This window comes from Gorilla gorilla, chromosome 13 (assembly GCF_029281585.2).
Source record: "Gorilla gorilla gorilla isolate KB3781 chromosome 13, NHGRI_mGorGor1-v2.1_pri, whole genome shotgun sequence".
In the NCBI taxonomy this organism is placed as follows: Eukaryota; Metazoa; Chordata; class Mammalia; order Primates; family Hominidae; genus Gorilla; species Gorilla gorilla.
The window spans coordinates 36,820,536-36,885,507 of record NC_073237.2 but is presented as its reverse complement, the minus strand read 5'-3'; the positions used below and the strand labels follow the sequence as shown (position 1 = coordinate 36,885,507).

Here is a 64,972-nt window from a genome sequence, read left to right as displayed (position 1 = left end):
GAATTTGGACCAGGGACTTTCTGTTCAGCAAATGATTCAGTGCATGTAGACCCTGAGGTTGTTTACATTTTCAGGAACTGCTATTGCGAAACTAAAAAGGTTTATTTTACGTAGTGGGGTTGCTTTTGCCAGATGAATTCATTTGCTCAAGTTATTTATAAAATGTGCTTTCCCTTAGCTCCTTAGAGAAGCTCTGGTCTCTTGCCTGTGTGGGTCTAGGCCAGAAAAAAAAAAAAATGTTGAGGCTATTAATGGAAGCCAGAGAAAATGTCTGGCCAAGGTGGATCAAAGAAGGTTCTCAGTTTTGACCCAAAATTTTAACTTCCTGAATGCCGGGCTAGCATACTAGCTGGTCCTGGCTCCAGCACCTTAAATGACTCATGTGCCTAGAACCAGGAAGACCATGCATATGAGTTTCAAACTGCTCCTACAGGTATGTGTGGAAGGGGGATCCCTATGACAGAATATTCATCCAGAAGAAACTTCCCCTGCTGCCAATTGGAAGTGCCACAGTCCAGCAGCAGTGAGACTGCTGGAGGCAGTCAGATTGCAGAGCACAAACCATCTAACTCATCGGGGTCAAGTGGCCTGAAATGATTCATCAGGCTGCTTTGCAAACATTTTATTTAACAACTGATATTTAGAAATAATTTTTTATGACAGTTTCTTATCTTTTGGGGGAATCAGAGACCCCTTTGAGAACCTGAGGAAGGCTATGGAGAAATATCTGATGAAGCCTGTGGGGAAAAAAACTGCCATCCAGAAAAATGTATATATGCAAGCTATCCCTTAAAATGTTAGTGGTATCATTGGGATGACATCCAAAAATTGTCAGGAAGTCCGTAAATCCCCTTGCTTCAGAATTTGGGGAAACTTTAAACCTCAGATTAATGGTATGCAGATACTATTCATTCATTCAGAGCTTACTGACTTCCTGTGTCATGGCAAGCACTATGTTGGAAGCTGGAAATACAATGATGTATAAGACAAGGACCCAGCCTTGTGGAGCTCACAGTCTAATGGGAGACAAAACAAATCCATAATAATGATGCATGATAATGAGTTAAGTGCTATGCTAGAACTGTAAGTGTAGAAGCAAACAAGAGCCCCAAGTAGGGTAATCAATTCAATATATATTTAATAAATGCATTACGTGCCAGGCAGTTGGGAATAAGCTGGTGCATAGACAAGATCCCTATCCCATGGAGCCTTAAGTCTGGAATACTCTCAACTAAAAGTTAGAGGAGAGGCCTGGAAGAACATGATGCCCACCTAAGGTGAATCCTGACTAAGTAAAGTTCACCCAGGTGAAGTGGGTAAGCGTATTGCAGGTAGTGGGAGCAACACGCACACAGGCCCAGTAACAGCAAGGTGAGTCAGGGGAAACTACAAATAGTTCATCAGGGCTCTCCATGAAGGCAGGAGCAGTGAGAGACAAGGGTGGAGAGGTGTGCTGGGGGCAGATACCCAAGGCTCCTGTGCTTCACCATGGATTGTGGGTTGAAGGTTGTCAATGAGGGCTTTTTTTTTTTGAGACGGAGTCTCACTCTGTCGCCCAGGCTGGAGTGCAGTGGCGCAATCTCGGCTCACTGCAAGCTCCGCCTCCTGGGTTCACGCCATTCTCCTGCCTCAGCCTCCCAAGTAGCTGGGACTACAGGCACCCGCCACCACGTCTGGCTAATTTATTGTATTTTTAGTACAGATCGGGTTTCACTGTGTTAGTCACGATGGTCTCAATCTCTTGACCTCGTGATCCACCTGCCTTGGCCTCCCAAAGTGCTGGGATTACAGGCGTGAGCCACCACGTCCGGCCTCAATGAGGGCTTTTTAAGGCAAGTCAGGAGTTTCCTATTAGAAAGATCACTCTACTATAAATGGAGAAAATTGGGCAAAGGGGAGGGGATGGCTAGTGGGTGAAATCATGGAGACTAGAAGGAAGGAAGCTGTTGAATTAATCTAGACAAGAAATGATAAGGTCCTAATAGTGGCAGTGGAGATGGAGTAAAGTGGACGATGGGAAAATGGGATGAGGCCTCTGGAGAGTAGCTTACAGGCAATTTTTTTTTCATTCCCTACAATGACATTTGCCTAAGGCAACACACTCTGCCACATGCAATGAGGTAGTGACTGGCTCAAGCTAAGGAAATAATCTTGTTACTGACGTGGTATCACCGGGAATCATGGCTGTAAAACTGTAGTTTCATAATCAAATTTTGGAACTCTACATTTAATTGCTTAATGGTGATGATGATTATGACAGGAATAATACTGATAATAGCTGCAACCCAATTTTATTGGACACTTATTCTGTGCTAGTTACTGTTCCAAGCATTCTGAATTTACTAACCCACTTAATCTTCAAGTGACTCTATCGGGTAGGTTCTATTCTTACTCTTAAAGAATAGATGAGGACACTGAGGCAGCACAGAGAGGTTTAATACCTTGTCTAAGGTCACACAGCTAGGAAGTGAGAAAATAAGGATCTGAGCCTTGGAAATCTGGTTCTAGGACGCAAACTTCCAAAAATTCTCCTATCAATTTACAATGACAAACATAAATTATGGTCTTTCTCCATAAAACTCAATTTGAGCACTAAAACTGACTTTTTACCATTTGTTATGAACATTCTGAACAATCACAATAAAAAGTAGTGCGGAGACACTATTCAAGTCTCTAAAAACATCTTAGGAGTGGTACATGAAGCAAAATGCTGGGTGTGAGTGTTTTTGCAGATTCAGGCTCCAAAGAACAAAAAAGCAGAAAAAACAAACAATGGTGTTTTTAAACAATGAATGTTGTTTTCCTTTAGCCATAAGGGAATTTTAAAACTTGACAAACTCATTCAGCTTTCAAAGCATTCCACATTCCCCACCCACAAGCAAATGCCAGAAGGTGCCAGTTTGAGCCAACTCAGCTCAGGAATGACTTTCTAAATACTGGATCAGATTTCTTGAATGTCCGCGCTCCACAGATGGATACTTACTATTGTCCTAATTGGTCTGATGAAAAGTACTTAGCAATTTATCAAGCAATTAATTTAACAAAGACATTTCAGCAAGAGATGAGATGGTGTGGCACAAATGCAGAAACAGAAATTTGAAAAGATTCAAATTTATTACTTCAAAAAGATTGAAAAATTGCTGCCTAAAATCTTTGAAACTTTAGAGCTAGGTTGTGCATAGGCTTAATTTTTAATGAAGAATCTTCTGGGAAAATAAGTTTTTGATTATATAAAGAAAGCAATTTCCTTGATTTGCAAGAAATAATTCTTTTTGGGGAAAAACAAATAAATTAATATTTAATATACTCATTACATCCATCCAGCTAACATTTACTGGAAGCATGCCATGTGCCCGGCACCATGCTAGGCACTGAGACACAAAAATGAAAAAGACAAGAATCTTGTTCTTTAGCCTAGGTGGGAAGATAGATAAGCAAAGGAATAGTGTAATAAATGCAACAAAAGAAATATGTACTAGCTAGACCTGTGGGAAGAAAGGTTAGAAAGATGAACAGAAACTGTGCTAGAATTTTGGACCTAATTCTGTAAGTGTTGGAGAGTCATTAAGCAGAAGTGATCGTTAGATTTAATTTTAGAAGGATCATGCTGTTATCAATGTGAAGAATGGGCTGTAGTGGGGAAATGCCAAAGGCAGATTCTGTTCCACTCTTCATAAAAATCGTACCACAGCACTCTGATACCCTTTTTGCTCTCTAATCCATTTCTCTTTTTCCCCCCAACACAGATAATTTAGAAATTATTTAGTCTTTTAAAAGCACTGGTGTCCAAGTTTTTGAGGTTTTCCCAGATATTTGTTATTGGTTAATAATTTAATTCCATTGTGGTCAGAGAACATATTTTCTATGACTTGAATCCTTTTAAATTTATCAAGATTTGTTTCATGGCTCAAAATACGGTCTATCTTGGTACATGTTTCATGTACTCTTGGAAAGAATGTGTGATTTATTGTTGTTGGGGACTGCTGTGCTCTACAAATGTCATTTAAGTCAAATTGTTTGATAGTCTTGTTCTAATCTTCTATATCCTTACTGATTTTGTGTATTCTTGTTCTACTAAACATTGAGAGGATATTAAAATCTCCAGGCTGCGCGCAGTGGCTCATGCCTGTAATCCCAGCACTTTGGGAGGCCGAGGCAGGCAGATCACGAGGTCAGGAGATCGAGACCATCCTGGCTAACATGGTGAAACCCCATCTCTACTAAAAATACAAAAAAATTAGCCAGGCGTGGTGGTGGGCGCCTGTAGTCCCAGCTACTGGGGAGGCTGAGGCAGGAGAATGGCGTGAACCTGGGAGGCAGAGCTTGCAGTGAGCTGAGATCCTGCCACTGCACTCCAGCCTGGGCGACAAAAAAAAAAAAAAATCTCCAAACATAATTGTGGACTTGTCTACTTCTTACAGTTCTATCAGTTTTTGCTTCATCTATTTTGACACAGCTATGAGGTGAAAAAACATTTAGGACTGTTATATCCTTTTGCTGAACTGACTCTTTTATCATTATAAAATGATCATTTTTACCCCTGGTAATATTCTTTGCTCTGAAATCTATTTTGTTTCATATTGTCACTCCAGTTTTCTTCTAATTACCAATATGATGTATCTTTTCTCCATCCTTTTACTTTTAATCTGTTTGTTCGTCCTTTATTTTTAAGGTGTGTTTCCTGTTGGCAGCATACAGTTGGGTCTTGCTTTTTTATCTGATCTGAAAATCTGATTTAAGGACATTTCTAAAATTGAAAAATAAAAGTTGTATATATTTATAGCATACAACATGATGTTTTGAAATAAGTATACATTGTGAAATGACTACAGTTAATTAATATATACATTACCTCACATATTTATTTGTAGTGAGAACACTTAAAAGATACTGTTAGCAATTTTCAAGTGTACAATATATGTTGTTGGTTATAGTCACACTGTACAATAGATCTCTTGATCTTTAGCTTATTCCTCCTATCTAACTGAATAAGTTGTACAATAGATCTCTTGAACTTATTCCTCCTGTCTAACTTTGATCAACATCTCCCCAGCCCACCGCCTCTCCCCAGCACCTGGTAACCATGTTTTTAACTCTCTGCTTCTATGAGTTCCAAGTTTTTCGATTCTGTGTGTAAGTGAGATCATGTGGTATTAACAATCTCTGACTTTTAATTGGGGTGTTTTGAATGTTTATATTTAAATATCTTTAAAAGATAATTGACTGTATAAGTAAAATTAAAAAACAATAAAGTGTGGAGTTTATAATGTTTGTAGAAATAAAAACGTTAAGACCATAACAGCAAAAAGACAACAACAGTAAGTTTCTTAAGCTATATGTCAAGTAGTATATAAACTGGTTATAAACTGGTAAATTAGAAAGAGGTATAACCCTAAAACAACCACTAAAATAAATCAAAGAGTATAGTTAATAAGACAATAGAAAAGACATAGTAGAATAAAAAAATCCAAAAGTAAGGAGAAAACAAAAAGAACAAATAGAAAACAGCAAGATGAAAGCTTTAACCTACCATGCCAATAATCATATTAAATGTTCTAAATGCCCCAATTACAAGCTAGAGATTGTCAGATTGGATGAAAAAGCATTTATGAAGCACTAGTCAGGTACTGAACTAAGGATCTTATAAGGTCTCATTAAACCCTCTGGTGAAGTACGTATTATCACTCCATTTCCAATATTTACAAAATGAACCTTGCATAGGTTAAGTAACTTCTCCAAGCAGCACAGCAGGGATTCACACTTGGGCTCTGAATAGTGCAAGTAGACCTGTAAAACCTGCTTCCTTACTCTCCTTTCAATTCAACTACACTGAGTACCAGTTACATGGAGTTACTAAGTTAGGAGCTGTGCCCACGGCAATGACTGTAACTGTCTGGGATGAAATCCACCTTTACCAGCTGTGTGACCTTGGGCGGTGTATTACACATCTTTAAGCTTTAGTTTCCTCATTTGTAAAATGGAAGTAATAAAACTAGTCCCATAGTGTTACTGTGTGTTAAATGGAGGTGGTTGACTGTTTTTGTTACTTTAAGCTATACCCTGCAGATCATAGGAGAAATATCAATTTGTGCAATTCTACATCAAAATCAAAATAGTATTATATGAGTGATCTGTTTAAACTGTAGCATTACAGAAATATACTACAGAAGGAACTATTTTATATTTACTTTATAGTATTATATGAAGTTTTGGTTTCTTCTTTGAGAATCATAGTAATATGATCAATTAGTCTTCTTTTAAAGAAACCTCTCATCCCAACTATTCTATTTTCAAAAAAAAATTTTTTCTTGGAGTGAAAATGTCAAACCTATTCGTAGCTTTGCAGATGAAAGTGTTCAGATTCCTTGGATTTTTACTTTGGATACATGTATTAGATACCTGGGATGAATAACTTCAGTTTAGGTTATATTAATATTATAATAATAGGAATGTTTAAAAACAATTTATCTAAATAGTATTTTACATTTGAAATATTAATATATAATTTGAAAAATCAAAATGAAATCCAGAGAGTTAAGTAGAAAGTTTTTTTAACATAAGATTATATTATAGAGCGTCTTTAAATATTTTTTCTTTGAAAAGACAAAATTAATTTCAAAAAAAGTTTAGATCCAGCATGACTGTCAGCTGAACAGAAGCTGATCAGTCTTCAAATATCATAGTATTTTTTTCTGAATGAACAACTGAAAGAGGCAAAATTTCAAATATATTTTATTCAAAATTCTCCATTTAGGAGAAAAGATATATAACAATGTTTACACATGCTTTAATAACTTATTTCACTGTACAACTTACATTCTGTATAACAGTACAATAAACCAGCCAAAGAAAATAACCAGTTAGCACTTAAATAAGAATCTACCATGTAAGAAACATAGTATGGGACACTACAAGGTAGTATTTATATATTTTTTAAATGACTGAGCTACAGTACAACAGTCATCTAGTTCAGTGGTTGTCTAAAACATCAAGCTGTCCACATCTTTCTGATTCATGATGGGAAAGCTATTATGACCTTTCACATTCGAACATATCATTTTGTTGTGTAAATTTGGTGGGTGGGGGGCAGAAGGGCTCTATTACCTTTATCCCTTTCTTATAAATATATTTTCCCTTTTATGTTACTTCCAGAATTTTAAATAAAATATTTATTTGTGTTTGTGTAACTACAATGTCAATATTGTGTTAGAATTATATTAATCAGTTATTTTATAGCCAGCAAAATGGTCCAAACGCATTAAGAAAACAAAAGATAACTTAGCTCTGCCAAAGTAGCACCTAGAAAAACAGCACTTCAGTAAAATTTCTCCTGCTATTCCTTATAGCCTATTGCAGGCAAACAGCAACAACTTCAAAAACATAGGCAGAAATGCAAGAAGGAAGTACTCAAGGAACTATTTTCTGTTTCTGAAAAAAAGATCTTATTAGTTAGTATATTCTTTAATGCATTTTATAATCTCAGAGTTGCAATGATTGCCAAAGCAGGTACATGGTAAGACTTAGCAAGAAGAAAACAAGATGAAAATGACCAGTGAAATCTGAACTTGTTCCAAGTAATTAGATTTTCCAAGGAGAAAAAAGGCACAGGAGGTGCACATTTCAATTTGGCTCAAAAATAATGAAAATTAATTTAAAAAGTTGGCAACAACTACTAAAACATAAAATACAATTTCCTTTTACAGAGCTCAACTACATAGAATGTCAACAATAGCAAGAACAATAAAACAAACAAAACACCCTAACTGTGGTTCACCAGGAACAAGGACTATAGACAACTATTAGACATTTCTACAGACTGAATCCCAGGGACTAAATCCACAAAGTAGGATCTAATAATCAATTCCAATTAAACATCTGCTTGATCAATTTTCTTTCTAAAGCTCATCCTATGTGCAAGCTCACTTTCTTTCTGTGGAATTGAAATCATTTAAAGGCTCTAGTTTTCAGTTGATTGCAGAAGTATTACAGTAATTCTACACACCAAAGAATGCCAAAAGATAGAAAGTCAACTATCTGTAAAAGCCAACTCAGATTTCACCTTGACACATGTAAACCATGAATCATGTATTTCAAAAAAACAGTAGTTGTGGTCAAGTTTACATCCTATTATTATATCTTTAAAAGATAGCAATAATATTTATTATATTGTAAACATAGGTCTGTATCCCAAAAGCATAAATCTAGGAAAAGAGACACCCAATGTAATGATGCACCTGACATCCCCTCACAGGCTCTTGTGAGAACTGTAGTGTAACTTACTTAACTGCAATTGCTGAGAGCAGAATTCTGGAGTATGATCCAGGGGAACGTTTCCCCACACCACTGAGCTACTTTACCAGCGATCATGATTGTGATGGAATAGGCTTATTAAGTTACACAATTAAAAAGTCATTAGAACATCTCGCTCTTGCACACTAGTGTAGAAAGGTCTTCCAAAGATAAAAGAGTGTAGGCCTGGTTTAATTTTCTCAGCCAGAGCCATTATTATGTTAAGATCGCCCTCTGCTGTTAAATCAAGGTCTATCTTCAGGTTCCGAAGAGATTTAAAGGGCTTTTTTCCCTTCTGCCTAAAAATAATGAAAAAAAAAAAAAAAAAAAAAAGAAGTGCAAAAATTATGATATAGAAAATGTACAAAGGAAACAAAACAAAAAAACAATGTACAAAGGTTTTTCTTCCGTGTAGGAGTTTTACTCACGTATCGTCTTCTATATATTTTATTAGTGTCAAGGCTTTTCTGTGAAGGACAAGTAGAAACTGTGCAAGGAAAGTACTTCTGAGAGATAAGCCAGGTTTCAGCTGAAAGACCTGCAGGGAGAAGAACCATTTCAACACATAATTTGCTCACATTCTACTCGTACAGCAGTTTCTATGACAGTGTTGACACTGCTTGGCAGACAATACACACTAAACATCTCCTTAACCATTTCCACTGATGCCCCCTAACAGGAGTGTGGTATAGAAGCACTAGGTGTAGGAACAATCCGATATTTTTTTTTTTTTGAGACGGAGTCTAGCTCTGTCACCAGGCTAAAGTGCAGTGGCGCGATCTTGACTCACTGCAACCTCCACCTCCTGAGTTCAAGCGATTCTCCTGCCTCAGCCTCCCAAGTAGCTGGGATTACAGGCACACGCTGCCATGCCCAGCTAATTTTTGTATACTTAGTAGAGACGGGGTTTCACCATGTTGGCAGGATGGTCTCGATCTCCTGACCTTGTGATCCACCCACCTCGGACTCCCAAAGTGCTGGGATTACAGGCGTAAGCCACCATGCCCAGACAATCTGACAGTTTTTAGAAGTTTTCTAATTTATCTTTAAAAATGCATTCAAATTTTGCATTCTACTTCAGAATACATCCATGTTTACTTCACTATTAAAACTCATACATAAGTTATTTCGTATTACTTAATTTTTTCTGCCCAAATCTTCAAATAACATTGAAGCTCCTAGAAGATGAGCCTGTGGTTTTGAGACATTCATATACCTGTACTTTTGCAGGGGGTGGAGTGGGTGGGTAGGAGTAGAATGTGTGCATATGATAAGGTGGAGAGTGGGAGGGATTTTATGTCAGCTTGAGAAGCATGAAATTCCAGGCCTACGAATTTTCCTTGAACTTTGCAATATGTCACAGACCTCATAGATCTCAATCCAAAATTTCTAGTAAACATAAGGATCTCATTATTTCAAAGCTTTATCTATGACACAGTTTCCTGGCCTGATCCCCAGAATGTTATTACAACAAAACTGTGATATATTAAGAAATAAGTTCCATATAATCTACGATTTCCTTCAACTGTGTAATTAAGTAGATATTTTTTAAAAGAATGAAACAATAAAGATGTTATTTAAATAAGTACACTATGTTTCAAAAATATTTTTGGGTCATTTCAGGCAAATAAACAACCTCCCTTTCTCAAAAAAAAAAAAAAAAACTTACTTGAGTTATAGGTTAATGCTTGAATTAAAATGTTTGTTGTTTGGTGTATGGAATGCTGCATTCTTAATTGTTAATATATAGGCTCTTCCCCATTAATAAGTCAAAAGGAAAAATCATTTAGACACTTTAGAAAGACCAGACGCTACAAAAAGCACCTAATAAAACAGATTAGGACTCAATTCTTAATTCTATCATTTTATAAATGTTAAAATATATATAAAAAATATATTACACTCTATCATAGAGTATATGTTATATATTTTACATATCATATATAACATATACTCTACATAACATAATAGGGTTTTAAGTTTATAACTTTTTTTAATATATAAATATATATATATCCTACAATGCTGGTAATATGTATATACACTCGTACTATACATATATACACACACAAACATATATATATACTTGTACTACATATATAGTACAAGCATTGCAGGATATATATATATGTATATATTACATCTGTAAAAGCTAAGTCAGATTTCACTTTGATACATGTAAACCACGAATTCTATGTTTCAAAAAACAGTAGTTGTGGTCAAGTTTATATCTTATTATTATATCTTTAAAAGATAGCAATAATATTTATTATATTGTAAACAAAGGTCTGAATTCCTGAAGCATAAATCTAGGACAAGAGGCAACCAATGTAATGATGCACTTGACATCCCCTCACAGACTCTTCTGAGAACTGTAGTGTAACTAACTTAACTGCAATTGCTGAGCAGAACTCTGGGGCATGATCCAGGGGAATATAAATATATAGAACAGGCATTGTAGGATATATTAAAAAAGAAAACATGTCATATCATTCACTCTGACAATCTCAAGTTCAACATTTACCTGATCCAGGAAGGCTTTCACTAGAGTGTCTCTGTGTAAGACATCTTGAAAAATATTCCTGAAGAAAAGAAGAAAATGAAGAAAAGAAAAAAGTTCAAATGTTGAAATGGCTATATAATGCTACCTTCCACAATCCCTCACTTGAGCCAACATTTTAAGTTCTTATAAATTGATATTACATATAAACATATTTGTAAGAATATAGATGTATATATTTGGAGACACAAAATATACATTCATTTATTTACTCAAGGATTTATTTACATTTTACTGGTGTTTGTCAGGCTAATATGTAATTTTTTCTCTAAAGAATATAAGCAGTCCTCAGTAAGGGTATGTATGTATCTATCAATCTATTTTACTACTCTCATCTTTTAAAAAAAGTAGAGACCCTTAGGCAATTAATAAATAAAACTACCAATTCTTGCCATCTCAAAAACAAAACAAAAAACAAACCAGCAACAAAAATAAGCCACCACCATCAAAAACCAAAACAAACCAAAAAATGTGAAGAAAAATTTGAGTGAGATTAGAGAACACACTCCGATGATTATCCACTGGGTTTGCCTCAACAAGCCCACCATCTGTAAGTAACATGAACCAACTATCCAAGAAAGTACTACCTACCTTGGCAACGACCAGAGTGAGAAGTAGTAATATAATGGCCACTTAAAATAATGTGTGCCTAACACAGCACCTAGGATATAGTAGATGCTAAAGCAAACACACAAACAAACAGGACTATTTATTCCCTTCCCAGGCCCCACCTCCCTTTCATCTTTTCTCTTCCATTTTCCCTAGGTTCTACTCAGGCCAGAGGGTAAGAGAACATTTAGTAAGACAAGGAGTTTTTAACTGAAAGTGGCAGGGATCATCCTATACCTGACCAGAGTGGCAAAAAGAGAATGGGTATGTGCAGAAGCAAACAGGAAGGTAGTTCAAGTTTCCTTATCTTAAGAAACGAGTGTACCACACTACAGAAGAAAGAAACCGTAAAGGGGAAAAATATCAGCATTTTGTCATTATTGACTGGGCACTGATAGTGCCCCTTCTTGGGCTCTGGAAAGAGAATAAGGCTTATATTTAAGTCGAGTGGCCTTATTATACCTGTTCCACTGAATGAGTATCTTTGTCATAAGTGAATTAGATAAAGCAAGGTGTTAAAAAAGAACATTTCCATTTGTTTGTGTCATCTCTGATTTCTTTCAGCAGTGTTTTGTAATTCTCATAGAGATCTTTCACCTCCCTGGTTAGCTGGATTCCTAGGTATTTTATTCTTTTTCCGGCTACTGTGAATGGGACTGTGTTCTTGATTTTGCTCACACTTTGGAAGGTGTTGGAGTATAGAGAATGCCAAAACTTTGCTGAAATTTTTAACAGATTTAGGAGCTTCTGGGCAGAGACTATGGGATTTTCTAGGTACAGAATTATACTGCCTGCAAACAGAAATAGTTTGACTTCTTCTCTTCCTATCTGAATGTCTTTCTTTCTTTCTCTTTCCTGATTGCTCTGGCTAGGACTTCCAGAACTATGCTGAAAAGGAGTGGTGAGAGTGGGCATCCTTGTCTTGTTACGGTTCTCAAGGAGAATACTTCCAGCTTTTGCCCATTTGCTAAGATATTGGCTATGTGTCTGTCATAGACGGTTCTTATTTTTTTGAGGCATGTTCCTTCAATGCCTAGTTTGTTTAGGATTGTTTGTGATTTTTCTTTTTGAGACAGGGTCTCACTCCATTGCCCAGGCTGGAGTGCAGTGGCATGATCTCAGCTCGCTGCAACCTCTGCCTCCCGGGCTCAAACAATCCTCCCACCTCAACCTCCTGAATAGCTGGGACTAGAGGTGCATGTCACCATACCAAGCTAATTTTTTTTTTTTTTTTTTTTTTTTGTAGAGATAGGGTTTCACCATGCTGCCTAGGCTCATCTTGAACTCCTGGGCTTAAGAGATATGCCCGCCTTGGCCTCCCAAAGTGCTGGGATTACAGGTGTGAGTCACTACACCTGACTTACTGAAGGTTTTTAACATGAAGGATGTTAAATTTTATTGACAACCTTTTCTCTACCTATTGAGATAATCTTGTGGCTTTTGTTTTTAGCTCTGTTTATGTGATGAATCACACTTATTGATTTGTGTATGTTGAACCAACCTTGCATCCCAGGGATAAAGCCTACTTGATCAAAGTAGATCAGCTGTTTGATGTGCTGCTGGATTTGGTTTGCTAGTATTTTGTTGAGGATTTTTGCATCTATATTCATCAAGGATATTGGCCTGAAGTTTTCTTTTTTCTGTTGTGTCTCTGCCAGGTTTTGGTATCAGAATGATGCTGGCCTCATTAGGGAAGAGTTCCTCCTCCTCAATTTTTTGGAACAGATTGAGTAGGAATAATACCAGCTTTTCTTTATACATCAGGTATAAAGAGATGACACAAACACATGGAAAAACATTCCATATTCATAGATAGGAGGAATTAATATTGTTAAAATGGCCATACTGCCCAAAGCAATCTACAGATTCAATGCTATTCCTATAAACTACCAATGACATCCTTCACAAAACCAGAAAAAACTATTTTAAAATTAATATGGACCCAAAAAGGAGCCCAAATAGCCAAAGCAATCCTAAGCAAAAAGAACAAAGCTGGAGGCATCACATTAGCTGATTTTATACTAAAAGGCTATAGGAACCTGAACAGCAGGGTACTGGTATAAAAACAGACACACAGACCAATGGAGAATAGAGAGCCGAGAAATAAAGCCACACACTTACAACCATCTGATCTTCAACAAAGCTGACAAAAAACAAGCAATGGGGAAAGGACTCTGTATTCAATAAATGGTGCTGGGATAATTGCTAGCCATAGGAATTGGAGTGAAACTGGACCCCCTCCTTGTGCCATATACAAAAATCAACTCAAGATGGATTAAAGACATAAACGTAAAATCTAAAATTGTAAAATCCCCGGAAGACAACCTAGGAAATACCATTCTGGACATAGGTCCTGGCACAGATTTTATGATGAAGACGCCAAAAGCAACTGCAACAAAAACAAACACAAATGGGACCTAACGAGCTCCTGCATGGCAAAAGAAACTATCAACAGAGTAAAAGACAACCTACACAATGGGAGAAAAATATCTGCAAACCATGTATCCGACAAAGGGATATGCAGAATCTGGAAGGAACTTAAACTAATTAACAAGCAAAAAACAACCCACCCCACTACAAACTGGGCAAAGGACATGAAAATTTTTCAGAAGAATATATACATACAGCTAAAAAGCATATGAAAAAATGCTTAATATCACTAATAATTAGAGAATTGCAAATCAATTCTCTAGGAATGGCTATTATTAAAAAGTCAAAAAATCACAGATGTTGGCAAGGTTGTGGAGAAAAGGGAACACTTATACACTGCTGGTGGGACTGTAAATTAGTTTAGCTATTGTGAAAAGCAGTTTGAAGATTTCTCAAATAACCGAAAATAGAACTACCATTCACCCTAGCAACCCCATTATTCTATATGTACCTAAAGTAATACAAATTGTTCTACCATAAAGACACATGCATGTGTATGTTCATCACAGCACTATTCATGGTAACAAAGACAGGCAATCGACCTAAATGCCTATCAATGGTAGACTGGATAAAGAAAATGTGATACATATACACCATGGAATACTATGCAGCCATAAAAACCAGATGGAGCTAGAGGTCATTATCCTAAGTGAACTAATCCAGGAACAGAAAACCAACTACCGCATGTTCTCACTTCTAAGTGGGAGCTAAACACTGAGTATACATGGACACAAAGAAGGAAACAGCAACACCAGGGCCTACTTGAGGGTGGGAGAAGGGTGAAGATCAAAAAACTACCTATTGGGTACTATGCTTATTAGCTGGGTAATGAAATCACCTGTACACCAAACCCTCATGACACGCAATTTACCTGTATAACACACCTGCACATGTACACATGAACCTAAAATAAAAGTCAAAAAAAAAATTCCAGGGACCAATTTTTCATGTATTGGCAGTGACTGGAATTATTTTAAAAAGTTAAAATTAAAAATAACAAACATAATTAACATGTAAAAACATATACTTAAAAGTAAAATGAGTCTGTGACAATAGACTTAACAACACACAATCTAGTGGCTGAAAATACTATTTTTTGGACAATTTTATGTTTAGAAAATTTAGAGCTGGATGCAAAATTTAAAAATTCAGGATATTATTTTGTCATGATCAGCAAAATGAGAATAGCTGTCTAATTGTAGTTTGTCAAATCAGCAAAACAAACATAGCTGGTTAAAAATGATTAAGAAATGTTAAAATACACATACCTCCTCTAAAAAACAAAACAAAAATACCAAATGGTTGCAAACTCATTCTGCAGTTCACTAAATTTCCTCAAAAAAGCTCCCAAGTAACCAATCAAAAAACGGAAAAAATACTAAGCACTTTAGGAAAAAAGAAAATGTTTCAAGGCACAGATTAATTAGAAAACTTCTACATGTCTACCAAAATTTACCAATATATAAAAACTTACTGACATGTAATTTCAGTTTGACCAATTCATTTTCTAAAACATTCCCCTACTACTTTCTCAAGAACCAATAAAAACTCTGGAGAACTAGGAAAAAATGGGTCCTATATTAAGTCATCTTTCTGCACCTTGAGATATATAAGGCTGGGGGTCCCTTGAACAAGATATTCCTATTCTATGCTTTTGGTTAACACTTACTGTGTAATTACTGGTGCTCCACATGTCTGTTACCTAAGCTCAAACTGATTCTGTAGATACACAGGTCAGGCTTATTTGCCCCAATTTTTCTATTGCCCTACACACTTAGACCTGGGTTATTACAGTTAACACGTACTGTTACCTTTTATGTGCCAGGCATTATTGCAAGCACTTTTTTTTTTTTTTTTTTTTTTTTAAATAAGACAGAGTCTCGGTGTTCCCCAGGCCGGAGTACACTGGCACATCATAACTCCCTGTAACCTCAAACATCTGAGCTCAAAAGATCCTCCTGCCTCAGCTTTCTGAATAGCTAGGATTACAGGCACACGGAAACACATTCCAATAATTCTTTTTTATTTTTTTAGAGATGGGGTTTCACTATGTTGACCAGGCTGGTCTGGAACTCCTGGCCTCAAGTGATCCGCCTGCCTTGGACTCCCAAAGCTCTGTTCTTATAGGCATGAGCTACTGTGCCTTTTTTCAACAGATAAAAGAGAACCACAAAAGTATACTATAATTCTTTTCCTGATTTCAGAACATCTTTTAAGTGTTTACTTAGGGTTTTAGGATTATAGATTTATCATCATCATTTTTTTTTTCAAGTTGGGTCCATGCTCAACAATTAATTATCATTACTTTTCCTTTTGAATTTACTGATCAGGCTTTTTTTTTTAAAAAAAATAAGAAGTGAATAACAATATAAAATGCAAAGTAAAAGAATGTTCCATTAACATATTTTAACAGTTTTGCTGTATTTTATATTCATATGTCAAGAAAAAAAGACTTAGAATTACTTCTTTGGTTTTGTTAATAAGTCCATTCAATAACTGTTATATAATAGACTATACACAATGTAGGGGCTGGGGCTGTCTGGTTGGCCACTATTAAGCTCAGTACCTAGAACAGTGCCTAGGAGCTCAATATATATTTATTAAACAAATAGTTAAATATTTACTTTAAGGGTTAATCTTACCTATTTTAGGGTAAACACAATTGTATGGAAAAAGAAGAACATTTAAGAAAAAAATGCTTGATTAAATGTTTCTTCAAGCATAATTCTGCTGGTAATATTTCTTTCTCTTTAAATGGAACTTCTGTTTTGTTTTTATTCGTAAAAGACACAATTTCATATTGCTTGACTACAGTACCAGCAGGCAGAGCATTACGTACAAATCAGGAGTAAAGCTTTCGTCAGTGTAGATGATCGTATCCTGAGCCATGTCTTCTTCTGAAGTGGCTCTCCAGAAGGCTGTCAGCTCGGATCTCATGTATCTACGCTGATTATAAATATGTTCATGACAGGGTGGCATCTGCTTCACAGTATTGACATCCACATCTATGTGTGTGGTGGGATATGGAGCATACATGACTTGTCGGAAAGGCAGCACAAAGCTTCCAGTTGAATCCTGTCAAAATAAAAGGAAAATTTACTGTCTTACATGCCAAACGATATGAATAATTGTTTTTTAATTTTAAAAAATGGTCTCTGATTTAGCAAATCCATCTCTAAAAATTTATCCTAAGAAACTATTCATGAGTGTGTGCAAAGTTTTAGTGACAGAAGTGTTCAGTATAGCATTGGTTTCAATAGCAAAACACCAGAATGACCTAAGCATCCAAAGGAAGTGGTTAAGTAAATAAAAATGAATTTATTATTTGGCATCTATAGATGAAGTTGTTGAAGTTTGTGTTGATATTCAAAGAGGCTTAGAATCTGCTGTGAAAAAAAGCAGATTAGAACATGCAGAGATGATCCAGTGGGGGTGGGAGTCTTAAAGAAAATACATGCAAATGGGAAAAAAAGACTAGAAAGAGATATACCAAATATTAACAGTGGGTATTCACTGGATTCAAAATTACAAATGTCTTTTAATTTCTTAATTATTCTATGCATCTCAATGAGTATGTATTTTTATAAAACAAATTTACTTCTTTCCTAATCAGTTGGGGTAGCCAGTTACCATGTAATAATAACCTACTGCGTATGAGGCACTGTGCTATGAACAGAACAGAAGAAAGAGGCTATTTCCATTTTTTTACTATTATAATGCTGTGATAATCATCTTTGTATAATGTCAAAGGTATTTTCTGGAAAACTATATGATTTGTATTTGCATGGAGAACTATTACATATTTTTTCATTAGATCATAGTTTTGAAATTTCCTCTAGGCATCTGGTATAGGTCCCTTTCAGAACTAAAATTATATAATTAAATGAGAGGGTGCTGAGGAAACAAAAATATTAAGCACTTTATTATGCCTTTAACAGGAGAAGTTCTAATTTACAGATATGTATAACTCAAATAGAAACTATGTTTCCTTTAACTAGTTTCTATATTTAAATACTATCATTCTGAGTTCATAGCAGCACATTATTGAAAATGCACAAAAGCCTAATATAACTTGTATTTGCAACAATTTTTAAATTTTTTTATTTCATTTTGCTGTGGCTACATCCTCAAGAAAGTAGTCACTATGAGACAATCACATAACCATTAGGAAAGCTATTTCTTCACGTCTTGGGACTATAATTGAAATAACAATAACAGATTCAACAAGATGAACAACTTTCTTCCCTTTAAGTATTATAAATAATTGCTAATTTACATTTCTCTGTTTTGCTCCTTGACAGTAGACTCAAATAAAAGAAAAATACAATTTTTTTCTAATATATATTATATATAGAAATATATATATTTTAGTACACATACATAGGAATTGCTTAAATCCTATAAGCTTCTTAAAGATGTTTAAATTTTTTTTTCAATAAAATTCTAATCTATTTAGTTAAAAAGAAATGATCTTATTTTAGATGTGCAACCTGATTTAAGCATGTGTTAAAAAAAAAAAAGTCCTGAGGCTAGACATGTAGGAACAGGGACCCACCTGGAACACAAAGGGTATTGTATGGTGTTTCACTGATGATACTAACTATAAATCCATAAGACATATAGTCTATGTGCAGAACTGTGTAAAGGAAGTCAGTCTCTGGGCATGTCAATATGAGATACATTAAATGCTAATATTTAAGATTTGTCTATAAAGAGTCTCAAAAATGATTTTAGAAAAGTGGTTGCACTTGTGATAACTAGAAACTATACCTTTAGCAGGCCTTGTACAAAGAGCCCTGACTCATATTTAAATGATGATTCTGCTTCACATAACCTGGAGCATTTTCTCTCTGCTGGAGTCAGAAAAAGGCATAATGTCCTGACTATCTATAAAAGAAAATATTTTAGCATTAAAATATGAAGTAAAAAGACCACTGATTTGCTTATGAAAGATATCTGAAATTTTAATTATTATCAATAAAACATATCCTAAGAAATAAGTATTCTTTAGTCACCTGGAATCCATGGGATGTAACAGTTGTTGCTTAAAATAGGGATTCTGTGGTCAAATAAATTTAGAAAATGCTTGGTAAATTTACTGTATGGCATCTCAAAACCTTCAACATTTGGCTACATACTGTGACTCTTCAGGTGAATTATATCATATGCAGACTTTCTCAGACTTATTTGACCATGGAACCTTTATAGCTTCTGTTTTGTGGGTCTACACATGAAATTCATTGTTAAGAAATAGCAAAGAATGTCCAGATCCTCCAACAAGAAGAGAATTAATTATTGAATTTGATTTAAAATAAGCAGGTCATTGGGTGGGGTTTAGAAATCTGATTCTAATAATATTTGACCTACAGCTCTATTAAGGAAAAATAAAAAGGCATGTAACTATCTTGAAATTCAAACCATATCCACGGTTATTATGTTAAAGCAGTGGTTTTCAACCTAGAGTGGTGGCAACTTCTTTCTCAAATTAAAACAAGATAAAAGGTAAGCTATTCTCCCTCAAGAGGATGGAGGACGGGAAAAATGTTTAAAAAAAAAAAAAACAACTCCAACTACGGAGCCTTTCTCCCTTCATAAAGCAGTTCGGCAGTCCCTCTGTGCAACCTAAGGCTTTGGAGATCACAGATGGAAAGCCACCTGTTTGAGGTAACAGAAGGAATAAGGTCACTAGTCCGTAGATGCAATATAATGACAGAGGCATACTAAGTTCTCATAAATGGTTATATGAGAAATATAAATTAAGGCTTATATAAATATACAAAGTAGCTGATTACAAAAAAAAATTATGAATATCTTTGTAAAGTATCATTTCCAACATATTTCCTATGTAAAACTTTTTTTAAAAAATTAGGTTTGCTGAAATTGAAAGATACACGTACTTATCTCTGAACCCTTTCTAACTAATGGTCAGTGAAGAAAAGTGCAAAATCCTTTAGTTTATTAGCTAATGCTTGGAAATGTAACTGTTCATTAATCCTTAATTAACTCAAGTAGCACTGAAGGAAAGGGTCAGAAACATTACTGAATAAAGTATAATCATCAATGACCACTTAATCCCAATAGCTCCCTAGAAGGGACAGATTTAGAAGGAAAGCCGAGACAATGAAATCAAGATGAATAAACAAATAACATTTCTTTGGAACTACTATCAAAAGTACATGACTACCTTCAGGTTTGTTAAAGATAGCATTGGGAAATAGAAGAGTAATTTTTTTTAAATATCTGATTTTAATATATTCTCAAAACCATTTATACACAACTGACACTGGTATTTACGAGCTATCAAAATAAACTGATAAATGATTCCTATTCAGTTTATTTCAAACTCACTGTTACCACAAGGTGTCTTAGCAATTTGATGAGATTACATGATGCCTCCTCTTACTACTAGAGCATTTTAATTGCAACCTACCATTTAAATGACAATCCATGATATATCATCAGTCTTAAAGAGTCAAATCATTTGCTAGATTATAAAATAAACTACCTTATTTACTTTCTCTGCACTGCTACCTACTACAACGGAACAGCCACAGGTTTGCAAGTGTGAGCTGATGGCACTGTAAGTTAAAGAAAACAGATTAAAAACATTGCCTATAAAACAATTTAACAAACTAAAAACAAAAAAAAGTAGGTGAGCTCTTCAAATAACTCAGAATAGCTTTACATGATAAACACCGAAGCTATAAGCACAATGTTATCTTTTATTTGTATAGGAACCTGCATTTTCTAGAGACCTTTCACAGAAATTTTCTTATTGAGCCTTAAAACAGTCCAATTAGTCAGTATAATATCATTTAATTAATGTATTTATTTATTGAAATACCATCATTTTATAGCTGAAGAAATTGACATGTAGAGAGATTAAGTGACTTACTTAAAGTCAAATGGGATTTTAAATGATGTATGAAAGGCTGACACTGAACAGATACAGGACTAAAGTGCTTCTGATTCAAGCCATTAAGGCTCTTAGGTTAAACACACTCATGCCTCTGATACGCCATCATGAGCCTAAAGGAAAAGACTGTGAACATAAAAGTGAATACTTTATCCTTTTACTTCTTTTTTTTTAAAAGTAAAATTTCATGAAAATCTGTAACTGTGAAGAAACTTTAAAACAGAATATAAGATAATACATGTAAAGCAACTAGTAAAGGAACTAACATGTACGCACTCAACAAATATTGGCTATTTCTAGAAGAAATGTAAATAGGAAATGTTAGCTATTAGCTATTATTAAGTGTTTTTATGTTCCAGGCACTGTTCTAAGTGCTTTATATTATTTATCTTACTCAATGCTTATAACAACCCTACACATTAGGTACTATTACTATTATTGCCATTTTACAGATGAGGAAATAGGTGTATAGAGAATTCAGGTACCTTGCCCACGGGTACACAGCATTAATCCAGGGAGTCTGGTTTAAGGGCACAAACTCTTAAGTACTAAACTCCACTGCTGGATGGAAAAAGATCAGTATAAATATGAATAATTTTGTTCTACGCCTAAATAACTTAAGTTCATCTACAGTACAACTTAATTTGAAAGGATTCTGTTAGCTTTAATGAGAAGTAAAACAAGAAACCAGAATCAAGCAAGGGGCCATGATTTCTTGTCTGGGATGGAAACTCGGTTTCTTTAAATAGCAAATGGAATAACACCAAATATATTATAGAAATATAATGAGTGAAAAATAACACAAATTTAAGCAACAGTTCAAATACGTAATGTTGTCCCTAGAACAATCTAAGTAGACAGTCTGTTATTTTCTTTCTTCCAAATCTTGTCATAGGTGAGCATAAGATGGTATCTGCTTCATCCAGCTTTTATGAAAAGAAAAATTCTTACTTGAGAAGAAAGCCTTCATGACAACTGTCACCAATATCATCATCATTGAGTACTGTATCAGCTATCTAAAATGCATCAAAAAATAAAAAAATTAGTCTGGTTGTAACATAGTGTTGAAATAACAATTTTAATATACAAGTTTTCTGAAGTCTGGATTCAATATAACACACTGCCTTCATTTCCCAGAATCAAGACTCCCCATAAAACAATCTCTGTGCACTACCACAAACTTCAGAAGAACAAATGTGAAAGCTGGTCAAGCAGGTTAAACAATTTTTACAAGAACAACTTCCTGTTCTGAGCTGTCAGAATCAGGAGACTAACCTAAATGACAAAATCAGAAAACAACAAGAATAGTTTCCTAAAGGTATCTCTTAACACTCACAGTGTGTCAACAAATGATTAAGGAAACTAAATTTATGACTACAAGTAAACTTCCATTAATGGTTACTGCTTTGGCACACAGTTTTGTTTCAAAAGGCACTACATTAAATATTAATTGCTCCTATAAGACCTGGGATCCTCCCACTTTTAGGAATTATAAAAGTAATGAAATAAACAAAATGAATTTAATTTTGTCATCACTGATCAAAAATGCCTCTGTTTTGCCATGAAATCCAGGATTTTGTGTGTGCTTATTTGCTAAAGTGGCTAATACTGTATGTGAATAGTATGTATGACAAAGTGCTTAGTATTAAAATTAGAATATTAATAATATACATAATAATACTATAACCCCAAAAAACTGATAAAGCGTATAATTGCTCTCATTTAAACTTACATCTATTTCTTCAGGAACACTGTGTGATTTCATAGATGAAAGCAGTTCCATTACAGGAATCACTTCTCCAGTAAGCATTGGAATAATACTCTGACCCTGCACAATAAAGTGACATGAAGTGAAGAAAATCACGTAATATGAGAGAAGCTGGGCAATAAAAAATAAAAATAACATCAAACAATAACATTCTTTGATGAAAATACTTCGTAATTTGTTCAAACACAGTATCAAGCAAGTCTACTACGTGTCTGAAGGATTTATATGCAATCCAAAGCTCACTTTTATTCTTTCTTTTCTTTTTTTTTTTTTTTTTTTGAAATGGAGTTTTGCTTTCGTTGCCCAGGCTGGAATGCAATGGCGTGATCTCAGTTCACTGCAACCTCTCCTCCCGGGTTCAAGTGACTCTCCTGTCTCATCCTCCCAAGTAGCTGGGACTATAGGTGCCGCCACCATGCTCGGCTGATTTTTGTATTTTTAGTAGAGACGGGGTTTCACCATGTTGGCCAGGCTGGTGTCAAATTTCTGACCATGCCCGGCCCTAAAGCTCACTTTTATTCTTTAGAGAGTATGGAATCATTGGTTTATCGTTTACTGTTACATGCAATGATTAAGTCATCATGCCTCTTTTAGAAAAGATCTCCTTTAAAATTTGAGATAAAAAAAATTTGTTAATTAAAGGTCATCAATATATTTCATATTTAAAAATGAGGAAAACCAAGCACAAAAAGACTTTGAAATCCTTACCAAATAGGTAACGAAAACTTGAATCAATACCTAACCTCCATACTCATAAAAGTATAATCTACCCAAATGCAAATCAAAATCAGCACATATATTTTAAGAATCAATAAAACAGAAAAATTCCCTTTAGAGCTATTTCAAGATAATATTACTACTTATTACATCTTGAAATTGTAATTTTGAAATTTGTAGTTTATAGAATCAAACTGAAAATTCAGTATAACACATCACAAATGTAAAGTGTCTCAAATATGGGTGGTCCCTCATTTATTCACTACCACCACCAGTCTTATCAATTTTGTGACCAACTTGGTTAAGTAAATTTTTTGAGATATAAATGAAATTGTCAAATGTCTATGAATTTTTAGCTAAACATATTTTTAAAATCATACATTATTTAAGACGAATTTAATACTAGTTGTTTTTCCTCACCTATTTTATGAAATGATTTTACTCAAAGTCTTCATAAGCATCTTTAAGTTAGAATCTTTGTCAGACCCAGGGCCATTTTTGGAGTAACCTTAACCAGTTTTTCAGAGCCCCATATTATTAAGTTGCTTGAGAATTTAAATGTGATGCTACTTCTGGAAGTTTTATCCTAAGCCATATGCCCATTTGCATAATGCTGAAAGTTTTATTTAAAAAAAATCATCCTTTAGTAACCTCCACAACTAACTATTCACTGTTTTTAGTTTTTAAAGTAATAATCATCATGCCTGTTTACAATTACAATTCACATATTCAATCTAACAAGAATAATGACTAGATCCATGTTAAATTTCCTTCCCCGTGAAGCAATTTTATCAGATGACAGCTACAACCGAAGTTGTTTCAAACTAATGCATCATCCCCAAACAGTATTGTTCAAAATAAAGTCGTTGTGAGATTTGCAACAACTCATTTAAAAGGCAACTCTTCCTTTTCGGGAAGAATAATTTTGGGAAAATATTTCCTCTTAGGTTTAAGCATACATAGTATTTCATTCACAGTATCTCAGACATTATCAGTATAAGTGAATGAATAGCCTCACTGAAGCTCAACAACACCAAAAAAAAAAAAAAAAAAATCCTACAGGGCTAAATACAGAAGAGGCTCTAAAAGAAAATCTCTCAAGTTTCTATTCCTCCTTGTACTTCTCAAACTTGAACTTCTCAGCAGTAGGATAACATTTTTAAGAAGAGCACTTAAAAGAGAGACCAAAATTCATTAATAGTAGTCAACTTAAGTAAAGGTTTCTGGTTTGAAAAAACAAAATCCCAGTAAAAGCAGAATTTTAGTTGGTTCTAAGTTTCCTCAACTTGCGATAAGTCTACTTAATTAGTCTACTAATAACTAGTGGGTTAGAGGGTGCTGAAAGTTACCCCATTCCTGGGGACCCTGCTTATTGACCAGCAAATAAGGACTGGGAATCTTTGGGTAAAGGGAAATCTTTTCTTGTTAAGTCAGACCTTTACACAGAATAACTGTCTCTGAATTGGAAAGCTATCTACAAAAGTACAAACAAAACAATTTGGTAAAGGAGATCACTGTATTGGGTTCTGTATTATGGCCATGTATTTTCACAAGTTTTTTTTTTAATTACTTTTCTAAAGTATCATCTGTCTCATTCATGCTAAAAAGAAGCAAAGAAAGGCAAAACAGCCATGTTTAAAATATTGGAGTTTTACAAGGAGCATTGAGGGTCACCCACAAGAGGAAATGGAAGTAAAAGTGAAGAACTCTTTCTTCACTGGAGATTCTCCTTCAAAAGAACTTCTCTGCTTTACACTGCAATAGTCTGTACTTAGTTTCCGCAGGGGAAGCCACACCCTTGTAACCATGCTTCTCAAACTCTAGTGTCTGTTCCTGAGGGGCATTCAAAGCCAAGGGATAAACATGGCACATTTTCCCAGAGGAGAGAGTAAGAAATATCACTGACAAATTTTAATATTAAAATAGTTATGGAATAAAATGTAAATTGCATGAGTCTTAACGATACAACATAAGACTTAAAAGAAATATTGTGTGGAGCTGGGCCTATACCCCAGACAGATACCTTAGGGGTACATACGCTCTCCTTCTGTTACAGCTACTTCTAGGGAAAGGTTCGAGAAGTAGTACCTTAAAGAACATATGACAGACAACTTTTTTTATTTTTACTATGAACAAGTTATCCAAAATTTATTCTGGGCAAACAGAAAAAAAAAAGGGAGCAAATATTAATTTGCAGATGCAATTACTATTTTCCTCTGTTTACTGATTTAACTCTTCGGGTTTAAGATATGGAAATCTTCCTCCAGTTTATTCTGTACACCTCCATAAAAGCTCCATTAAAGGCTTATTCTGTATGTCTCTAAGGCCTTGACAAATGTAGCCATCAACCTTATACAGATACATGCCGTGAGAAAAACATTTGACAGTATGCAATTTGCGTATACCTGATCTTCCATTCTCTCTGTGCCTTCTAAGATAATCTTCTGGACATTTTCTTGTCTTTCCTGAGCAAGAGAAAATTTATTTAAAAAAACAACCCACAACATTTTGATACTTGCTTATTTTTCAATAGACATGTTCTTGTGTAGTAATTTAGTTCACAAGAAAAATACTTTCTACTTAGGGGAAAAATGGGGGCAGGGGTAGGAAATTAACCCAACAAATGCATGTTCTCATAAACAATACAAGATAAAATCAAAACAACCTTTATTCTGCAGTGAAAAAAAGATAACTTCACAGAAAACAGTCAATGTAACATCTGCATAGTTTCAAAAAGGAAAAGAATGACTTGCACTTTTCAAATTAAACATTATGATGTTGTTTAAAAGAGTCTCCTGATTTTAAGAGTTTCATAACGTGAGAAAAAAGGAAGTAAGCCTACAAACATAGTAAAAAATTATTCTTTTAAAAGATATTATTTTTCCTTACTATTGGGCAAAAGCCTTTTAAAACTGGTAATGCTTAATGGACTTTCAGGTTAGTATCAAACTGGAACACAGGAAGGAGAATTCAATGTGTTCTTTAGATACATCAAAACTATATTGAAATGTAAATACCATTATATATTCAACTACAGGATTTAGGGGAAAACAATAATTTCTGTAAGATTAAAAGGAATTCTCTTGGGAACCATTCCATTCAACCTCCTCATTTTATGAACCTGGGAACTTGGCAAAGAGGTTAAAGAGACCAAAGGCTACATGACCAACAGCTTATGAAACTATTACTTTGAACTGTTATACTTACACATAGTAGTACGTGAAAGACAGAATTGTGCAATGAAAGGGAAACAAAAGGTATTAGAGTCAAAGGCTCCCAAGAAGAATCCAGGATCTAAAAGTTTCTTTATTTGTCTAAGCTTTAGCTTTTCATCTATAATGTGGAGCTACCATTTCGTACCTTCCACAGTTAATACAAAGATGACAGGTATCAGACCAGATGTATTTGTATCTAATAGGGTAAATGCAAAATAAATAACATCTATTGTTTGATGTTCACTGCATGTAATTAAAAAAATAAGATTTATATGTATCAGAAAATAAGCTTTCAACAGATAGGTTAACATGATTAATAAGCTGAAAAATCACTTACCTTATGCATCCATATTCTTCCTTTCCGGATTATATGTGTTAATCTATCAACACACACTCTATGAAGTGGGAGGTAGAAACTAAGTTCTGTCTGTGGAAGTATAATTGATAGTCCATATGTGCTGCGATCCCCATTCCAGTTTCCATCAAAGATTAATGAAACAATAATCACTCCCTTCTCAGACAAGACAAAAAACTTTACATCTATAGCACCACTCTCTGCATTTCGAAGGATTTCTCCATTTAGAGTGTGGTTGGCAAGAAAAGTTATTTCTCCATCACTGAGAAGTAACTGTTCTGTCTTTGGAGCCCAAATGTGCCTTACTCTAGGACCAAGAATATTGTCCCAGTAAGCAAAAGTAGCTGCTAATAAAGGTGATTCGCCACTTAAAGCAATCTCTGTCTTGGCAACAGCTGGAGATGGCGGTGGGCAAAGAGTCGACATCACTGCATTCCAACTGTCACATTATCCAAATGCTCCGGAGATATCTAAACAATGACATATGAAACCAATGATTAGGTTCAGCAATTTAAAGATATCCATTAAAACCCCAAATGATTTAGACATATTTGGTTTGTCCTCTTAAGTCAAAGATGTGGAATCCTGTTATCTCCTATCAGGATAAAGACATTCAACTAGCACAGTAGGTGCACATCAAATGTTTGTTGATATGATCATTTTACAAGACATAGTAACTTGTTACTTATATTCAGGGCATACATTTAGAAATTCAAAGAAATAATGAACTAAAAAAAGGGCTTCTTTATACTGATATTAAATGTTACATACTAAAGATCATAGAATAGACCCGCAGTATTCCCAACTATCCAGTCCATGTGCAATTCTAGTATGACTGGAGATTTGGCCCCTAACCCATAGCAACTAAAAAGGAGAAAAACAGGAAGGGAAAGGCTCAGCTAGAGACTGACACTTGTGGGTTGAATTGTGTCCCCCAAAAAGATATGTTCAATTCCTAACCCTTGGTGTATGTGAATGTGACCTTACCTAGAAATAAGTGTAATCATGTTAAAAAGGGGGCATACTGGATTACAGTGGGGCCTAATCCAATAACTGCTGTGTTTATAAGGAGAGAGATTTGGAGACACAGAGACAAAGGGTAGACAGCCATGTGAAGACAAAAGGCAGATACTGGATTGTTCAAACTACAAGGCAAGAAAGGAACACTCAGGATTGCTGGTAATCTCCAGAAGCCAGGAAGAGGCAAGGAAAGAGTCTTCTTTCTTGAAGATCATGCCTCGTCAACACTTTGATTTCGGACTTCTAGCTTCTAGAATTGTGAGAGAATAAATTGCTGTTGTTTAAAGCCACTCAGTTTGTGGTGCTTTGTTACAGTAATCTTAGAAAAGTAATACAACACCTAACAACAGAAATACTTTAAAGCCACTAAAAGGTCAAAAAAAAAAAAAAAAAAAAAAAAGACATGGAAATACCACAAGTCTGGAGCCATAACAAAAAATCGGCAAACAGTCCCGTATCCTCAGTGAACTCTCTGGTTACGAGAATACTGAAGCCTGATCCTGATGTTTAAAACGACATTGAAGTATCAAGACAAAGATAAATATATTTAATATGCTAGCCAAGAAACCAATACAGCATTTTATCACTGCAAAGAGAGTTCTACACTAAATGGCTAGAATTTAAAAGCTTTAGTTATTTAGAACACGTAGAAAACAGAAGGGCTAAATAGGGCCTGTTCAAGCCTTTGAATTTAACGAGAAAACAGACATGATGAGAACATAAACGCTCACATCCAAGACAGAACCCAGGGCTCTTGGTCCCCTTGCTCAACTTGTACGTCTTAATCCACATAAACATATCACTCTAAAAAGGTACATCCTATGTGATATTAATGTAAAACAAATCATTCTTGCAAATACAGTTATGTGCCATGTAACGTTTCAGTCAATGGTAGACTGCATATATGATGGTGGTCCCATTAGATTACAATGGACCTGAAAATATGCTATTGCCTTAGTGACACTGTAACCATCATAAGGTCTTAGTACTATTTTGCAAGTTATTTAAAGTATAGCACATACAATTATTACAGTGTACAACACTTGATAATAAACTACTACATTGCTGGTTTATGTATTCACTATACTATGCCTTTTATTGTTATTTTAGAGTGTACTCCTTCTACTTTTTTTTTTTTTAAGTTAAATGTAAAACAGCCTCAGGCAAATCCTTCAGGAGGTATTCAACAGAAAGCACTGTTATCATAGGAGGTGACAGCTACATGTGTGTTATTGCCCCTAAGAACCTTCCAGTGGGACAAGATGTGGAGGTGGAAGGCAGTGGGGTGGGAGTGATACCGATGATCCTAATCCTGTCTATGCCTAGGTGAAAGTGTGTGTGTTTTAGTTTTTAACAAAAACGACTAACAAGTAAAAAAAAAAAAATTAAAAATAGAAAAAAGCTTCTAGAATAAGGATACAAAGAAAAAATATTTTTGTATAGCTATACAATGTATTTGTGTTTCAAGCTAAGTATTTTAAAAGTTAAAAAATTAAAAAGTTTACAAAGTTAAAAAGTTATAATTTTTTATTGAAGAAAAACTGTTAAGATAAATTTGGTGTAGCTTCAGCGTACTGTGTTTATAAAGTCTACAGTGGTGTACAGTAATGTTCTAGGCCTTCACATTAATTCACCACTCACTCACTGACTCACCCAGAGCAACTTCTAGTCCTGCAAGCTCCATTCGTGGTAAATGGCCTACACAGGTATACCATTATCTTTCATACCATACTTTTACTGTACCTTTTCTATGTTTGCATATATTTAGATAAATATTTACCACTGTTACAACTGTCTATAGTATTCAGTACAGTAACAGCTGTACAGGTTTGTGGCCTAGGAGCAATAGACTATACCATATGGCCTAGGTACATAAAGGCTATACTATCTAGGTTTGTGTAAGTACACTCTATGATGTTTGCATAATGACAAAATTGCCTAATGATGCATTCCTAAGCAATGTGTGATTGTACTATAATTGAAGACTTGTTATCTAAGACTGAAAGTAAAAAGAATTGCAATTTCACCTAAGCAAGTCTAAAACTGTGAAGTCTATTTATAATAATAGCAATACAAAGCAGCTAATAGCCAAACTATGATATACCTCTCTTTGTCATATGATTGCTTTGGGAGCTAACATTTGATCTGTAAATGTATGACAAAGTAAACAATTTTACTTAAAGAATTTCATCCACATCTTGTCAAGAGAGTTCAGTCTGATGGAAAGCACTGACAGAATTCTATTTACAGAGCATTAGATGAGTGCTTTTATCATATTATGAGTAGGCATAGAGCCTGGCAAAACAGTTAACTCTAAGTATGTACAGAAATGGTTGAACACAAAGACAGTTTTAACACGTGTATTTTTAATTTCAAAAATTCATTTAGGTAATATTTACTTTTAAATATGTTGTATCAATTTAATAGTCTTAAGAGACAGCACTGGATATAAGCCGTACAGCTTCTTTAAAATAGCCACTGTTTTAAATACAATTTAAGCAGTCAGTTTACAATGATCAAATATAGGAATGTAATCTGAATTGAAATGGTAATGACACTACTGCTGTCATAACTAACAACAGCAAACTGGAGGCCAACATAATGAATTAAGTTAACATACAACCATAAAATTATATTGTAAACATATTTTTCTTTCATTCTTTTAGGTTAAAAAGGTGGATAATCATAAAGGCAATATTACAACTCTAATATTTCATCATTAAACTGAAAATAAAAGTATTTCCTAAAACAGAACTGAACCCTGGAGCAAAATCTGATTGAATTATAGGGAAACTTTTACCACGTTGTGAAAATTGAACTATTATACTGCTAGTTACACTCTCACTCCTAACAGAATAAGAAAAAAAAAATGGGCCGGGCATGGTGGGTCACGCCTGTTATCCCAGCTCTTTGGTAGGCCGAGGCAGGTGGATCACCTGAGGTCAGGAGCTCAAGACCAGCCTGGCCAACATGGTGAAACCCCACCTCTACTAAAAATACAAAAAATTAGCCGGGTGTGGTGGTGGACACCTATAATCCCAGCTACTCGGGAGGCTGAGGCAGGAGAATCTCTTGAACCCGGAGGGGGCAGAGGTTGCAATGAGCTGAGATGGCGCCACTGCACTCCAGCCTGGGCGACAGAGAGAGACTCTGCCTCAAGAAAAAAACAAACAAACAAACAAAAAGAATAAGAAAGAAAATGAAGGACAAAGATCATACCCAATTGCTTAGTTTTAAATCCTACCAAAAGAAATAGCCTGGGAAATGAAATGTCACAGAGAAGTATAATCAGGAGAGCTGTACAATTATTTTACTAACACTTGAAGTCATCGTCTTTGGTGAGAAAAATCCATACATGCAAATGCAGCTGAAAAAAATCAGGTCAAAACCAATAGTTGTTTATGTACCTATCTTACGTACATGTAGTGCTGTCTACTCCAGAGAGTTACCAAACATTAGCCAGTCTTTTGAGGGAAGCCAAGATTCAAATTGAGTGAGACGGTGGCTTGCTCACAGGGTTCATGAGAGGTTTCCCAATACACTTTCTGGAAATAATCCCATATATGCAGACATGATTACATTAATTAACATCTGCTAAAACTGTTAGTAGAGTGCTAAGTTTGAGGTTTTGCTTTTTCTTTAAACGTCTGTTAAAAAATCAACCATCTCTTCCCTGATTGGTATTTAGAAAGGTGGTTGGTCCACTGCTATTGTAGTGAAAATTCTACAATCATAAAGCCCTCACTTCTTGTTTTTTAGAGACAGGGTCTCGTTTTGTCATCCAGGCTGGAATGCACCGGCAGGATCATAGCTCCCTGTAACTTCAAACTCTTGGGCTCAAATGACCCTCCTGCCTCTGCCTCCCAAGTAGCTAGGACTACAGGTGCACATCACCACGCCCGGCTAAGTTTTTAATTTTTTGTAGAGACAGGGTCTACGTTGCCCAGGTTGAGCTTGAACTCCTGGCTTCAAGTGATCCTCTTGCCTCCGCCTCCCAAAGCTCTAGCATTACAGGTGTAAGCCACCTTCTCCAACCTGGCTCTCAATACTTGTAACCATGCTGTTTATTTTCTCCCAGCCCAAAGAGAAGCAGGATCCTAAACCGTCCACTTTCCACAACAGGAGCTGCCCAGGACCACTTCAAGGACAGTGAACTGTTTACAGTACCAGAAAGTTCACAACACTTTCTCAATCTTCAACATCAGGAAAGACTGGGAGGTGAAGTTCATATCACTATCTGGCCATTTCTCACAGTTACAAGTTTCTCAGACAATAGGTAGGCTAACCTAGTCCTCCTGGGAACTACCTAATTAACGTAGAATAGAACCCGAGGGCAGACTTGAAAAACAGAAGTCCTCCTTGGTTTACTTTGTTTCTCTGAAAGCAAATTGTGGAGTGCCAACATAGCCAAACAAAATGTTTTGTCAACTTCGTAAGTTGCTTGTAATTTTTTCCTGGAGCAAGTAAATGCTGGCTTAGTGAACAATCTGGAATGTGGTAATTACTCTCGTTTTTGTTTCAGATGTACTATCAGCATGTAGCAGTTTCCAACTGATTCAGGGTTTTCCTAAAGTGACAGGCCTTGGCAGAGGTGGTGACAACAATGCCCGTGTCAAGTGACACCGTATTTCAAGTATTCTGACTCCAGGTTATTAATATCCCCTATATGATAGTCTTGTTTCTGTGATATTCACAGGTTATGTTAAAAGTTTCCCAAAGTCTAAGAAAAATCATATCTTAACAGTATCTTTTTTTTTTTTGATCCTTTGCACAAAGTAGAAGTAATGCCAGACAGATTATGTACCCTTGTTGTGAACAACTGGTGCATGGCAACAGTTTGAATACGAATTTACCAACTGCCACAACCAGGCAACTACTCTCCCAGAGCCTAACAATCTCGATTGCATCTGAAAGGGCCACACCTCCTGGGAAAGTGCAGGACCTCCCTCCTGTTTCTGAATACAAAGCCTGGCGGTGTTCATCGCGGCCAGATAGACCCAATGAGGACACGGACATGTAATCTGTGCACTTCTTTAGACAACTGATTACCATCCGTCAAGTGATGCCCAAGTCACAATAGTCACTTCCTTTAAGCAAGTCTGTGTCATCTCGGAGCTGTGAAGCAACCAGGTCATGTCCCACAGAACGGGGAGCACACCGACTTGCATTGCTGCCCTCATATGCAAGTCATCACCACTCTCTAGAAGCTTGGGCTGAAATTGTGCAGGCGTCTCCACACCCCCATCTCATCCCGCATGATCTCCTCGCCGGCAGGGACCGTCTCGGGTTCCTAGCGAACCCCGACTTGGTCCGCAGAAGCCGCGCGCCGCCCACCCTCCGGCCTTCCCCCAGGCGAGGCCTCTCAGTACCCGAGGCTCCCTTCTCTCGAGCCCGCAGCGGCAGCGCTCCCAGCGGGTCCCCGGGAAGGAGACAGCTCCGGTACTGAGGGCGGGAAAGCAAGGAAGAGGCCAGATCCCCATCCCTTGTCCCTGCGCCGCCGCCGGGAAGCCCGGGGCCCGGATGCAGGCAATTCCACCAGTCGCTAGAGGCGAAAGCCCGACACCCAGCTTCGGTCAGAGAAATGAGAGGGAAAGTAAAAATGTGTCGAGCTCTGAGGAGAGCCCCCGCTTCTACCCGCGCCTCTTCCCGGCAGCCGAACCCCAAACAGCCACCCGCCAGGATGCCGCCTCCTCACTCACCCACTCGCCACCGCCTGCGCCTCCGCCGCCGCGGGCGCAGGCACCGCAACCGCAGCCCCGCCCCGGGCCCGCCCCGGCCACGCCCCGGCCCCGGCCCCGGCCCCTAGCGCGCGACTCCTGAGCTCCAGAGCTTGCTACAGGCTGCGGTTGTTTCCCTCCTTGTTTTCTTCTGGTTAATCTTTATCAGGTCTTTTCTTGTTCACCCTCAGCGAGTACTGTGAGAGCAAGTAGTGGGGAGAGAGGGTGGGAAAAACAAAAACACACACCTCCTAAACCCACACCTGCTCTTGCTAGACCCCGCCCCCAAAGAGAAGCAACCGGGCAGCAGGGACGGCTGACGCACCAAGCGTCATCTTCTACGTGGGCGGAACTTGTCGCTGTTTGACGCACCTCTCTTTCCTAGCGGGACACCGTAGGTTACGTCTGTCTGTTTTCTATGTGCGATGACGTTTTCTCACGAGGCTGGCGAAATGGGGCGGGGCAACTTGTCCTGTTCTTTTATCTTAAGACCCGCTCTGGAGAAGCGTTGGCGCAGTAGCGTGTGCGAACCTTAGTAGGGGAGGCTGCTGGATCCGGAGGAAGTGAAGACGATTTCGTGGTTTTGAATGGTTTTGTTTGTGCTTGGTAGGCAGTGGGCGCTCAACAAATATTTGGTGGATGAAATTTTGTTTTTACCGTAAGACACTGTTAAGTACATTCAAAACTTCACCGCAAACCCTGGCAGGGGACAGCTCCGGCACTGCGGGCGGGAATCCCGCGGTCCTCTGCAAAGTCATCGCAATTTTGCCTTTACATGTAAGAATTCTCTCAAGCGTGATTTTCACACTGGGGAATGTCATTTTTGCTAGTTGCAATATGTGGATGAGTTTTTTTTTTTTAACTTTTGAAAAACGTACCATTCTGTTTGATGTGTAAAAAACACAAAGATTTTTGAAACCTTGCGTCTTTTGGTCTGCAGGTGTATAGATTCCACTTACTACAGATGAGTAGCATTTACACCACTCAGATGTGTAAAAAAACAAAGGTTTTTTAAACTGCGTGCCTTTTGATCTGCAAGTGTGAGATGGCACTTACTACAGTGAGTAGCATTTAATCTTTTTCATCACTAAAAATCACACAGAACGTTTTAATCATTCACCGAGGAAGAAAGGGAGGAATAAATACACAAAATGGCTCTCAACGTCTACACCTTCTGCAGAAACAGACTCTTTTCCTACTGTTCTATGCTTTGTGAAAGTTGATCATACAAATTGGGTCATTCTTGTTATACCCAACTAAAATAGTGAGGGTAGGGGGTAGAAAAGCACTCAGGACAAATGACACTGCTCCCGCAGTGTAATTCTCTCCAAGTCCAGCTGCTGCAACTGCCCGTTGTGACCTGAGACCAGTTTTATCTAGTAGTTGCTAAAATGACCTGCTGCAGCTCTAATTTTATCTACCACCATCACTCACCAGTTGAAACTTACCAGCTCCTCAGATCCTTAATAGTGCCAATGAATTTTCTCAAAGAGCACTATGTAACATTTCTCTTTTTAAACAAAACCTCCCCCTTTTCTTTGTTGTGTGGCTGTACCGAAGACCATCTGATCTACATGTATGCCCTAATTGCAATTCTTTCTTCCCAAATAAATCACTTAATTTAGAGATTCATCTCTGTATTTTTATTTTGACTGACAGCTTATAACAAGTAGCTAGCATTTACCAAGTTTCTACACTGAGTTGTACTTCACTTATACATGGAATTAAAAAACAACTGAATTTATAGAAACAGAGTAGACCCTTGGTTGGGGGGCTTGGGGGGAAAGAAAATTGTAGGGTAGGGTACAAAGTTGCAGTTACGTCTAATACATCTAGAGATTTAATGTACAACATGAGGACTAGCGTTAATAATTGTGTTAGTCCATTCTTACACTGCTATAAAGAAATACCTGAAACTGGGTAATTTATAAAGAAAAGTTTAATGGCTCACAGTTCTGCAGGCTGTACAAGAAGCATGGCTGGATCAGCTTCTGGGCAGGCCACAGGGAACTTAAAATCATGATGGAAGGCATAGGGAGACCCCAGACTTCACATGGCAGGAACTGGGGGAAGACAGAAATGGGAGGTGCTACATACGTTTAAACAACTAGATCTTGTCAGAACTCACTCACTATGTAGTACCAAGAGGGGACTGTACAAAACCATTAGAAGCCACCCCATAATCCACTCACCTCCCACCAGGCCCAACGTCCAACACTGGGGATTACAGTTGAATATGAGATTTGGGTGGGGACAGAGATCCAAACCATGTTATTCCGACTCTGGCCCCTCCCAAATCTAATGTCCTTCTCATATTGCAAAATACGGTCATGCCTTACCAACAGTTCCCCAAAGTCTTAACTCGATCCAGCATTCATTCAAAAGTCCAAAGTCCCAAGTCTCACCTGAAACGAAGCTAGTCCCTTCTGCCTATGAACCTGTAAAATCAAAAACAAGGTAATTGCTTCAAAGATACAATGGGGGTATAGGCATTGGGCAGATACTGCCATTCCGAAAGGGAGAAATCTGCCAAAAGAAAGAGGCTATAGGGCCCCATTGCAAGTCTGAAAGCCAGCCAGGCAGTCATTAAATGTTAAAGCTCTGAAATAATCTCCTTTGACTCACACCCAGGGAACACTGATGCAATGAGTGGGCTCCCAAAACCTTGGGCAGAACCACCCCTGTGGCTTTCCAGGGTTCATCTCCCACAGCTGCCCTCATGGGCTAGCACTGAGTGCTTGCAGCTTTTCCAGGCTGCAGGGTGCAAGTTGTTGGTGGATCTACCATTCTGGGGTCTGGAGGACGGTGGCTCTCTTGTCATAGCTCTGCTAGGCAGTGCCCCAGGGGACTCTCTGTGGGGGGTGCAAGTTGTTGGTGGATCTACCATTCTGGGGTCTGGAGGACGGTGGCTCTCTTGTCATAGCTCTGCTAGGCAGTGCCCCGGGGACTCTCTGTGGGGGCTGCAACCCCACATTTCTTCTCCTCGCTTCCCTAGTAGATGTTCACCCCAGTAACAGGCTTCTGTCTGGACATCCAGGCTTTTTCATACATCCTCTAAAATCTAGGCAGAGCTTCTTAAGCCTCAACTCTTGCATTATGTGCGCCCGCGGGCTTCACAGCTTATGGAAGCCACCAAGGCTTATGCCTGGCACCCTGTGAAGCAGCAGCCTGAACTGTATTCTTACTGGTGGAAGTTATCTGAGTTACCAGCTGCAAATCCATGTGGGTCTGCAGCCACCTCAATTCTTGCCTCCTCAGAAGAAAGAACTTGACCAAGAGGCATAAGGCAGAAAAAGAGACTGCGACAAGTTTCAGAGCAGGAGTAAAAGTTTATTAAAAAGCTTTAGAACAGGAATGAAAGGAAAGTACATTTGGAAGAGGCCCAAGTGGGCACCTTGGAGGTCAAGTGCCCTGTTTGACCTTGAATCTAGGATCTTATACGTTGGCCTACTTCTGACATCTTGTGCCCCTTTCCCTTGGTCCTTCCCTAAGGGTGAGCTTGCCGCATGCATGGTGCCCTGCTTGCACTTGGAAGGTAAGCATGTGCAGTGTGTTTACTGGAGTTGTATACATGCTTACCTAGGCTTTCTTCCCTTTTCCGGTGGAATGCCCCCAAAGGTCATACTTCACCATTTTGCCTCTTAATGTGCATGTTAAGCCCACTCTCTCAGTTCCTGAGATCTTATTGGAAGCGGCCAGTTACCAATTTCAGTTGTTTCTATCTATTGAGAAGTTGCCTCTCCCTGGTGCTGGCTGCAACCAATTACTATTTTAGAGAGGCAGTATGACAACTGCCTGACCATCATCTGATGGTTGCCTGACATTCCTGGTGGGTGGTGGGGACTTCTCTCTTACCCCACTCATGCCTGATTAGCTACCTACTGTAACAGTACCTGGGCCCCTTTGAGCAGCTGGGATTCAGGGAGCAGAGTCCCAAGGCTGTAAGAGGGAGCAGGGGCCCTAGGCCTGGCCCAGGAAATGATTCAGTACTCCTAGGCCTCTGGGCCTGTGATGAGAGGGACTACCATGAAAGTCTAAAATGCCTATTAGGAACACTTTTACACTGTTGGTAGGACTGTAAACTAGTTCAACCATTGTGGAAGTCAGTGTGGCGATTCCTCAGGGATCTAGAACTAGAAATACCATTTGACCCAGCCATCCCATTACTGGGTATATACCCAAAGGACTATAAATCATGCTGCTATAAAGACACATGCACACTATGTTTATTGCGGCACTATTCACAATAGCAAAGACTTGGAACCAACCCAAATGTCCAACAATGATAGACTGGATTAAGAAAATGTGGTACATATACACCATGGAATACTATGCAGCCATAAAAAATGATGAGTTCATGTCCTTTGTAGGGACATGGATGAAATTGGAAATCGTCATTCTCAGTAAACTATCGCAAGGTCAAAAAACCAAACACCACATGTTCTCACTCATAGGTGGGAAATGAACAATGAGAACACACGGACACAGGAAGGGGAACATCACACTCTGGGGACTGTTGTGGGGTGGGGGAGAGGGGAGAGAGAGCATTAGGAGATATACCTAATGCTAAATGATGAGTTAATGGGTGCAACACACCAGCATGGCACATGTATACATATGCAACTAACCTGCACATTGTGCACATGTACCCTAAAACTTAAAGTATAATAATAATAAAATAAAAATAAAATAAAATAAAATAAAATGCCTATTAGTCCTATGAGTCTTTCTCCCCATTGTTTTGGTTATCAGCCCTTGCCTTCCTTTTAGTTATGCAAATTTATGCAGCCTGCTTGACTTCCTCTCCTGAGAACGAGCTTTTCTTTACTACCACATGGCCAGGCTGCAAAATTTACAAACTTTTATGCTCTGCTTCCCTATTAAGTGTAAGTTCCAATTTCAGGTCATTTCTGTGCTCATGCATATGAGCATAGGCTATTAGAAGCAGCTAGGTTACTTCTTGAACACTCTGCTGCTTAGAAATTTCTTCTGCCAGATACCCTAAATCATCATTCTTAAGTCTAAGATTTCACAGATCCCTAGAACAGAGGAACAATGCAGCTAAACTCTTTGCTAAAGCATAGCAAACCTGACCTTTACTCATTCCCAATAAATTTCTCATTTCCATCTGAGACCTCCTCAGCCTGGACTTCACTGTCTATATCGCTATCAATATTTTGGTTACAACCACTCAACAAGTTCCCAGCGAGTTCCAAACTTTCTCTCATCTTTCTGTCTTCTTCTGAGCCCTCTAAAATGTTTCAACTTCTGCCTGTTAGCCAGTTCCAAAGTCACTTCTACATTTTTAGGTATCTTTATAGCAATGCCCTTCTTCTCAGTAACAATTTTCTGTATTAGTCCATTCTTGCATTGCTATAAAGAAATACTTGAGAGTGGGTAATTCACAAAGAAAAGAGGTTTAATTGACTCATGGTTCTGCAGGCTGTATAGGAAGCATGGCAGCATCAGCTTCTGGGGATGCCTCAGAGAACTTACAATCATGGCGGAAGGCAAAGAGGGAGCTGGCACTTCACATAGCGGGAGCAGGAGGAACAGAGAGAGGGAAAGGGGGGAGGTGTTACACACTTTTAAACAACCAGATCTCATGAGAACTTACTCACTATACAGTACCAAGAAAGGATGGTGCTGAACCGTTAGAAGCCACCCCTGTGATCCAATCACCTCCAACCAGGCTCCATCTCCAACGTTGGGGATTGCAACTGAACATGAGATTTGGGTGGGGATATGGATCAAACCGTATCAATATTGTATACTGGAAATTTGGTAAGAGAATAGATTTTAGATAATCTTGTCACATACATAAAAGGTAGCTACGAAATGATGGATATGTTAATTTGCTTGACTGTAGTAATCACTATACATGTGTATATCAAAACGTTATGTTGCCCATTTTAAATACATACAATTAAAAAAAATTACACTTAATCCTCCTGACATCTCTAGGATGTAGATATTGTCATCCCTAGGATGTAGATATGTTTTACAGAGGAGATAACTGGACCTCTGAGAGATGGAATCATTTACCCAAGGCTACATACTTTGATAAATTAGGCCAGTTTCATGCAATTCTAGAGCTCACTGAGTCCAGAGGACAACAACCTGGTACCAAGTTGATGATAATTCATCTCAGATAACTCCTATGGTGGTTAATACTAGCATCCCCAGTTTAGAGTAAGACTGGGACTTGGATTAAGTGCCTGGGAGGGGAATACAACTCCAAAAGCAGGTTTTCCTACTTCAAAATTTGGCCTACAGACAAATAATTTTCCTTTTCTCGAATAGGTTTTTCTGTTTTTTTGTGATATCAACCCTGAAACAACTATGTTTCCTAAGAGAGAAATAATCAACACCAAAGCCTAAATTCTACATGATCATGAGAAATAAAATATATGGTGAAAATGGCTCTGTATGCATGATGCTTTCTAGCCAGTGACTGTGTATCTTCCCCCCACCTAATCCAACAGGTATTTAGTCATTGTGTAGCAGTATAGTAGCTTGTATGTCTTTCATTAGATTGGAGCAAAAAAATCAGGAGAGAAACAATAATTATAACATAGTACAGTGGTCCAAAATACTTTATTGCCTGAAAGGGTGAAAGAGGAGGACAAATATTCTAGCATATATGCGGTCTTCTGGGAACCAAAGAGAAAATGATACTTAAGTATCTAGTAATGTGATTCATATTAGCAGCATGAAAGATGGCTTGGGAGGGCTTTAACCCTTATCCTTTTCATACTCTGTTAACTGGTTTATTAACCACCTCAAGTGACTGTAGCATCTAAATGAAAATAGGTTTTTCTACAGAAATATGTCTTCAAGCGAGAAGCCTAGTCCTCCATTTTCAACCAGAATGACACCCTTAAAAGACCTTATATAGAAATTTTTGAACTGTTCACATATAATTAATGCAGTCATACAAAAAGACTCTACAACTAGGGAAGCAGAAAAGCATATGGTTAAGAGAGTGGGCTCTGGAATCAGAGCTGGTGTGAGTATTGTCTTTGCCTTTGATTAGTTATGACATTTTGGGCAGTACTGTATTTCTCTGTGCCTCAGTTTCCCCAGCTACAAAATGGCATGCAGAATAATTTCTCCTAGGATCATTGTGAGGGTCATGTGTGATCAAGCAAGCTAAGGATTTAGAACAGTACATTAGAGAAGTGGTTCTAATCTCAATTTTGGTAACTATGCAGAGATAATAAAAGCAATAACAAATGACTTATTAGCCTTTTAAACTATGTACCTATGTATGATTCCAATAACTATTATATCAGAATCCAGATAACCTTCCTGCTGTGTCAAAAATGCCAGTTGTTGTCAGGAAGGCATTCTCGCTATTAGTGTATTTCAAAAATGCAATATCTGCTGCTGATTCAGAGCTAGAGCTGAGAGCTTGTTGATTAGCTCCCATTTATCCAGATTACAGCAAATTAGATTTAACTGTGACTGGCATGTGAAAGATCTTATCTAGGACATGGGGGAGGAATACCGCTCCATAAACCATAGTGCATTTAATTTCTTTTTCTTTTTTTCTTTTTTGAGACAGAGTTTCGCTCTTGTTCTCCAGGCTGGAGTGCAATGGCACGATCTCAGCTCACTGCAACCTCCGCCTCCCGGGTTCAAGTGATTCTCCTGCCTCAGCCTCCTGAGTAGCTGGGATTATAGGCATGCACCACCATGCCCGGCTAATTTTGTATTTTTAGTAGAGATGGGATTTCTCCATGTTGATCAGGCTGGTCTCAAACTCCCAACCTCAGGTGATCTGCCCTCCTTGGCCTCCCGAAGTGCTGAGATTACAGGTGTGAGCCACCGTGCCTGGACTTAATTTCTTTTAAATAATGAGATTTTATGTGGTTGCCTTAATCATTACAGACTAGGCGGTATGCACTTTATGGTACATTATCTTTTGGTTGGAATGTGAATGAACCAACACCTACCTGAGGTACTTCTAGGTGAAATCTTGATTCTTGAGTATATAAAGTTACTTCTGGTTGCCAGTGTGATATAAATGGTTTAGAAAACTCTAGGGGTTCTGTGTCTGGAGCCAACACTCTACAGTTCTAATGATACACAATGTAAACAATGCCCTCACAAGAGAATATCAGGCCGGGTGTGGTGGCTCACGCCTGTAATCCCAGCACACTGGGAGGCCGAGGCTGGTGGATCATTTGAGGTCAGGAGTTCAACACCAGCCTGACTAACATGGTGAAACCCCATCTCTACTAAAAATACAAAAAAAATGAGCCAGGTGTGGTGGCACATGCCTGTAATCCCATCTACTTGGAAGGCTGAGGCAGGAGAATCCCTTGAACCCGGGAGGTGGAGGTTGCAGTGAGCTGAGATTATGCCACTGCACTCCAGCCTGGGCAATGGAGTGGGGGAAAAGAAAAAAGAAAAAAAGAGAATATCATTAGGATCCAATATATATTTCCTTTTGGTTTTTCCTGGGACTTATGATTCTATAAATAATAAGCTAATAAACTTTTCAACAAGAGAATCACATCTTTGACCAGACATTAACCTCTATTCCTTCTTTGTTGATTCTCTGCACTTTATAAGCAACAGTTTTGAGTGATCTAAGGCCTGGAATACAGAGTTCTGGGGAGAGGAAGTTCCTAGTTCATTGCAGCCTCATAAAACACAGAAGAAAGAGAACAAGAAGTAGGAAGATGAGCATGATCTTCTTAAATTTTAGACAAGACCACTAGCTTATAGAGGAAGAGGGAATTTGAACTAGTACCTTGATAGGTTGGTCATAATTTGATGGAATTTAGATGGAAAGAACAGTGCACAATGATGGTTTTGTTGCTGACCTATCATATGCCTGAGTAATGGGGGACTAGTAGCAGATGAGCCTCAGCACTCTCCCAGCAATGGCTCCCCTTCTAGACATACTTCCCAAATCCACTACAGAATGGTTCCCTAAGCAACTGGCCTAGCTTTGCCCCTCTACTTGCAGCTTTCAGCATTATTTTGCATGTATAGTTGTATTTTATTATAGTTACTGGTATAGTGCTTTGTAAGTAGTTTCTTTAGTTATTTCATGTATGATATGGAAAACTGCTTCTCAACTATGTCACACGCTATTTGAGACCCTGGACTGTAGGCTGACAGTTTATTTGTTAACTCCTTTATTGTTAGCTCATATCAGATGATTAGCAAATGCCACGTAGCTGATTGAAACTTCACTCCAACTACCCAGAATTATTATCCTTGAGTCAGGCTAGTTTTATATATTCATGATGTATTTGGAAACCTTACTAAATATTCTTATTGGTTGTAAATTTAAAAACCACAAACAAAACAAAACAAAACAAAAAAGCAACCAAAACACAAAAGAAACAAGTCCTAAACCAAAAAGTTACTAATCATTTCACTCTCATGTTCTTCACCTTTCAGGGGCTTCCCATTTTCTATATGTCAAGGTCCTTAGCATGACTCTGTAGTTTTTCCACAATCTGGCTCCACTTGACTTTCAAGCTTCTCTCTTACCGCCCTTTCCCTTTGATCTTGCAGATGCATGACTGTTTACTGCTCTGTAACCTCTCATATAATTCTCTCTGCCTGAAATGTCCTCACCTCTCCATTTTGTGTGAGCAAACCTTATTAACTGCAGCCATATGCTGCCTCCTCCATGAAGTCTTCCTGGATTTTCCCAGTTTGAATAATTCCATTGTGCACCTTTAACCTCCACTAGTAATACAAAAACCAAACTCTTTGTATTTACATTTTACATTTTGGGGGCAAATAATGGTAATATAATATTAATAGAAGTAATAATTTGAAACTATTAGAGTTGGTTGCAGTGACACAATAGGGTTAAATGGCATGAGTTTTGGAGTCAAACCAACCTAGTCTTGAATTCTGGCTCAATCTCTTTGCATCCTTGGGGGAGTTACTTAACATTTTGAGCCTCAATTTCCTCCTCTTGAAAATGGAATTGCTTTGAGGATTAAATGAGGTTACCATCATAAAGGGTTTATCTTGATACCTGCCCCATGGTAATTGCTCAGTAAGTTTAGCTACTATTATCACATGGTAGACGCTCAATTTGTGTTTGTTAATAAATGTATTCCCAACCCCTAGTTTATAGATGAAGAGATTGAAAGGGAAAGGGAAAGAGACTTGCTCAAGGTGACACCTTTAGTTTGGGGCGGATCTGTAACTAACACTTTCATATGCCAGCAACCAGGTAAGAGCTTTTTTTTTTTTTTTAATCAACATAAGGTGTGTATATGTCTTTCTCATCACTAGACTGAAAGCTTCCGGAGGGCAGGGAACTTGTCTGATTCACTTTCGTCTGCGCTTTTCCTCTAAGCACAGTAATTGCCTATGTTTTAGGTCTTTAATAAATGTTGGATGTAATTTAATTTAAGAAAGTTCCCATTAGAAACAAGAATAAATAAAATGTATTTAATCAATGTGTAGATTTAATGTTGCAAAATTTCACTAAGCTCTAAATATGGCACACAATCAAGTGATGTTAATAAAGAAAAGCTTAATTTGAACATTATTGCATTTTTAGGTGACAAAACGACAGGCCACTTCATCATCAAGATTTCTAGAAAGAGCAGTTATTTCATACACCGCCAAGCAAAAAGAATAAGAGATTCAAACACATATTTTTAACCTGCAGTTGCACCCATGGCATTTAACATCAGTTTAAAATTTGAATACAAACAAATATAAAGTATTGCCTTTACAGAAGTAAAGGAATTTGAGAAGTTATTATCGTGAAGGATTAATTAGTACCCTGTGTGAACAAAACTGAGTTACAGGTAGTAAGTCTGCTTACAAAAACATAAGAAGGGATGGATTGTCATGTTATTGTTTTTCATCTCAAATATGTAGAGAGATAGTCACCTTAAATAGCTTGCCTGGGAAATTACAGAATGTCTATTTTGTCCTATTTAAGATTGTGCAAAGTTTCACATAAATTATAGACACAGAGACATGCACAAATAATTTAGTACAGAACAACAAACTAGATGGATAAATAGGAGGTTATTACTTTCAAATTACAGTATTAACTCCCTCAAAATTTATTTTCTTCCTTGGAAATGACTTGTTTGCCTGTCCATATTCCATGTGCAGGATATAAAAAGGAAATAGTGCTCAAACATTGCTGATCACATCTGACGACTATCAGTTGTTTTTACCAAATAGTGCTTTAGAAAAGAATGAAGATGCTGCATGGGAAATGACATTAGGATCTAATTCTCAAGCACTTTCTCCATTAATGAACTACACATTATAAATCAGGAGACGTGCACATTTGTTTTCTGAACACAGGGCAAAAAAGAAAAGAAAAGTAAGTGGTCCATTTGATAAAGAGCAGATACCTAACACCCTTCTAGTTTTGCTACACAAAGATCCAATTATCTCTCACAGTTCTTGAGTTTTTACAAACTGCCTGTTTATTCAGGAACAATTTTTTTAAAAAAGTCAAATTAAAAAAAAAGAACAAAAAATTGCAGTTCAGACAACTTTAAATGCCTAAATAATGTCATTGCGGAAAAAACACCATAAAAAGTGCAGTTCAAATTCATGCTTAGCCTAGGGTAGCTTATACATAGTCCAGCTCAGTTTGCCAAGTGTTTGTTAAAATTAATTATCACACACACAGCAGCTTTCACTCTCTAAGTAGAACTCCCAGAAAATATGCTTGGAGTGGAGAAATGCAGATTGGGTTATGAAGTAATTTTGTACTCTAAGGACAGATTTTTTTTTTTTAATTCACATTACTTCATGTTGGAGAAGATTCATTATTATTTATAAAGCAGAACGAGCCCCAAAGCCAATCCCTTTCCAGTCTCACTGTCACTTTCTGCATTACACACACCACTAAATTTCCAAATGAGTAGGCTAATTCTTTCCTTACAGAGCCAAAAACCTTGCTTGGGGTTTTGCTAACTTAGATGACAGCACTTTGTTCAAAATAATTCTTTTTTTTTTTTTTCCGAGAAAGAGTCTCACTCTCACTCTGTTGCCCAGGCTAGAGTGCAGTGGTGTGATCTCGATATTGTAGCCTTGGCCTCCCGGGTTCGAGTGATTCTCCCACCTCAGTCTCCCGAGTAGCTGGGACTATAGGCGTGTACCACCACACCCAGCTAATTTTTGTATTTTTAGTAGAGATGGGGTTTCACCACGTTGGCCATGCCGGTCTTGAACTCCTGGCCTCAAGTGATCTGCTCACCTTGGCCTCCCAAAGTGCTGAGATTACAGGCATGAGCCACTGTGTGGGCCAAAATAATTCTTATTAAGCATTCAAACACCTTATTTCAATGTGGCCAGAACTCTAGGGGGAAAGAAGTAGGTTTGTCTCTTGTTTATCATTACTAAATTTTGTTTCTTTGGGCAGCTTGGTCCTTTAATAATGAGGCCACTGAAATACTTTATAGTGCAGGCTTAGAAGACTATTAGTATGCTATTTACCATTTTACATGTTTAAGCTGCATTTGGTCAACAAGATGATTAAATAGTATATTTAATATAATAGGATATAATATCCTATTTTGAATTAATCCAAACATTGTTAAAAACATAATTATTTTAAATGCAAAATGTATAGAAGTTTCTTTAGAACCAAATAACAATAAAAAAATCATCATTCACTCCCCTCCTCTACCACCATCCCCACATCCTTATTCCAAACTAATGTAAGGCAGGGTGAGTCTTCTGGAGTGACTGCTTTAACCCAATTTGAGATGAACGAATCTTGTTTACAGGGTTCTGAGGCTGGTAGTAGTCAGTGTGTTGAAGAGATGAGATTTTCCATCACCAGATAAGAACTTCTCACACAGTTGCATCGATGTAACAGTGGTAGTGAGTTCCTAGCTTGGAACACCTTTCAAGGGTGGCCTACCTGTGCCAAAGAGGCCATTCAGGTATTCCATGTTCCAGTCCTGAGAGTCATGATGTAATGACTCCTTTAAAGGTGTAACTCCTCTTTTCATGGCTGCTTGGTTCCTGCCATCCAAAGAGCATTTACAAAGTGAAACTGCTTTGTAACTGTAGGACAAGAACAGAAAGTTACAATTACTCTTCTGATTCTGGCCAACCCATGCAGAAGAAATGTCTGTGAAAGCGGTCAAAGGGAAAAACCTTCCTTAGATGATGTAACATTTTAAATTGGAAAGGAATAAAGACTTAAAGATTTTTTTTTTTTATCGTGAGTACTACTTTTGTTTTTTTTAAGGAAGTACCAAAGATGACCAGGAAAATCCACTTTTGCAAAGCTACTCATTTTTTGATAATTGGGTGTGTTAAATTCAGTTTAACCTAAAGCTTCCTCTTTGCATATTTTAAGTTCTGCTTAAAGGTTTCTTCTTCGTATATAGTGAACTGTAACCTAACTGGATGTGTAAATAGACTGTAATCTACTCTTGTACCAATCACCAAGTTTTGGTCAAGCAAAAACAGCCAACTGTTCAGATTATGTTCAAATAACGCAAACGGCAAGCTGTAACTAATCCAGCTGTTTCTGTACCTCACTTCCATTTTCTGTATCTTTCTTTCCCTTTTCTGCCCATAAATCCTCTCCAACCATGTGACAGCACTGAGTTGCTTTGAACCTCTTCTGTTTCTGGGGGTTGCCTGATCCTCAAATCATTCTTTGCCCAATTAAACTCTGTTAAATTTGATTTGTTTAAAGTTCTTCTTAAAAAATTTAATGGGTACGTAATAGGTGTATATACTTATAAGATACATGAGCTATTTTGATGCAGGCATATAATATGTAATAATCACATCAAGGTAAATTAGATATCCATCACCTCACATCACCTCAAGCATTTATTGCTTCTTTGTGTTACAGACATTCCAATTATACTCTTAGTTATTTTGAAATGCACAATAAATTTTTGTTGGCTGTAATTACCCTGTTGTGCTATCAGATACTAGATCTTATTACTCCTATCTATATTTTTGTACTCATTAACCATTTTTATTCTCCCCCACCACCATTACCCCTCTGAGCCTCTGGTAATCCTCAGAATGGGAGAAAGTATTTGCAAATTATTCATCTGACAAGGGATTAATAGCCAGGATATATAAAGAACTCAAACAACTCAATAGGAAAAAAATGTATTACTCTATTTAAAAATGGGCAAAAGATCTGAATAGACATTTTTCAAGAGAAGACATACAAATGGCAAGCAGGTATATAAAAAGGTGCTCAACATCACCGATCATGAGAGAAATGCAAATCAAAACTACAATGAAATATCATTTCACTCTAGTGATAATGGCATTTGTTCAAAAGATAGGCAATAAGGAATATTAGCAAGAATGTCTACAGTTTTTCTTAACAGGTGGAAATGATGAGGCATATCCTTCCTACCTCTTCCTGAATTTTTCCTTCAGTATTTATTTAGCTACTATTATGTCTCTTGCTAGTTATCTCTTTATCATATGTGTTCTGCCTCCCCTAAGGTCATATTTATGCTAGGTCTGAAGGAAAGAGGTGCAAAGTGAAAGACGAGACTTCCACTCCTATGTAAGCCATGATTTACTTTCCTCCTCTACCCCCACCAACCAATGCAGAACACAATGTCTGGCACATAGATGCTCATAAATACTAATTGCAGCTGGTGTGAAAGTATTACTGTGGTACTGAACATAATGCTTTCTACATATCTAGTAATCAAAAATGTATCAAGTTTAATTTTATGAAGGAATAATATATTTATGTTAAGAAAATCAAAATATAAAATAAATACATATATAAAAATTAGTACATATATAAAATAAATACAAATATTAAAATGAATCCACTGAGAAATCTATCCCTAACCCTAGTCTTCATCCACTCAATTACTCTTACCCTTTATAGGAAACCACTTTATTCTAGCCAATTTGTGTATCTTTATTATCTCTTAATATAAATGGAAGAAAATATAAATATGCAATTATATCACCCTTCTTTTTTAGACAAAAAGTCTTACACTTTATGGCTAATTCTGTACTTTTTTCATTCAACCATCTGTCTTCCTTCCATGTCAGCGCATAGAGAACTTCCTCATTTTTTTTTTTTTTTTTTTTATTGAGACAGAGTCTCGCTCTGTCACCCAGGCTGGATGGAATGCAGTGGCGTTATCTCGGCTCACTGCAAGCTCTGCCTCCCGGGTTCATGCCGTTCTCCGGCCTCAGCCTCCCGAGTAGCTGGGACTATAGGCGCCTGCCCGGCTAATTTTTTTGTATTTTTTTTTAGTAGAGACGGGGTTTCACTGTGTTAGCCAGGATGGTCTTGATCTCCTGACCTCATGATCCACCCGCCTCGGCCTCCCAAAGTGCTGGGATTACAGGCATGAGCCACCGTGCCCGGCCACTTCCTCATTCTTTTTAAGGGCTGCAGAGTATTCATGAACCATAGTCATGAAACCAGTCCCTGTGTGATGGATGGATATATGAGTTGCTTTTCAGGTTATTGCTATTACAAACAATTCTGTAATGAATGACTTCATACATTATTTCCTAAGTGTGCAGGTGTACCCTAAGATAAATCCCCATTCATAGAATTGCTAGGATAAATGCATTTATAGTTTTAAATATATTGTTCCCCTCCCCCCAAAAAATCCCCAAATTTTCTTCCATAAGTGTTGCGTCATTTTCATTTTCTCCAGTAATTCACAAGGAATTCATGTTTTCCCACAGATCTGCCAAACAAATGTTTAGTTAATCATTTGGATGTTTTTGAATTCTATAGGTGAGAAGTTGTAACTTAGAGTGCTATTGCTTTTGTATTTCTTTTTTTTTTAAATTTATTTTATTTTATTTTATTTTATTTATTTATTTTTATTACACTTTAAGTTTTAGGGTACATGTGCACATTGTGCAGGTTAGTTACATATGTATACATGTGCCATGCTGGTGCGCTGCACCCACTAACTCGTCATCTAGCATTAGGTATATCTCCCAATGCTATCCCTCCCCCCACCCCACAACAGTCCCCAGAGTGTGATATTCCCCTTCCTGTGTCCATGTGATCTTTTGTATTTCTTTAACTGTGATTGCAGTTGAAACTTTTTCAGACGGGAAGAATTCAAGATGCTAGATGAGTAGCAGCTAGTGTGTGCTACTCTCACAGAGAGAAAACAAAGTGGCGAGTAAACACTGCCTCTGCAAGTAGATCACCTAAGGAAACATATCAGGACAATTAAGGGAGTGAGGGGGACACAGAGAACAGGGAAGAGTGAAGCTGGGCAGCTGGCCACCCAAGATGGGCATGGAGCCAGGAGAAGCTCCTCAACATAGAGAAACGGTGAGTAAGTGAGAGCCCCTGGGGGATCCTCACTTTCCACAGGGACCTGTGAAATCCTGGGAACTGGAGAACCCCCTCATCCCAATACCTGATCCGTGTCCCTGGGCCTCTAGACTGACATAGAGAGTTGCTGGAGTGTTTGCAGAGGCAAAACTCAAGTCCACAGGAACTCCCACAGGCCTTGGACCTGCAGCAGTCTCATGCCAGCTGCCATAGCCCTGAGAGAGGCCATAGTTAGGGAGCCATTACATTTCTTCACTCCCCATCATCAGACAAGGCTCAGCGTCAGCTTACAGCACAGTGGCCTGGCCTCTGCCTGAACTCTGTGGGCAGGCACAGCTCTCTGTTACCCTGGAAATCAGTTGGACAGTGGGTTGAGAGACTATACCTACCCCCACTGCCTGTAGCCAGGAGGGGCTCATGGTGCTCAAGCAGTGGGGGATCCCCTACTCTCAGAACACTGAGAGGGGTGAGACAGCTGGGTTCATGGACTGGCTCAGGAACAGGGTGTGCCTCCTTGTGCAGGGCCAGCCAGGGAAGGGTATGGTCTGTTTTCCAGCCGCAGCCTCTGCCTGAGGGCACCCTGCAGCCCAGGACACCTAATAAATGAAATGCAGGTGCAGTGCCAGTAATAAGAGAGGGCTCCCCCAAGGCCCAGGAATGTATCTGGTGAGGAGGTCATCTCTCCCTATCACCACAGAGCACTACTGAGGACTGCACCAAAATACAAAAGAGCTGTGGACTGAGTAAGAGCCTATCTGCCAGCCACCACTCTTAAGCATCACCTACTGAATTGCACCCCAAATGACAACACCAAAAACATTTTTCCAATATACAGTACCTGTGAAACCTAAAGCAAAAATCTAGCCACAAATAAAGATGCTGTACAGAGCTTTGGCCCTTTGAAAGCACTCAGAATGAAGCCAACTGACTATACTCAATGTACGCTATTGTTAATGGAACACCAGCCCTCATATGTTAAAGAATCATCTCAAGAACTCTAGCAATTCAAAAAAGCTGGTGTCTCCTTACCTCCAGACAAACACACAAGTCCTCCAGCAAAGCATTTTAACCAGGTTAAAATGACTCAAATGACATACATAGAATTCAGAATCTGGATGGCAAGGAAGTACATCAAGATCCAGGAGATCATTGAAACCCAATACAAGGAACTCAAGGAATCCAGAAAAATGATCAAAGAACTTAAAGATGAAATAGCTATTTTAAGAAAGAACAAAACTGAACTTCAGAAATTGAGGAATCAACTTCAAAAATTTCATAATATAGTCAGAGGCATTAACAGCAGAACAGACCAAGCTGAGGAAAGAATCTCAGAGTTTGAAGACCAGTTATTTGAATCAACTTGGTTGGACAAAAATAAAGAAAAAAGAATTTAAAACGTGAACAAAACCTTCAAGATTTATGAGGTTATGTAAAGAGACCAAGTCTATGACTCACTGTCATTCCTGAGAAAGAGAGTAAGCAACTTGGAACATACATCTGAGGATGCAGTCCATGAAAATTTCCCCTATCTCACCAGAGAGGTGGGCATGCAAATTCAAGAAATACAGAGAACTCCTGTGAGACACTATACAAGACAACCATTGCCAAGTCACATAGTCATCAGATTCACCAAGGTCAATGCAAAAGAAAAAAATTGTTAAGGCAGCTAGTGAGAAAGGTCAGGTCACCTACAAAAAGAACCTCATCAGGCCAGCAGCAGTTCTGTCAGCAGAAACCTTACAAGCCAGAAGAGATGGGGGGGCCTATATTTTCAGCATTATTAAAGAAAATAAATTTCAACCAAGAACTCATATCCCACCAAACTGAGCTTCATAAGTGAAGGAGAAATACAATCCTTCTCAGACAAGCAAGCACCAAGGAAATTCATTACCACCAGATGATCCTTACAGGAAATCCGTAAGGGATTGCTAAACATGGAAATGAAAGACGAAACCTGCTACCAATAAAAATACACTTATTACACAATGATGTCTACAAAACAACCAGCTAAACAACACAATGACAGGAGCAAAATCTCACATGTCAATGCTAACCCTAAATGTAAACAGTCTACACTCTCCCTTTAAAATGCATAAAGTGGTAAGCTGGATAAAAAGACAAGACACAACTGTCTGCCGTTTTCAAAAGATGCATCCTACATGAATGACACTCACAGGCTCAAAGTGAAAGAATGAAGAAAGATCTACCATGCAAATGAAAAACAAAAAAGAGCAGGAGTTGCTACCCTTAAATCAGATTAAAACATACTTTAAACCAACAACAATCAGGAAGGACAAAGAAGGGCATTATATAATGATAAAAGGTTCAATTGAACAAAAAGACTTCACTATTCTAAACATATATGCACCCAACACTGGAGCACTCAGATTCATAAAACAAATTATTGGCCTACAATAAAACGTAGATGGCAACACAATATTAGTGGGAGCTTTATCACTCCACTGATAGCATTAGACAGATCACTGAGGCAGAAAACTGACAAAGGAATTCTGGAATTAAACTTGACACTTGACCAGTTGGACCTAATAGACCTCTCTAGAATACTGAAGCCAACAATGACAGAATACACATTCTTCTCATATGCACATGGAACATATTCTAACATTGCCCCACATGCTCAGCCATAAAGCAAGTCTCAATAAATTAAAAAAAATTAAAATCATACAAAGGCCACTCTCAAATCATAGTGAAATAATAATAGAAATCAATACCAAGAAGATCTCTCAAAACTACACAAAAGCATGGAAATTAAGCCACATGCTCCTGAATAACTGTTGGGTGAACAATGAAATTAAGGCAGAAATCAAAAAATTATTTGAAATTAATGAAAATAGAGACACAACTTTCCAAAATCTTTGGGATGCAGCAAAAGCAGTGTTAAGAGGAAAGTTTATAGTGCTAAAATGCCTTCATCAAGAGGTTAGAAGATCTCAACTAAACAATCTAACATAACACTAGAGGAACTAGAAAAAAAGAGCACAATTCAATCTCACAGCTAGCACAGGAAAAGACATAACTAAAATCAGATAATGACTAAATAAAATTGAGATGCAAAAGTCCATAAAATGTTAGTGAAACAAAGAGTTGGTTTTTCATAAGAATAAACAAGACTAATAGACTGCTAGCTAGAAAAACGAGGAAAAACAGAAGTTCCAAAAAGCACAAGAAATGACAAAAATGACATTATGACCAATCCCACAGAAATGCCAAAGATTTTCAGAGACTGTTATGAACACCTCTATGCACACAAAGTAGGAAATCTAGAGGAAATGGATAAATTCCTGGAAACACACAACCTCCCAAGATTGAACCAGGACGGAAGTGAAAACTTGAACAGACCTATAACAAGTTCCAAAATTGAATCAGTAATAAAAAACCTACCAACCAAGTTTAGCCCTGGACCAGATGGATTCACAACTGAATTCTACCAAGCATACAAAGAAGAACTAATAGTAATCTTACTGAAACTATTCCATAATATTAAGGAGAGGGGCTCCTCCCTAACTCATTCTACAATGCCAGCATCATCCTGATACCAAAATCTGCCAGAGACACAATGAAAAAAGAAAACTTCAGGACAATATCTCTGATTAACATAAACACGAAAATCCTCAACAAAATACTAGCAAACTAAATCAAGAAGCACATCAAAAAGTTAATTCACAACAATCAAGTAGGCTTTATTCCTGGGATGCAAGGCTGGTTCAACATAACAAATCAATAAGTGTGATTCACCACATAAACAGAATGAAAAAACAAAAACCATATGATCATCTCAATAGTTTCAGAAAAAACCTTCAATAAAATTCAATATCCATTCATGATTAAAAACCCTCGACAGGCTAGGCATCAAAGGAATATACCTTAGAATAATAAGATCCACCTATGACAAACCACAGCCAACATCATACTAAACAGGTAAATGCTGGAAGCATTTCTCTTGAGTACTGGAACAAGACAAGGATGCCCACTCTCACCACTCCTATTCAGCATTGCCCTGGAAGTCCTAGTCAGAGCAATTAGGCAAGAGAAAGAAATAAATGGCATCCAAAAAGAAGAAGAAGTCAAACTGTCTCTCTTTGCTGATGATATGATTTCATACATAGAAAACCCTGAAGACTTCTCCAAAAGTCTCCTAGAACTGATAAATAACTTCAGTAAAGTTTAAGGATACAAAATCAATGTACAAAAATCAGTAGCAATTCTATACACCAATAACATTCTAGTTTAGGGCCAAATAAAAAAAATACAACGCCATTTACAGTAGCCACAAAATACAAATACATCTAACCATGGAAGTGAAATATTCTACAGGGTGAACTACAAAACACTGCTGAAAGAAATCAAGATGACTGAATAAATATAAAAATACTCCATGCTCATGGATTGGAATAATCAATATCATTAAAATGGCCACACTGTCCAAAGCAAGTTACCACTCCAATGCTATCCCTAGCAAAATATCAAGTCATTTTTCACAGAATCAGAAAAATATTCTAAAATTCATATGGAACCAAAAAGGAGCCTGAATAGCCAAAGCAATCCTAAGCGAAAAGAACGAAGCCAGAGACATCACATTACCCAACTTCAAACTATACTAAAAGGCTACAGTAACCAAGCAGCATGGTACTGGTACAAAAACAGACACAGAGACAAATAGAACAGAATAGAAAACCCAGAAATGGACCCATACACCTACGACGATCTGATATTCAACAAAATTGACAGAAATAAGCAGTAAGGAAAGGACTCTCTATTCAATAAATGGTGCCAAGATAATGGCTAGCCCTATGCGGAAGAATGAAATTAGACTCCTGCTTCTCACCATATACAAAAATTAACTCAAGATGGATTAAAGATTTAAATGTAAAACTTAAACTATAAAATCCTAGAAGAAAACCTAGAAAAGACCCTTCTCCACGTTGGCTTTGGCAAACAATTTATGGCTAAGTTCCAGAGAGTAATTGCAACAAAACTAAAAATAGGCAAGTGGGACCTAATTAAAGAGTTTCTGTACAGCAAAAGAAATTACCAACAGAGTAAACAGGCTACAGAATGGGAGAAAATATTTGCAAACTATGCATCTGACAAAGATCTAATTTCCAGAATCTACAAAGAACTTAAATCAGCAAGCAAAAAACAAATATTTTAATTGAAAATGGGTAAAGGACATGAACAGACGCTTATCAAAAGAAGACATACAAACGGCCAATAAACATATGAAAAAAATGCTCAACATTCACTAATCATTAGAGAAATGGAAATCCAAACCACAGTGAGATACCATTTCACAGTCATCAAAAGGCTATTAAAAAGCCAAAACATAACAGATGCTGGTGAAAAGATTGTGGAGAAAAGAGAACGCTTATACACTGCTAGTGGAAATGTAAATTAGTTCAGCTACTGTGGAAAGCAGTTTGGAGATTTCTCAGAGAACTTAAACCAAAACTATTATTCAACCCAGCAATTCTACTGGGTAATCCAAATACAAAATTTTTGTTACCAAAAAGATACATGCACTCGTATGTTCATTGCAGCCCTATTCACAACAGCAATGGAATCAACCTAGGTGCCCATTAACAGTGGGATTGTATAAAGAAACCGTGGTACATATACACCATGAAATACTACATGTCCATAAAAATAATGAAATCATGTCCTTTGTAGCAACATGGATGCAGTTGGAGGCCATTATCCTAAACAAATTAACACGAGAACAAAAAACTAAATACTGCATGTTCTCAATTATAAGTGGGAGCTAAATATTGAATACACATTGACATAAACGTAGCAACGATAAACACGCAGGACGACTAGATGGGAGAGGGAAGCATGGGCTAAAAATTCACCTATTACGTACTATGTTTACCACCTGGGTGATGGGACCATCGTCAGCATTATGCAATATACCCATGTAACAACCCCGCACATTTACCCCCTGAATCCAAAACAAAAAGAACAACAACAAAAATGCCTCTTCTACTATAATGTAAAATCTACGAAGGGAAGAATTTAAAAAACTTAAAATATTTAACATTATACAAGTAATATGTGTTATATATATTTAAATAGTCATATTCAACTTAGTATGTTTATTCATTATTGCCTGCTTCATCCCTATTGAATGTAGTCTTGACAGGAATTTCTATCCTTTTTGTCTGTGTAGTTCATCAATGTATCCTCAGTGCCTATATGCGGAGTGAACAATTCAGAGTAATCAAGGACAACTCCAGCATTCCTAGTCTGAAAACTGGAAGGTTGAATTTGCTGTTTATAGGCGACAGGAGGAGTGAAGAGAGAAAGAGAGAGGAGCGAAGAGAGAGAGAGGAGAGAAGAGCTGCAGCCCTTTGGCAGCCCAGACCTGGGAGCTCCCGGAGCTAGGGCTGTGATTTGCCTTTTGGAGCCCTGCGGTTCCTGGAGTCTCCAAGTTTCCAGGCACCAACGCGTTCCGTGGCTGCGCTGCTTGGTGCAGCCACGGCCTTGCAGTGAGCCAGCACCCGTGCCAGCACCTGAAGCTGCCCATCCCGCTGTAGCAGCCATTGAGCCTGACTGTGTGCAGTGGCCAGACCCCACGCTCACTTCCTCACACATCCCTCACCGTTTCGATCCAGTCTCTTTGGAGGCATGGGATCCACGCCAGTAGTGTCAGCTGAGCGCAGCCTGCCAGGATGAGTGGGCCCAGTGGACCCGAGCAAAACTCATGCAAAGGTGCCACCGCCACAAAGGTTTCTGGACAGAAAAGCAACACCCCCAAGGATCCCATAACAGTATCAGTATTTTTCAGTCAGGAGGAAATTGCCTACTTCTTGTTGAGCAGTGTTGCTAAGGTTGTATTTAGGAGTTGTATCAGTTTCTAGGGCTGCTGTAATAAATTTACTACGAACTGGTGGCTTCAAATAACAAAAATGTATCCTTTCACAGTTTTGCGGGCCAGAGCCCAAAAGCAAGGTGTTGGTAGGGCTGTGCTCCTTTAATGGCTTTAGGGAAGAGTCCTTCCTTGCCTCTTTCAGCTTCTGGTGGCTGCTGGAAGTCCTTGGTTTCCTTGATTGGTGGCCACATCACTCCAATCTCTGCTGCTCCAAATCTCCCATCACCTTCTCCTCTTCTGTTATGAGGATACTTGTCACTGAATTTAGGGCCCACCTATGTAATCCAGGATGATCTAATTTCAATATCTTTGACTTAATTACATGTGCAAAAACCCCTTTTCACAGCTTCCAGGGATTTGGACATGGACATTTTTAAGTGGGGGGCCATTATTTGACCCACTACAAGAGTTCAAAGCCTTCTCGGGAAATACCATCCCTTACCCACTGACATGAATCTGTTCATGCTGGGAGTGGTAAAAGATACCAGGACCTGAGTGCCTTTGTTCCCATCTTTAACAGACACCACCCAAATTCAGTAATGGAGCAAGTGAATTTAGCACGAGTACATTTAATCTTCACACATATGTTGCTGGGTGCTAGAATTTAAAACATTGTTTTCAGCGCCCCCATTCTGACTGGTTCCCAGGGATGTAAGTCTCCTCAACACCCTGGCCAAAGCCCTACCTATTCTCTGAACCCCGCTCTGTTTTGTGCTATGGGTGGGAGGAGGGCATTACTTATTGACCTCCCTGTCCTCAATAACCTGGGTAACTGGAGACAGAGGAATCCAGCACCTCTATCCCTAGACCATCATGTTGGAAATTCCTTACCGAAGCAAGTCATTCACAGTTGTGTCTTCCAAACAGTGCAATTTCATTTGTGTGTTAGGACAGCAACTCTACTAGAAACTATTTCACATCAATAGAAACATCATTACAACACAAGATCAATACTTCTGATTTTCATGCTTAGTGTTATTTTTTGAGAATGACCAGAAATTTTCATTTATATAGAGATATACTCTATTCTGATAATCAGAAAGAACAGATAATGACTTTGGAGAACATCAAGATTAAGGTTCCTAGGGTAAACATTTACCCCCTGGTCAATATAATATTAAAGCCACTAGTACGTTTTACCTGAAAGAAAAATGAATCCATTTTTTTGATCAACGAGTAATATAGGAAGTCCTATATCTGTTGCATATATTTTTAAACTTCTTTTTAAGTATAAGAATACAGTACATATATATGGAAAAGTATGCAATTCATAGGTGCACAGCCTAGTCAATTATCACAAAATAAACACATCTGTTTAATCACCATCCAGGTCAAGAGAAATACCATTGCCCACCTCACTGTCTTCAGGAAAGACCCCTGAGCCCCTTCTCTATCACTACCTTGTCCTTCTCACCAAAAGTAGCCGCTATCTTGATTGCTAAAAGGATTAATTTTGCCTGCTTTAGAATTTTATATTACATATATTCTTTAAGCTTTTAAAAGTCAAAATATCTGGAAACCACTGCTTTCATGATATTTCATCTCAGAGGTAGAATAATTATTTCTTTGTAGGTAACTCCCTGTCGGAAAGATGAATAGCTTACCCCATAAATCATTAGCATAAAAACTTATTTATAATTTACATGAGAAGTCAGTATGAAGAGTAACATTATGACCTTGTGGTCTAACACAATCACACAAATGGAATTATTAAAAATAAAGATAAATGAACCGTGGAATTTTCAACTCGTAATTTACCTGGTTCTCTCTGCTCCTGTCCTTCTCTCTTGATAGTAAGGTGACTTTAGCCTTTGGGACACAGTAACATTCTCTTGATTATTAAAAGTTTTTTTCTCTCTACCTGCTTGGTCTCTTGTTCATATGCAATTTTTCTCAACAAAAAGTGTTATTGTTTAGTAGTTAAAAAAAGAAATGACTTCAAAGTCAACAATATGTAGAAAGGCTTATATTTGGTGGCATATTTCAAAAATTATGAGTGACCTCAATTCTTATTAACACATGTAAGCATTATATTTACTCAATTCCAAGGAGAAATCAGGCATAAGATGCAATGACAAAAGAAAAGGAAAGGCTGCATTGTATATACAATCAGGTATAGGTACAATCCGGTTTCACAAATGTTGAAATGTGAAGGGAAAAGTGCATCTTAGGATTTAGGAATAGTGCCATTTGCTGATGATATCAGCAGTGATATGGTCCAGAGGTGGCTTGATGTTATTATAATTTCCTCTAAAAATACAAAAAATAAAAAGTTCAGGAAGTCATTTAGAAATTTACGTTGATGTCCCTCAGCTGTCCCTAGAAGTAGGAACGAGTTACCCTTTAGACATAATGGGGACATTTGTGCGTCCTGTCATTTTAGGAGTTCTACAAAGCCCAACTTTCCCTCAAATGTTTATTGTCTACCATTCCTTTCTACTATCTTAAAAATCCCATCAAAACAAAACAAATAAAAGATAACTATGTGAGATGATGAATATGTTAATTTGCTTCACTACAGTTACCTTTTCACTATCTATATCCATCTTATAACATCATGTTGTATACCTTAAAAATACGCAGTAAAATTTATTTTTTAAAAAAGAATCCCATCTTTTTTTTTTTTTTTGGATGGGGTCTCACTTTGTCACCCAGGCTGGAGTGCATTGGAGCGATCTCTGCTCACTGCAAACTCCACCTCCTGTGTTCAAGCGAAGAATCCCATCTTTTGAATTAGTAGTCCTTTGAACACTATTTGTACAAGATGTCTGGAAAAGGCAACTGGCTCCTGAATTTCTCCTCTAGCTTTCTCTCACTTCATTTGCATGGCTTAATTGTATATGTTAGCTAATTGTCACTATTAAAAGCACAGATCCTGACCTTAAGGGAATGAAGTGCCGGACAGATACCTCTTAATTTCCCAACTGCAATCTCAGTTTACTGAGAATAGAAAACTCCCTCCAAGGCCTGAGAATGCTTGATTAACACAGAGGGCGTTTCCCAAGAGTGTAGAAGAGGAAGCCCAACAGGCTGAGTAAGCTATTTCTTCACCTTGTATGTTTAAGTTAGAGTACTACCTCTTTTTTGTGAACATTAGGGAGTGGTCAGTAAATGCCACTTATTTCAAATTGTTTCGCTTTGGCTTGCTGGAAAGTAGATGTATTTAGAGCAAGGTCATTTGGTATATTTGTAAAAATATACCAGACTTTCTTGATTATTTTCTTTAAATTAAGCTTACTTTTTGAAATATTATTTATTTTAAAGTAAGATTTTATATAAGTTCTCTAAATAGAATACCACTATCACTTCCCATAAATAGAAGATAAATCTCTTAGAAGAATGAATTTGGAATTTGGAATCAGAAGACCAGAGTAGTCATCTCAGCTCTGCTACTTCTGTGTTTTCTGGTTTTGGGAAAATCACTTGACTTCTCTGAGTTCCAGTCTCTTCATTAAAAAAAAAAAAAAAAAAAAAAAAGGGAAGGGATAACAATGTCTTCTTTCTTTCTGAAAATGACATTAACTAAATCAAGCTGCAAAGGGAAATATGTGGTTCTTTTTATTTTTAAGCTTAAAGTCCAAGCAGTTATGACAAATGGGTTTCACCTGAAGTGCAAATGCCCATTTATTCCTAGTGGTTCCTGGACCCCTTTATTGAGAAGGGTTGTGATGACCTGCCCCAAGCAAGGGGGGAAGAAGGCTGCTACTGCATAGTTCACACTACTTAACTCCTGCCTCCTCTTTACCGAGCCCTCTTAGCTCACCAGAATCTGCATCTCAGAAGCCACCTCCCATTCAGCATGAACTTCCTTTTTATAAGAGCCCCCAAAAGTCACCTCAGGTAAATCACACTCATGAAATCTCTTTTCAGCCTAAAACTGTCTCCTAAAATGAAGCCCTCCCAGGCCCTTCTAATTCTGTCACCACTTTCTCACTCCTCCAAAATAAACTGCTTTTCAGTCCAAGGAATTCTTTAGAGAGAGAAGAAGAAACAAGGATCTGCCTGTGTAATTCTGTTGTTCTATCACTTTCTTTGCTTCGTTATGTGTCACAAAGGTTTAGCAAGTACCCTCCAGAGGAGGCTGGGGTGGAGGAAAAATGTGTGAGGCCTGTGGCCTAGTTACTGTTGAAGTCTTCCTAGCAGCTTGCTTAATGCTAATTTCCTAGGCTTTGCAAGTAGATCCTGCAGTGGAAACTGCTACCAATAGTGACCTAATAGAAAAACCATGGGCCATAAAAAACTATTTATGACACTTCCCCCTTTTTCCAGCTCACACTCTGGAATGAACCAGTAAACAAATAATTAACACACAAGCAAAATTATTCTTCTAGGGTTTAAGGCTCTGTCCTAGTAGGAAAAGAATACTGTAGAAGGAAACTTGACAGAGAATACTTTGGAGAACTTAACTTAAGTGATGTTTTGATGCCCACAGATTCTGAAAGCTGACATCAACATTTCTAATATTTGTCCATTACTGTTTAGTATGATAGGTTAAGTGTTGCTTCAGGGAGCTTGGAATTGTTCACTTCCAAGAAGTGAGGAGGATGCTCATTATTTCTCTTATTACTTCTCTTTAGAATGTGCATTGCTTTCACCATCCACAAACTGCTCCTTGGTAATTTTTATTACTAACAAACCCATAACCTGATTGGTTTCTCTTGAAATAGAGGGTATTGTGAAGTCACTCAGGATACAGATATAGTGCTGATGGGATCAATTAAAATGAATTGTAGCCCAGGAAAAGGTGCTTTGTGAAGCACTACGAGTGACAAAGATGAGTTTAGAAATAATCACTTACTTTATGACCACATTTCATAGTCTTGATCACCCAGATATTTGTGACAATCATATTCTGGACTTACATAAAGGGTGAGCTAGAGGAAGACAAACTTGCAAACGTTACGATTTGAAAATAATTGATGTTTACTAACAAGCACATCATCATTTCAAAGCACTTTCAAGAAAAAGCATCCTCTTTCCTAGACAACTAAAGAGGGCTGTTAATTCAGATGGAATCATCTGAAAGCTTTTTCTTATCACTAACTTACTTATTTTCTTTTAATCCCCTCCCCAATATACATCATAGCACCTCTGGGTGATAGTATTTGAAAATGACAAAAAGAACCCAGATGTTGACTAAAGGCCAAGGTTAATTGGATGTGTGTGAGACTGTGCTGTAACTTCTTATTGAATTGGGTGGCTGAGCTGTATAGTTCTTGTGGTATTATTTCAGGATCTGAATTTAGTGATTACATAAGAAACTTCTGATGCGCTAAAGAGTTTAATAGCCCATGTCTAAACTTCCCTTCCATAACTTCAGTTTTCGTCCAGAATCTCCGTTACTCAGATCTTTTCAACGGCTTCTTTTCTGGCTGCTGAGGAACCCAGAAACTTCTGACTGGCTTTGAAGGGTTACTTTCCTTGCATTTTTTTCTCTCCTTTCTTATCCTTCTTTCTCAGGCTGCTCTCTGTAATATCCCTCAAACTGGATCTTCTCCTCCCTCTGTTCCTTCTCCCCTCACCTTCATTTTATCAACCAATTCCCTATATTTGACTTTTCTTTTTCTCTCTCTGCCTCTCCAAGTCATCAAGACCCATTCAAGGTCCATTTCTTCCAGGGATCCGGATTAGTCCATTCTCTACCAAGCTTTCCTTCCTCTAAAATACCATTTTTAAAGCCATGTTATCCAGTAGAAATAAAATGCAAACCACACAAGTAAGTTTGTTATACTGTAGAAACAGATCAAATGAATTTCGACAATAGAGTTTATTTAATCTATCATTTCTACCTGTAATAAACTTAAGATTATTAATGAGATATTTCCATTTTTTTTGAAGTCTTAGAAATCTGGATTGTATTTTATACTTAAAGCACATGTCAGTTTGGACAAGCCACATTGCAAGTGCCCAGTGTGGCCAGAGGTTACTACATTGAACAGTCCGGGTTCAGAGCCTGTGCCACATTCTCTAGCTCTCAATCATGTACTTCCTTATTTCATAGCTTTCTACCAGACCAAATCGCAAACAACTCCGTAGAGTTGGCGGCTCCATTTTACACTTCCTCTGTCTTCACATTTTATTCCTGTGTGTGTAGTAAGCTATTAGTAATTGCCTATTGATGGATTGGTAATATTAATTTTATCTGTGACCTCTTAAACGCAGCATACTTACTCCTACTACAGTGTCCTCAGGCTTGAAATTTCCCTCCTCTTCCCCATATTTATATTACGATTCAATAACCAAATCACCTCTGTTTTGTTAGATCTGAATCTCTGTGGGTATGTTGGATGAGATTATAAGAAATAGATGTGCATTATTTGCAGTTCTATTGCACTAGAGAGCAGCATTTTCACAGAATACTCATCGTTCAGACAATTCAGGCAAAATAGGATTTATAGCTGAAATCAATGGGATAATTGCCTCCATTGTTCTTTTTTGCTTTCCTAACAGAGACCTGGCCAACTCCTCGTAAGAGTCTCCTGGTCACAGAATCCAACCATGAAGCAGAGGCCCTTCAATTTGATTACAATGGCAAAGACACAGTTTTATAAGCTGAAACTAAATCACTGGGATAGGAATAGCTTATAAAATTGCAGGGAAGGAAGGTCGTGAAGAAGAAAAGGAAACCCTAGAGAGTACAAGGACAGATAGGGGACCTGAAGTAGAGGACAAGATGAGGAGATTACTAAATTCTGTCAGGGGTGCTAAAATGGGGGGAGTGTGAGAAACATACTATAACTGGGAACCTCAGTTTTAAAAATATAGCTTAACCACCCACTTTCCTTTCATCTCTTCATTCCTTTCCTTTCCAGACACTCCCCTCTGGCAATGCCTGCTTACTTAATTATGTTCTTGCTTGAGAAATTCCAGAGGCCAATCTTGAAACAAACCATGCATGGAGCCCTGAGTGTAGAATCCTCCTGCTTAGTGAGGAGTCACTGACAATTACTCCACCACCACTGGGCTGAATTCAAAATAATACCAACTAGACCTCCAGGTGGGTGACTATCTGAGATAGCCATTGGAACAAGACACACAGACCCCGCCCCCTGCACCCCTCCTGCGTGCCTCCCATACCAAGTTTTCCTTTGAACACTCTATGGTAAATTTTAAAATTTAAGATGGTCCTGTGACTATTGTTCACCCTCTTCTTGGTTTGCTGCTTCTCCGATTAAAATCGCTTTTCCTCCCACCAACCTTCCTCTCTTATGTCTAGCTTTAGAGCAGCAAGCAGCTGAACCTGGGTTCAGTTACAATACAAACCTTACCTATTTCACAATTTTATAAACAAAATGCTGAGGTGTACTATTTCAAGCCCTATTATCAATTTACTTCAAGGGAAAGGTCCCCAAAACAGAATGATGGAATTGTAATTCTAGAACTCTGCCAATAAGCAATAACATTCCTTGATTTTTCTCATCATATAAATTGTCAAAGTTACAAATGTTATCTCCATACATCTAATGTTTTAAGACATCTTACAGTCTTTATCGAGAATCTGTCAATTGGTTCTTATTAAATAAATAATTCATTTATTTAATTTTAAAGTCTTGTTTCTGTTTCTTATCAGTAACATCAATCTTAGCTCCCTGTTAACTTTCTTCTCATATAATAACAAATATATCTGCTATTGCTTAATAATGGAATAGCTTAACTTGGGTTAATTTTACATTTTAAACTTTTGGTGCCTTCACATGCTAGTGGAATTTTGACAGAAGAATCTTAAGATCACATCCAATTTAACAAAAACAAAGGCATAAATGAGGACCCACAGTGGCTTCTGATGAAGGGCTTGAGAATTTACTGTGGCCTAGCTGTGAAAATTCTTTTAAATCTCTGCTGCTGCATTTTTTTTCATTCAGGACCTATGCATGTTGCCCATGCACTGGCCAATTTTTCAGTCAAAAACAGAGGCCTCAACATGTTCTTGCTGACTACTGAGGGGCTGGGGAGATCTCAGTCTCAATACGTATTTGTCACTTGTTAGCTGACGCCTGGCATTCTAAAACAAAAGCATCCCTCCTTTCCCTCACACATATTGTCAATGGAAATGGAAATGTTTACAGATGGAAGATTTTGCTTCTTAGTAATTTATGCCTGTGTTTGGCAAAGTGTATACAGTTTGCAGACTGGGCCAATCCATAATGCTTATTTTTTTCTATCTTATGTTTGCTTTAATTTTATTTATTGAGATTTAATTTT

At 37.6% G+C, this 64,972-nt stretch overlaps 1 protein-coding gene across 7 annotated transcripts; it reads right to left on the bottom strand.

Annotated features, from left to right (window-relative positions):
* Positions 1-6,715: 6,715 nt before the first annotated feature.
* Positions 6,716-34,001, bottom strand: C9orf72 (C9orf72-SMCR8 complex subunit). 7 transcript variants are annotated; one of them, XM_031014862.3, is made up of 11 exons: positions 33,845-34,001; positions 26,842-27,329; positions 25,695-25,754; positions 22,537-22,632; positions 21,756-21,820; positions 20,394-20,466; positions 18,659-18,775; positions 16,728-16,963; positions 10,814-10,871; positions 8,718-8,827; positions 6,716-8,588 (listed from the first exon to the last, which is right to left on the bottom strand). In XM_031014862.3, exons 2-11 carry the CDS (start codon positions 27,283-27,285, stop codon positions 8,402-8,404), a joined length of 1,446 nt encoding a protein of 481 aa, XP_030870722.1. In that variant the 5' UTR covers positions 27,286-27,329; positions 33,845-34,001; the 3' UTR covers positions 6,716-8,401. The 7 variants fall into 7 exon arrangements, with proteins under 7 accessions (XP_030870722.1, XP_063552377.1, XP_030870721.1 ...); XM_063696307.1 differs by having other exon boundaries at positions 6,716-8,584; positions 33,845-33,979; XM_031014861.3 differs by lacking the exon at positions 33,845-34,001 and adding an exon at positions 33,579-33,687.
* Between the last annotated feature and the right edge of the window lie 30,971 nt (positions 34,002-64,972).

Bases quoted from the DNA above. Each gene is read 5' to 3' on its own strand.
- C9orf72 (XM_031014862.3), bottom strand. From the start codon at position 27,285: ATGTCGACTCTTTGCCCACCGCCATCTCCAGCTGTTGCCAAGACAGAG. The intron at 20,467-21,755 runs GTAAGAATTTTT...TTTAACTTACAG, and splicing joins CATGAAGGCTTTCTTCTCAA to TGCCATCAGCTCACACTTGC. The intron at 16,964-18,658 runs GTATAGTTTCTA...TTATTTTGACAG, and splicing joins TTGTACAAGGCCTGCTAAAG to GATTCAACTGGAAGCTTTGT.